The sequence below is a fragment of the Hippoglossus stenolepis genome, chromosome 24, assembly GCF_022539355.2.
Source record: "Hippoglossus stenolepis isolate QCI-W04-F060 chromosome 24, HSTE1.2, whole genome shotgun sequence".
Lineage (NCBI taxonomy): Eukaryota > Metazoa > Chordata > Actinopteri > Pleuronectiformes > Pleuronectidae > Hippoglossus > Hippoglossus stenolepis.
This window is the reverse complement of record NC_061506.1, coordinates 9,205,845-9,277,933: the sequence shown is the minus strand read 5'-3', so window position 1 is coordinate 9,277,933 and position 72,089 is coordinate 9,205,845. Positions and strand designations below refer to the sequence as shown.

General features: G+C 41.3%; 1 protein-coding gene across 1 annotated transcript; it reads left to right on the top strand.

Moving 5' to 3' along the window:
• Nucleotides 1-32,872: 32,872 nt before the first annotated feature.
• Nucleotides 32,873-64,097, top strand: LOC118103555 (pseudouridine 5'-phosphatase). Its single transcript, XM_035150632.2, has 4 exons — nucleotides 32,873-32,972; nucleotides 33,775-33,993; nucleotides 36,563-36,792; nucleotides 63,148-64,097. The coding sequence occupies exons 1-4, from the start codon at nucleotides 32,903-32,905 to the stop codon at nucleotides 63,322-63,324; spliced, it is 696 nt and encodes a 231-aa protein (XP_035006523.2). The 5' UTR covers nucleotides 32,873-32,902; the 3' UTR covers nucleotides 63,325-64,097.
• Nucleotides 64,098-72,089: the final 7,992 nt, after the last annotated feature.

The window sequence follows — 72,089 nt, the reverse complement described above, 5'->3', positions numbered from 1 at the left end:
TTTCACTTACCCCAACACTAAGAATGGGCTTGCTTTAAGACTTCGGTACCTCCGCCAAGGAGGTTACGCTCGTCTGCGACTTGGTTAGCAGGATCACACAAAAAATACATACCCGTGTTCAATCACACTTTGTGGAGGGGTGGGGCATGACCCAAGGAAGTGGAGCGGATCAATGGGCGGATCCAAGATTTTTAAGTTTGACTTTCTTCATCATGGCAAGGGCATTAGCTTTGGCAGAGGTATGCACTTCGCGAGTGTAATTCTAGCTGCTATTGTTTTTTTTTTGCATCCTTTCAACAACTGGGCGGATTTTCACAATTTTCACAGGTCCAAAATGTTACGAGTTCCTTCTTGGCCCCACAAAGTGTTGTGTAATCCTGTAAAGTAATAAACCAACAGATGCAGCTGAAAACACAACATCCATTTTTTAAAGTCATTTCAATATCAACCGATTCATTTCAGTGACCGAAGTTCTCCTGTTTGCTCTTTGATGCCATGTTCATGATTGAATGAACCCTTCTGATGAGGAAGTGTAGCCTTATAGGTATTATTGGGGTGTGTATTATGCTAATTTGCCATCCTTGTGGCACGTCTGTGAACTTTCCCGTTCAAAAGAATTAATCTTTTTGGATGAACTAAACCGAATCAGTTCCCGAAAACGAACCATTTCAGTTTCAGAGAGAACTTTAAGAATACGATTACTGAAGGGAACATAGTAGTAGTTTACAATGCCTGATGGAATCTGCCCTGCAATGTGAAGGAGAGTGTTGCACTGTGAGGGAACACGTTCAGTATGTCCATGTACTGCACAGCCCTCAGTCGCCCGCCCCTCCCTCCAGCATGAGCCCTGATTGAAACTGAAACTTAAGATTCCTCCGGCCGGCCACTCTCCCCCCTCCTTTACCACCAGGAGAAGTAATATGTTTTATTTCATAATTAGGTGTCACAAAAGCGTACTTGCTGAACATATTCATTCGTAAACCGCACCTACATTCCATTAAAATGTCCGCACTCACTAGTTGTAGAACAAGTCAGTTCAAACACTGACCGAAACTGACATTTAAAATTCCTCCTCTCTCTTCCCCAACACACCTAAAAGAAGGAAGTACATGATATTTTATTGAATAATTAGCTGTCGTGAAAGTGTACGTGCTGAATCTTTACATAATAGGACTGGACAGCTTTTAGTTTACCCAATTAAATCCCCCCCCCCGTTCACAATTGGCTCGGTAACGACCTGAAGAAGTTGCAGGTCAGTGAGTGGAACTCTGCAGTCTGAGCTGCAGTGAAGCGCAGAACTTTATGGCGATTTGCTCTTTTTTGAACTTGTCTTTTTAGAGATCCTAATACTTCCGTTCACCGAAAAGAACTGTTCTTGCATGAGGCCTTGTGTCTTAATGGAACACATCCATAATATACAATGTCCAATTGGTTTTGATGTGGTTGCTATCTGTTTCTGAATTCCCTCAGCTTTTCTCTTCTGATAATTAGGCGGACAACTTATTGTCAGCGGTGGCATCGGTAATTGTTTGTACTCATGCTGTGGCCTTCTAAACATGTCAGGAAATTGGTTACTCTCAGCAGAAATTACTCAATTCCTATGCCAGCCATCTCATAGGGGAAACACCAAGTTCAGTCATTTTTCATATGGTTCTCTGCCATTTGACTCTCAAGCTGTGGACACTTAGAAAACTAATTTGGATGTATTAAAGTCTACCTTTACAGGGATAAAGCACATTATTATTAATAGCTACTATATACAAAAAGATGAGGAGGTCGTCCAATCTTTGATGCGGGGGTTTGAAAGTGCACGAAACATGTTTTCAGAAGTGGATGCTCCCTGCAAAATGTGAAAGTGTTTTTTCTACAAAGCACTCCCATCAAGCCCAAAGAATGTTTTTCCTTGGGTCCAGAGGTGACACAGCAAGCAAGCAGAGGAAATAACTCATAAACTGACTGCAGACACTTGCCGGTGTATCTCTATTATTAATAAACCTCAGGTTTCTCTTTTTGGAGTGAAAAGATGCAAAGACCCTCGAAGCAATCCAACCGAATTGATGAGGGTTGGCGAGCAGTTTGCAAATCAGTCCTTGTACAGCAGGTATCACAAAGCCCTTCATATTTAACTTTATTTTCGAGGCATAGAAACAACTAAGTCTTGTAGTTTAAAATCTAAAAGATCACAAAATGTGAGATTTCATTTTTGCTTGAGAAACTTACTCGTGGAATGTAACTAATCCCTTGCAAACTTTCACCTCGTATCCACTCGCTTATTCTGTAGAAAGACGAGTTTAGCAAAAATATTTGAGCCTTTGTTAGTTGACATTTGATCTGATGAAAGGGAAAAGATGGAGGTTGATTTTCGAGGGTCAGGTTTCTCTGCTCCATCTGCTTCTTGTTTGTGGATAATGTGGTTTGTCTCCTCGGCCGACACGTTATTCCATTTCTGTAACCGACAAACAAGCTGCCCAGTGTGTGTGTTATAAAGAAAAGTATATAAAGAAAAGGTCATACTTAAGATTGTAACTTCTACTGATTTAAAAGGATATTCACTTAGTTACTTTCATGTGACTGGAAACATTTGTATTCAAATAACCATGATAAACAGTTTTTCAGCTTAAGAAAGTTCAATGAAATAAAAGTTTTCAAATGAGAAAAACACACCTAGTGTCATTCTTAAAGACGATCCTCTAAACAAGCAGTCAGATGTGGTGACTCTCACCCTTCAGGGGATTTTACAAGTGAAGATGATCAACATTGTGGCCTGCTCCTCCTCCTCCTCCTCCTCCTCCTCCTCCTCCTAGAAATAAATAGCACAGTTGTAAGCAAATGATTTTATGCATGGTCCGCTGAAAAGGCATTCTCATGCTGTGGGTAATTTCCTCAATATTTCAAAGAGCTTGTCTTGAAAGAATCAGGGTCAAACTGAATAAGTTGTGATCCACTGATGGAAAATGTGAAAGTACTTTTCATGTGGCTCATGGTGCACTTGCTTTAAACTGACTTGAGAGCACTGCGTCTCTCTTTGGAGAGACTCTACCATTGGTTCCCCATTGGGAAAAGGAGTCACACATCTTTTGTAGAATTTAAGTAAACAACATTGTGGTGATCATCTGTATGCATATATGATGGTGTAATTATGTTCATGTATGATACATTTGTGGACAATATGTCATGTGAATGCATGGGCATGTATGTCATATATTATATTTCTGTATGGCCCAGCACAGATCAACAGCGATTGTCACAAGATCCAGTGAAGTTACCTGAAGAGAACAGAGACAAGCGTTAGTGTCAAAGTAAAACAGGAAGTGACATATAACATGAAATGCTGTGAGTGTGTGTGTGTGTGTGTGTGACCATGACAGAAACGTGTCAATTTGATGGATATTTTACCACAATACAAATTCAAAGTGACAAAGAAAGGGCTAATTTGTGATTGTCAGCTGAACTGGAAACAGAATAAGTAAACAGCTCAACAATTGTGACGTTCCTCCCTCTATCACAGATGTTGAAGAACATGTTGCACCGTGATCCCCCTCTCGCTTGGCTTCATCCCCACACAAACAACATCATCTGCAGCCTGTTACCGCATCAGCATTCAGCACAAAGGCACTTTTCATTTGTTTTCTTGTCGGGTTGCATTTACTGAAGCTGTTCTGTGGTGTTTTCAGCACTGCTCGTTGGGGATTGATCGAATATAGAGTTCGCGGCTGTTAGAGTGTGTGAGCATATAGATGTGCAGTGGTGCAGAGCAAATCAAATGTGTTGCATGCTCGTCATTACTCAGCAGCCTTGCAGATGTGCAGATATTCTGTGATAACAGAAGAAAAGTGAAAGATCACCGCCAACAAGTTCAGCCCAGGTCGTGATGCACGGAGAGAGACTTCTCCCCCCCTGGCCTCTCCAGCTGCTGCTCATAGTGTCCTCCGCATTCACCGCGGCAGAAACAGCGTGTGGCACCTGGCAAATGTAGAGTCTGTGGCTGCGGATGAAGCAGGAGCTGCAGGATGTCCACTCGCAGTTTCCTCAGAATGGATATCAGCTCTGTCTGCCCAGCCGGAGTTTATTTGTATTTGTACAGCACTTTTCAGTACAGGTAACAAAGTGCTTTACAACAAACAATATGAAGTGCAAAAAGTAATAATAATAAAGATACAGATAATAAAGGTTATAGACATTTATAGAGATTTGTCTTAAGAAGAGAGATAAAACAGGTAACCGATTCTACTAGTGGACTGGCAGTGGGATGGCTACCTGTGTTTGTGTTGATAATAGCGTTGTACATCATCCTGATATAATGCCTGGGAATCCCAACCTAAGGCAGTGATCATTTTACACTTTTCACAAGTTACTTTTTTGTGGGTATTTTATTCTTTCTGAAATCCAAAATCCAACAGGGATGTTTACTCGCCCTGACCGTCCAGTCATACTTCTGCAGTCGTTCACTTGTCTTTTGTAATGTATTTATCTGTATGGAATGCATACCTCACTGCCGTTCATCTAATTGGCATCACATCATGAAAACATGCTTTTTTAGGAAACATACCTTATTTAATGCAAAACAAATTTTATCAGTAACAATTTACACGAGATGTAATGACGAGCCATTGTGATAGGTCAGCTTGCCCTGCCTGTCCAGGTTAAATGTTACATTTAAACATGTCAGCTTTTTCCTGCTTCCAAGGAGTAACAGAAAGGTCAGAGCCAGCTCTCTGACAGCACCTTATAAAACAAGGTAATGCTCTTTGGCTCCTTTGAAAAATCTGGCAGGAAATATTCACAACTCATTCTTAATTGTTCTGGGAATTTAATCATTAAAAGTAATACATCAGGTTCCGTTACTTTCTCTCGTTGAGTAATTTGACCATCACTCCAGGCTTTTCTGCAGCCTGTTATCTTGAAGTGACACTTAACTAAGAATGAATCAGCAACTGTTTGGATTTGAAGGGTGTTGTCAGCCTAGTCAGTGTTTGGCGGCTCAGCGACCACAATCAAGAAAGGTTTGTGAGACGCTGTGAACAAGCAACCAAGGCAGAGCTGACCTTCGGCATCAGGTTGTTCTTCCCTCCCCTCTTCCGGGAGGATATTGACTGTTCCCTGACCCCTTTTGCATTATTTACATGAAATAATTAACTAAGCTTTTACATTATTCTGTCTGTGGTCTTTTGCCCTCCTGTTGAAACTGATTGTTTGGCAAGCAAGAAGAAACTCAGCCAAACACAGAGGCTACATATTTGATTAAATACTCTTTTCCACACTACTTGCCTTGTCTGATGTCTGCAATTTGGGTCCAGCAAAGTCCTCTCAACATTATCTGGTCTAAGATATATAAACAAACTCAAACAGCACCGCCACAGCACTGTGAGTTATTCCCCTGAGAAAAGGGAAGTCAACCAGAGTGCACAGTCAACATCAAATTATATATAAGTATAGTGATCTATGTCTGACTTGACAAAAGCCTGTTTTCATTGAGCTGGAGCATTTATTTCATCCTTGATCTGATCCACAGTGGTTTGAAAAGGTTGTATGCCTGCACCAACCGGTCAAGTTGCAGATTATGTCCATAATATATGCAGTGAGACTTTGAAGGAACTCAATTACAGCTGTTATGTGTAATTTGTCATAACAAGCATATGCATTCACGAGTTATGGACAAAAATGTGTGTCGGGAAATCACAGCCCTCTCATCCTTTGGCCCATTATTTAAACAACACAAAAACACCCCAGATGAAGTCGGATTTGAACATGCAACCTTCTTGCTATGAGGCAAAAGCGCTAACAATTGCACCGCCGTGCCGCCCTCACCATGGACCAATCATAAACTTGACCTTTTGACCAACGCAATCTAATCAGCTCATCCTCGACTCCAGGGGACGTTTTTTCTCAAATGTGAAGGGATTCCCTCAAAGTGCAAGCAGTTGCTGAAACATCATGTTCAACAGAGGGAGACATACAAACTGATTGACAACCTGAAAATAGAATGCCTCCCTCTGTGGCTGTCACTGCCACCGAGGCATAATAAACCTTCAGAAAGCATTTACAGCCTCAGTGTGCTTTGCCCATTTTGTTTATTTTCAGAGTTGATCCAATATTTGTGCGGGTCTGTTGAAATTGGAACAGAAGACAAGACCCTGAATAGTTCTGTGTTCTGTTTGTGGAGCTCAGACAGAATTAGAGATCGGGAGAGCAGACACGGTTTCACACCTGAGGTAAAATAGGCAAAAATAAAAGTATGACTACATATAAAAATATATCTTCTGAGAGCAGTAGTCCAACAGTGATGGACAATGTTCAGTGGAAGTTTTTGTGTTGTGCTGTGGGCTTAAGACTTGCAATCGCAGTATTAAAGAAAGTTGTCTCTGGTATCTTATGATTAGTGTAATTGTTTTGATTATGTATTTGCTCTACACACTGTTCAAGTTCATTACACTATGAATCCAACATGTTGCTTTTTTACGAACACTTCACCCAAATCAAAGATTAACAGTGCATTTCACACCGACTTAAGTACCCCCTGTCTTTAAGGTATCCTTTTGGAATGTTCCATTATGATCTGGAAAAAAAAAGCTGCTAATGGGCAACTTCTGGGCATGCAGCGGTAAGTACATTGTTTGTCCCGCCCTCCTCCCCCTCAGTTGGCCTCGCTCCAGCCTCATGCAGCTGTCTGTCATGTTGATGAGCCGTCTAACAGCCTGTGGTTGAGGTAAAAGCCACTTCAGGCCCTGAGGAGGCAGCTGATTGCAGCCAGTCAGCTATAAATAAAGCTTGGCGCACTGTGTTGGCGTTAGAGCCATTACAAATGTCTTATTCTTCCATTTCTCCAGACCTGCTGCAACTGTTGCTGTCGGATGTTTCAAAAGCGCGATCGGAAGTGGTTAGGTTTGAACCGAATGGAAGATCACGAGTCCCTGGAAGAAGACAAGCACCGCAGGAGCTCTGAGTCATCACAATCATGTTATTCCGAGGGCTGGATCCTGAGCACACACGGGTCATGTCTTGTGTAACGTTTTCTGGAAATGTTGAGGTTTTGATAGTTTTGCTACAGTTAGCCGCAGAACTTGTCTGCTACATAGTCACCGCGAGGTAAACACGAATAAGAAAAAAAATGTCCACAAGGGCTATTCCCAGTCGCAGCAAACACTGCGAGGATGTCAGACGTCATGGACCTGGAGTCAGAGGAGGGATATCAACATTCACCTCGTTCACTTCTGACACCATCTTCTATCCCCAAACACACAACAACACACACAGACACACACCTGTTGCTACTAGCTGTGTCGCAGTTCAGGGGCTGCATCCCTTGGAGGACACAGCATTCATAAACCATGAAGGCCACAGCTCGGCACCTATAGTCACACCTTGTTTTTTAATATTTGTGCGGTTAGCTATTCAATTAAAATGTACTCCTCTGTTTAATCACCAGTGCAAAATGGTAAATGGGTTACATCTAGGAGTTTTTAAGTCTTAGAGACCATTATGCTTTACACCACAATCCACATTCACCCAATTTGTTCATACAGCACTTACTATACCTAGCCCTCTATCACTTACACAAGTTACACGGAGACAGGGGCATTTTGGAGGTCAAGGACACTTTGGCATAAAAATGACAGCCACCTGGGAATTCTGGGATAGGTTGACCTGAGAAAGATCAACCCATTGCATCCTTCATTGCTCAGGAATGGACGGATGTATGTCTCTGTCATGGACAGCCTAGTTGGACCACCGCAATGTAGTGAGTTTTCAAATCCAGCCTCAGAGGAACGCAGCCAGTCAGGACAAAAAGCTCCATGTAAGGTCATGTTATGACACGTGAAACGTCTCCATGACAACAGTCCAGACGTCGCCAGCTATCGAAAGCCACAAGTACAGTTGAACATGTCTTATGTCTGAGGATCCTCTAAGAGTAGGAGAGTAATAAACCTTCAGCTTGAGATCTATTCAGCAGATTTCCCTTTGAATCTAATCACAGTTAGAAATGCAGCGAGTTCAGCAGAGGCCAGTTTCATTCTTTCAGGGTCCTGTTTCTCAACACTACTGTCTCAAAGTAAAACTAAACTGAAGGATTTAGTTGCTTGGACTTGATCAAGTGTGTGTTACCAAGGCAATGAAACACAGTGTGATGCTGATGGGAGGCACTTCTTGCCGTTGCAAGCAGACAGTTGTTCCTAGGAAAACATCTCTGATTAGCCCTGTCAGGGTCTGATTCTGCTGTGGGATGATCAAAGACGAACTGGAGAGAGAAGTCATAATCTGTGAATCACAGATTTGAAGAGTCCAGTCAGAATAGCCTCCGCGGTGGAGAGGACTGCCGGGCAAACACGGCCTCATCTCATCCAATATTCAGCTCTTCCCATTAACTTTTAATCCGGAGTGGTGCGAAAATTCATCTGTGTAATACTGCGCCTTCCCTGTCCTGCTTGTCCTCTGATCTCCTCATAATAATGTATAATTTCCACTGTCACCAAGGGAGAACTAGAGGACAGTATTAATGTATTCTGGAGAAATTGGAATGCATGAAGTGCTCGGAGCATTGCCCACTAGAGCAAGCGCCACAAGCACTGTGATCACCGTGCTTTTCCCTTCAGGAATAACGCAGCACAGTATCAGCTTTCTGTGCTGCATTTACTTCTGATAAATAATATGCACAACAACCTGCATCCTGCATGGACACTCAGAAGAATGAGGCAGTCAACTGGGAAGCACTGCTTACAAACGGTCGTCTCGGTAAATAGTTGTCCATTTAAATGTGTGTGAAAGCAATGTCATGACAAACCAGAATCACAACCAGTGCCACTGGCGGCACCTTTGTGTGTTTGAGGTCGAAAGTACTGCTGCCAGTTCAATAGAGGTCCGGTTGTATTGTAATCTTTCCCAATTGAAAGTGTTTCAACAGTACGCTCTTTCAGTAGAAGACACCAAAATAAAAAATAAGAGAAATTCTTTTACAATTTCTGATTTTAATCCAAAATGTGTTGTCATTTTCCTTGATTTAATAGCTTGTGCACACAGATGCGCAATTATTTATCTTGAATTGCTTTAGTAAAATCCTTCAAAGAGTCCACTCAGATTATACTAGTATTTAATCAATTAATACTTAAACAGAATTGAGTACTACCCTTCAGATGACTCATATTATAATGCGAATTTGTCAATAAGACAATAGTTCTGCATTTTGCACGCTTGTCTATTTTCTTTTGTATTTAGCCTTTTTTCTTTTCTCTTTGTGAAATGCCCTTGACATGCTGTTGTGATACAATCATTTCCCAAATTGGGATCAATAAAGTACATCCATCTATCTATGCATTTCCTCCGTGTAACTTTTCATTTTCACTTATAATACACTTTATATTTACATTTTTTTAACAGTTAACAATTATTTTACTCCACAGTACTCTGTGCAATAAGAATCAACACTGTAAAAACATATGTAGATGTTTATTGTGATAATGTCACAGCATTGTCTTGTCAACTTTTTCCATTAAAAGGTGTCATCATGTATGACGACACGAGAACTGTTAGAAAATAATAACTTACAATTTTCTCACTTCCGATTTCCTGGAGATTTTACAGCACATTTCTTGGAAAGGATCTGGGCAATAACTTAATTCCTATGACAGTTCTTGGACATGGCTTTGTAATTTGGAACTATAATTATTGCAGAAGAGCTGTGGAGAGTTGCCAATGTTCATTTCCAATGCAAGAAGTAGTGGAACCTACGGACACAGTATTGAAGAAAGGCATCATTTAAAAAATCTTGTGTCAGCTGTAAAGTGAATGAGGTCAATGAATGTAATCCAGAGTTGTGTGATGAATTGTCCAGTTTCTGGCAATTGTTTATCGATAATATTGACTTATTGCAAAGTTAGTTTCATATAGCAAAACCACTTCAGCAAAAAGTGTGCAGGGGGAGCAGGATCGGAGCTGGCAACACCGACAGACTGTATAAACAGGAATGAATCAGGAAGTGCTAGATCTTTAATGGGCTGCGAGCCAGAGAGCGTTGAAGTTGTGGTGGAGAGGAGGACACTAAGCAAACTGTTTGTCGTCGTGGATAAACCTGACCACCCTCTCTGCCACCGACTGGACAGGAAGTGGAGCACCGATACGGGAAATCTTTCCTTCCCACAGCAATGACTACAACTCTGCACCTGTCTGACTGAGAGCTGTCAGAGCTGTCAGCTGCTAGAGTTTCTGGCTCAACCAAAATCGACTGTGTTTGCACAAACTCCCAGCCCCATCACGTAAGCCCCGGCCTCCCTCAGGGTCTCATGAAGGCAGCTGAGGCAGCAGCCAGTATTGGCATGAGTGTATCAGCAAAGTGTGGTGACTAGAGTCAGGTATGATGCTCATGTTGCACACGTGTGTGAACATTCAAGTCTGCTGGTGGCAACCAGATGAATAAGCCAGTGATTGTGAAGCATGGATGAGAAAAACTGATTCTAAGGCTCCACAGCACTGTCAGAAATTAGCAATTTATGATAACACACAAAGATCTGCTATGTTTTGATAAGTCCTGTAGACCCACCTCCCCCCGTTTTTCTTTTAATTTCCCATTTCAGTTATTTCTAAAGGGAAATGTTGTAGTATTGCAATGTGGACTGCTTACACAGCCCCATAATAGTCAATGTCACATAATAAAACACTATTCACTGATCAGTGTCACCTGACTCATCATTTTCAAACATCCTGCTCTCTGTATGAAACTATTGTCTTCGCTGGTGGCATCCGGAAATAGATCGAATTGGTAGCCATTTTCCACGCGGGATATTTTCAAAGCAAATGCATCCTAATCCTGACCATTCCACTGAAGTCACATGCACAAACACTGTCTGGCCGTAGCTCATTATAATCTCTATTTACCATGCAACCCAGTAACATCCCCACATTCGGGATATTCAATCTGTTTTCTCCCTCGTGCAACGTGCAGATATGTGGGCAAACAAACGGAAACAACATTTTTTTTTTTTTACCTAGATACGGATGCAGACACAATATCAAATACTGCTTCAGAAATAATTCATGATGTGTGAGACATTGTATTTCGATTGACTGTGTAGATGTGGTCTGCTTCCTCCTCCGTTGCACTTTAAAATCCTCTGCACCGATGGAAACCAGTTTGTTCCTGTGATTTGACAGCGTGTGTTACATTGTCATTACAGACTATGACTGCAATTCTCCGATGATGTTTGAAATAGTGTCGTGGAGAGTAAGAGACCCAGAGAAACCCTGAATGCAGCGCGTAGCCAATGGTAACATTTGCACTGTTGAGGCCCTGCTGCGGCACAACACACTGCGGTAATGAGACAAGCTTCCCCTTGTTTCTCACCTGTTTCACTGTCCCTCCGAAGGGGCAGGCAGAAACAAAGATAAGATTTAGATGTCTGTAACCCCCCCCCCCCGTGGCTCCACATGGTTGTTTACTGGTCTAAAACTGTGTCTCACATCCCTTACCCCGATTCAAACTCAAAATAAAACCATGCTTTGGCCTACACTGCCAAGAAAAAACAGAAAAGTGATTAAATGAAAACTAATTATAGTCTAAGTCAAGTCCCTATGACTTAAATCATAGTCAACTATCGTGAGTTTTCTCTAACTCAGGACCCTCCCTTATTTTTTTAGTTTTGTTCAACTTTTAGGTGTATATGTTTTTGCATTTGTTAAGATATTGCTTTATGCACACCATACTGTACCCATAGGGATACAAAACACTTAAAAGCACCTCACAAAAATGAAAATAAACAGGAGGAGAGTGACAGAAATAGAGAAAATAACAATATCGTGCATGACCTCTGGGAAAATTGCCTTCAACAGCTTCTCATAACCTTCATCAGTGAGGGGCTCAGTTGAGGTAACACATGACAAGTGGGCTTATGGGGACTGACATGCCCTGGCAACTCAGGGCCAGAGAGCCGGTGAGGAGAATCTCACACCAGTGGAAAATATTTTTTGCAAGAATTAACAAAAACAGATCCCCATTTGCAAACTTCCAAGCAAGTGTCAAGATAACATTTACCTTCAATAACCTTCCCCTGCCAGGTTTGATAGCGATCATTTTATCAGCGCAGGTTATTACATTTATGAAGCGTATCAGCCACCAGCTATTCTCGAAGTATGAGCAGGAATACGGTTTTCTCTATCTTTTATGGATCATCTTAGTTGCAATGAGAAACCGAGTTTTCAGGAAGCTAAATGACAGATCGGGGTTGTTTGATAAGACCCACAAATGTGCTTTCAAAATACAGACGGCGCGACTGAATGAGGCGGTCGGCAGGGTGTTCTGCTACTGTTGCTTGTATCTGTCCCTCTGGACATCAGATTAAATGACTGCAAGGTTAAATTGTCCATTCAAACATTGGAAATGTCCTACCAAAAAGACTTTGGATGGTAATGACCTGTTTGACAAACTGAAAGAAGCCTCATTAGCTTAAGCTGAACTTCAGAACTTATTTTTGTAATAAATGAGGGTTGTAGATTTTGTCCTTAGAGAGAATCCCTTTGACCTTGCTCAGACCTGGTATTCAAGGGGAATTCCTGTATTTGTTAGCTGTTTATAAGCGTGGGTGTGTAAATGAATGGTACTTGAACAACTTTTGAAATCGGTCCAGTAGTTTGCCTTCACCGGTGGCTACAGAAACCTCCACTAAAAGAGCCTTTTTTCACCAATAAAAAGCTCCAATTGTCATTATGACAATTCTGCCATGTTAATATTAGCATTTAGCTGAGAGTACTGCTGTGCCTAATGCTTCAGAGTGATTTTTTAAATCTTGGATTAGCACCTCAAAGCCACTTCCCATATCTTCACAGCGTTGGTGCTGCTGCATTAAAAAAAAAGTGACTGTTCTGTCACTGCATGTGAACAACCATGAGTGCAACACCACAAAAAGGCTTTGAAGGGGCGTGTGAAAGTGTGTGCTGCTATCCAATTCCACTCAACTCATTAGCACAGCAACGCCGAGCTGCTGGAATAGCTGGGAACTCTGTTCTGTCGGAGATCGATGGAAAACTGAGATGCTTCTATTTGAAACAATCCTGCTAACAACACAGGCCACAATAAGGTATGAGTACCATTGATAGAAATGTGGCGACCCCATTCATTTAGCTACCAAAGTCTTCGTTCTTGACTAATGCAGATTTACTAGTTTAATCAGTGTTTATATCTCATTTATTTTCATGCAAACGAACTGATTTTAATATATGTGTCATTAATGTCCTATATTGCACAACTATACTGGAAAGAAGAGACGTTATGCCTTGATGAGGTTGGCTGCTGCAGCACTAATCTAATGTGGTATCTAAGTGTTAATCCTTCACGCTCTGACAACTCATCAACAAATCCACGGAGCACCCTGAACCTGCTGTACAGCCAGCAGTGTATAATCGAGGCAACACTAATGCTTTGCGTTTCATGACCTCAGGAGTGTCCGGAGTCACATTCAGAACAATGCATCAAGGATTCATTATGTAATCATTCTATATTGTGTATACGTGGGCATCGTGTTTGTGCAGTTCAATTCGCTTCATGGATTTTGGAAACAACAATAGATTACTGGTCGTGTCGCCCCTACAAGACGATAAACACATTCAAGTAGGTTTTATGATGAAAGCCATAACTTCTGAGTTGTAAGTATATATCAACACACTGGAGAACCCGATAGTCTAGACATGGATTTTTCATAATGATGTCATGTATATGGTGTTGAATACTGGTTTAAACTATATAAGCAGTAGATACTGTATCTAATGCTATTGGTGGTGGGATGCAGAGATACCTTGAAAAAAGCATTTTTCAACATTGCATGATGTTGTTTTCATTTCATTTTCTTTATAAGATCACTTATAATAGGAAATCATCTGAGGGTGAATACATTGGTCAGTATAAGCCTTGGGTTGTTTCCCCAGCACTGTTAATTGTGGAGATATCCTGCAATAAGTATTTCTCACAAATTTCACATTTTTGTTGACCTTGACCTCAATCAGCTCCAAAAGTTAATCATCTGGAGATGCAGTGAAAATCCATCATTGTTATTTTGCATACACACACACACACACACACACACACACACACACACACACACACACACACACTGACCGGGGCAAAAACAATACCCCGCCTGAATGTGTAATGGATAGTTATCCCATATATTTTTGTGCTGAACACGCGCCAGCTCAATACTTGTGAGCACAGGTACTTTAACAAGTGCACAAATCCATCTGTGACTCCACCTAAGGTAAAAAGAAAACATGAATCGTTATTACACATAGTTAATTATGTGATGAATTGAATTATCGAGGTAATGATATAGATTAGGTGTAGGGCTGGACAAGCATTGTTGCTTCTCCCCTACACATTTTTGGACATGATATGTATATTTAAGTTTCTCATTGAAAGGCTGTTTATTATTCATTGTTGTTTTGGTCTTTCTTTATGTTTTTCTACATATATATTTGATGGACTTTGATGGACTGTAAAATGCCACAAAGATAAACCACATGACCTAAAACAGACAAAATCACCCTTAACAGATGCAGACATTACAGATTATACAACACAAACCCCTAAAAAACTGCAAAACAACCAAAAATACACCAAACAAAGGAGATTCACAATGATGAGACGTAAATAACCACACAACAACCACAAAGAGACACTAAATTACTACTTTAGCATCAGCTCTAGACTGGTTCTGCAGTAAATACACTTGCAGAGGAACAAACACAGTAACTACCATTTCTTTTTTTCTTATTTCAATTGTGCTGGTCTGTTTTATACTTTTTCCTGCAATGACACTCAGGATTGCAGTGAGTCTGTGAATATAATACAACTTGCATTGTTTTGTTAGGGATTAGGGATGAGGGTTGAGGGATGTTCGAAAAAATTGAAAAAGCAAGAGTCCCCACTGGTCAACGGTATATTTCCAAACATCAAATCCAAAATTTGAAATTAGAATATGGTGGGCAACCATAGTCTAGATAGTTAATGGGAAACACTGTCACAACAGATGCAAGCCTACTTTTCCCACCTGGTATTAACATGTGGAATTCACGCCATCGCTGATGTGGTCCAATAGTGCCGGTATCGCCTCAGGGGCCAGAGGACCTTTGGACTAAAGCCTCAAATCCTCAAGAACTCATGCCGGGGCACCATAGCGAGTTATCTGACTGGATGCTTCACCACTTGGTATGGCACCTGCACCATCATGCACCACGCAAGGCACTGGGGAGGGCGGTGCACACAGCACAGCACATCACAGCACATCGCCCAGCCTGCAGGGAAAGTAGACACCCAGCGGTGTCGCAGGAAGTCCCTGAGGGTCATAAAGGACACATCACATCATCCCACAACAGCCTGCTCTCCCTGCTGGCCTCTACAGGACTCCCTGGACTCGCACCACCAGACTGAGGAATAGCTTTTCCCCCCAGGCCGTAAGACTTGAATAAATAGTGCAATCAACCCTGTGCAATTCGACAAACTATGTTTGCATTCAACACACACACACACACACACAATGACTGTCCAATATCCTAGTCAGCCTTTCACTGTTATTACATATTTATTGGTTTGTTATATATTTGTAACGAGATTTCTTATTCTATTGTTTATTGAGTATGTAAATATGGACTTATTCTCTTACAGTATTTTTATACTATTCGTTGGTCTTTTATAAAATTCCTTAAAGCTTTATTGCAAACGTTTGTATTGACTGTACATGTAGAATTGCATTAGTTGTATTTATGAAGTTTTCCTGTTTTAGATTGGAGCTCAGCAAAGAAGATATATCGATAACTCTATATAGAGAATTAATAATAAGTCCAATTAATGTACAGAGAAGGAGTAAATTGCCCTCAGTAAAAACACATATGTCATTAGTGTGTGTGTGTGTGTTAGACTGGTGAGACTGTAATGATTGAAATTCTCTGTGTGACTCAGATGAATTAATTACCTTTTCTGCCTCTTTTATTTTTAATCATGGCCCTACCCACTTAACCAATAATAGTATGCACTTGTGACAAGACAATTAATCTCACAGATAAAAGATGCAGCGATGAGGATCTGACTTTGTAATTTCTAATTACTGGAGTGTAAATATGTGAAGTAATGTTACAAGACTGATCCATTCCTCTGTGGGAAGGCTAATGAGGCCAATGTACGTCAGGCTGACTTTGACTGTTGATCACTCTACAGTATCCTGGGAAGCGGTGGGAATCAAACACAATCACATGAGCCCCTCGTCTACATGCCTGCAGATAAACAGTATCCTCCTCCGATCAGCAAACTGACAGCCAGAGAATTGTCGGCCCGAAATGTTCTCTTTGTCTGGCGCCGTGTGAATAGATTGCTTTACATAACGCCCTGTTATCACTCAAATGGAATTCACATGAAGGGAAATATAATTTGCAAATATCAACAAGTCCCCTCCAAGGCACAGACAGAAGGGAGCCAAGACTGAGCTCTGCCAGCACGCAACACTTTCTGGAGCTGTTCCATTGCCAATGACTGAGCTGGCAGACACAGTATCCAAGGTGATTTTGTGGGATGTGTGCGGATTTTGTGCTTCACACTAACCAGCTGCGATGAAATGAGGCTCATTTGAATGCGATAGCTCGGACAAATAGTAACAGTTTACGGACTAAGTACTCCGTTTGTTTCAGTGGAGGAGCTCCAGACCCGTCTACGTCGCAACATGGATTAAAGGAAAAGTTCAAAATTTGGTAAAAGATCCTCATCCGGTGTTCTGTATGCTAAGATCATGGTGAGGGGCATGGTAAGAGTAGCTTGACATAACTACTGGAACCAGGGGGGGGACAGCTAGCATGGCTCGGTCGTGTCAAACTGCAACGTAATCATAACGAGGCTGAAAGAATACAACTTACAACGTAAGTGATTCAAAGACGACATTTTGCTCTCGCGTCTCTCCAAGTCTGCTCCCCTCCCTCCTCTCCCACGCTCCAGTCTGCCTCGTCCTCTGTCCCGGTGGAAGAGGGTGGTGTGGAGTGCACGGCTGACTTTGTTATCGTTAGATCTATTGGCCAAATTTGCAAACCGAAGGAGCAGATGTGGGATCTGACCAGTCTTTATTGCTACGGGTGCGAGCGCTACTGGGCTGCATTCAAATTGGGAAGAATGGTGGGAGGTTTAGGATATATGGGAATGATGCTTGACTTTTTGAAGCAGATGTTTACAGTGCACTGTGTGAGGGAGACGTTGAAGAGGGTGGTAAAGACTGGGGATGTCTCTTCTTGCATCTCCTCACATCACGCTCCATAATTATGGCTGTGTCTCCCTGGCAAAGCATTTTTTTTTGTACTCAGTGGGTGGCGATTGTCCCCGAACCTTGAATAGAAGAAGTTGAGTTAATTAGCTGTGGTATTACTGACAACTATTTACCGTGGGGGTTGGGCTCTGCAGTCTAGTTGTATTCATGTATTGCCATGGGCATCTGGTGTCTTATGGATCAAAATGGGCTTCAATTCAATTTCAGTGGGTTTCAATCAGAGTCGATCAGAGTCGGAAGCACCGAGAAGAAAAATTCACTCTCTTCATCACATTGGAAGCTGCATAATGTTAGTGTTTTGGTTTTTTTTCAATATATTTGGAACGCCAGTGATAAATGGTGATAGAAATCTTTGAAATAAAATTGCCGTCTGGTCTCACATGATCAGATCAAAATATACGGCTGGACCGTTTGTGGTCAATGTGGGAAATTGAAGTTGTTGCTGGTGAAAGCTGTTTTACTGACAAAACAGTATGTTGATTAGCATTACCATAGGCATTAGCATTGTGCCTGTGTGTCAGCCCTTTATCTGAATCTAAATTCCCAATGAAGCTGTCCTCAGTCATTTCTCTTCTCTTGTTGTCAGACAACGGAACAAGTATGAAACAGAGCAATTGAGATGCAACATAATAATAAGTGAGCAATAAAAGGTGTGGGTGTATTTTTGCACTTTGGACAGAATCCGGCTAGCAGTTGTCCTCTGTGTCTAGTCTTTATGCTAAGCTAGGCTAACCCCGCCCTGACTCCGGTTCCGTACGATTCTGTGCACACATGGGATCAGTATCCATTTTATTATCTCACCCTTAAAAGGAGAACAAAAAGGGTATTTTAAGAGAATGTTGGACAATTTTTCTTTTTATGAGACACTTTTGTCCAAAATGACATTTGAGGGACAACACTAAAACTTCAATACAGTAAGTTCCAAGTGCTAAATTTGTTCAATAAGACATCAGGTAAAGAAGTGCATGGAAAGTGCCAGTTATACCAGGGTGTTGGAAGTGTTACTAGAGAAGAGATTCGTCTTTAAGAGGTTCTTGAAGATAGAGGGACGCTCCTGCTTTGATACCACAGTGATCTCCAAACACACACTGTGGAACTTTAAAGGACGCCACTTACATTTACTTTGAAGGCCAGTGTTTCTGTAAATAACAGGGAGTATGTGAAGGGCTGCGGCGTGTCCCGTACAGATATGAATATTTTATTGGGCTGTTCAGGGGTCACTGCACGTCAGCCATGACAGCCACATAAATCAAGCGCCATATCAAGCAGCAAGATGTTCCTGAGGTGCAGCAGACTGTTAATGCGGAGCAACTGTGACCCTTTCCGCTGGTGACACAAACACACAACAGGAATGCAGATAATAGGACTCATTTATCAAGATATTTATGCACTAATATATGTATAAAATGAAAGAACTGAACAAGCGAAAGCATTTTCAACTGGTACTGCGAGGCAGGACGTGAACTCACCTTGAATTGAGAGCAGCTCTATTATACTAATAACCATCTACTCCTTTTCTCTTTTTTACAACCAGGTTTTTCTTTTGTTCTTTGTGACCATAAGCACTGCCACTTCTAATTTCTTGTATAACGTTAAATAGAGCTCTGTATCTATATTCTATAGATCTATTACTATATTCTAAAAAACAATTATTTTAAAGCAAACATCAATGATATTACTTTATAAAATGCAGTTGATGATAGAGATTTCGGGTTCCTCTGCAGTATAACCATCATACCCAGCAAGAGATTACTGAAGAATGTCCAATGGCCAAATCATATACCACATAATATTAATGTCTCCATATCTGGCTCGGCGCACCTATATTGCATGTTATAGTCTCTCTCTGCCCTTGGTCTCTCTCTATGCTTTCAAAAATACAACAAATATGGAAAGGACATTGTCCAATTAAGTGTTTTCACAACACAGATTATGTCCGATTTTTTTAATCACTTATAAAAAATAACACAATTCTTTACAAACAACTAAAAGATAATTAAATCATTGTGTGGTATGTATGTTGTGATGGCCTTAATAATCACCAGAGGAAAAAAAATTCTAAAATAGCTATTTCGCGACTTCATTAATTCTGCATATTACTTGATTGTTTGTCATTTGGCTTAACATCTGTGTTCGGGTATACTGGTCGTGTTGCTGTTTAATTATTACTGCTTGGTCTCAGGAGGAGAAGAGGAGGCAGAAAAGATCTTGATCTCAACGAGACAAGCTGATTAATTGAATTTACTATAATTGCTAAATAACGGTAATAAATCTTTGGGTAAAAAAAAACTCATTCTGTTGTGCATCTTCATGATAACAAATAAAATTGAATTTTATATATTTGCTCTTCAATCATTACCCAGTAACCTATAATAACAAAAGGGAAAAACGTGTTTGTAAGTATTGTTTCACTGGGTAAAACTATAATGGAATTAAATACCACACTGGGACGGCTGTGGCTCGGGAGATAGAGTGGGTTGTCCACTTACCAGAAGGATCGATTCCCCTGTTCCAAAGTGTCCTTGGGCAAGATACTGAACCCCAATCCTGACGACTGTCAGCTGTGCCAGCAGTGTGAGTGATGTGTGATAGAGAAAGTATGAATGTGTGTGTAAATGGGTGAATAGGAAAAACTACTGGAACGAGTTTTGAGTGGTCACCAAGACAAAAAGAAGTGCTATATAAATACAGACCACTTACCATTACCTCCTTTCTGACATCCTCGCAAGCTGTGTCAGACATCTCAATGAAGGTATACAGCCTGAAGATTGATGACACATCACCACTTCCTTCCACTTTACAAAGGTGAAGCCAACATATCCTGGACTTGGGAGCCACCATCTTGTCCTCGTGATGCCATTTAGAGCTAGAATCTGTGCAGTAGTGCTCGTTGAGTATGTGTTTATGAGGTCCTGCAGATACACCTGCCTGAACGAAACCTTCTCCCAGTACTGACCAGTCTCCCTGTCCCCACTGCTGAGAGGCCCCCCAATAGCACGATGCTACCTCCCCCATGCGTCACTGTAGAAATGGTATTAGCCGGGTTATGAACAGTGCCTGTTGTTCGCCAGGCAAATGGAATTGAATGGTCATGGTGTTCATTTTTGATACAGCCTTAGTTACGGCTGGATCAGGTGAGTCCTGCACCATCCCTTAGTTATGCTGCTATAGGTCTAGACTGCTGGGGAAATTCCCATCCTGCACTGAGCACTTCTTCACTTCTTTCTGTCTCTCTGCCCCCACATTTATTTATTTCTCACTCCAACCGGTCAAGGCAGATGGCCGCCCACGTCTGGTTCAGCTAAAAGTTTCTTCCAGTTAAGGAGGGAGTTTTTTTCCTCTCCACAGTCGCCAAAGTGCTGCTCATTGTGGGAACTGTTGCGTTTCTCTATAATTTTTTTAAGGTCTCGACCTTATATGCCTTGAGATAGTGTATATTGAGATTTGGCGCTATACAAATAAAATTGAAGTGAATACATTCTGAAGCTGCTGTGAATGATGGCCTTGCTATAGAAGATGGATTTATCACAAGTTGTCGAGACAAAGGTGTGTCTGCAGAGGAGTGCTTCTGCCATGATTTTCATAAATTCATCTCATGCGTGTACGCCGGAGCAGACCCACTCCTTTCAATCAATCCAGCTGTCAACTGAGGCTTCATACCGGTTCACATTTTGCTGATGGTATACGCACATGAGCGTAACTCGAAACTTCCACTCGCCAAGTTTTGTATCTAAGTGATTCTATTTTGAGCTCTGAACTCTGCCAAAATGTGGGGTGACCTACAACTCAGTAGCATGGGATGTGTTCATGCTTACTACTAAGTGAACACAGTGCTTATGCCCTTGTCGTGATCTTTTGAGGTGAAGTCTTGGACCTTTTTGTCAGATTCTTTATTGGGATTTGTCCTTCTGTTGTATGGACTTTTTATGTTGTTAACTTTTGATAGGTCTCTGATTTGATTTGGTCTTGGAGTAATATTTGAATTGGTTATAATAGTCTTCTTGTGTTCAGACTTTGGTTTGGGATTTTGGGATTTATATCTCTGTTTGCATTTTGGATTTGTTAGTTCTTATTTTAATTTGAAGCTTCTGTCCTCCTCCTTCACGTTCTTTCTTTGTCTGGTTTTCCCAGTCCTGTGATTCTCTGCAACTGCCTCCTTTATCTATATAGTCTCCCTGTGCTCCCCACTCTGCTTTGTCAGTTTGTTAAAATGTCCCAATACTTTTGTTTTCCTGCTTTGATCCTTTTGCATTTGCACTTTCAGTTTCTTTGCTTGCCTGTGTTATTAAATTCCACACCATGCCCACAATGCCATTTGGTCTGATCTGTTGTCTGCCACAAACCAAACGTGACACAGAAAGTCCTGCAGCGCCAGTTAAACACTTCACCAATGTTGCATATTCAGTAACACAGGTGATGTAATATTCATGGGTTAGTTCAGTAATGTGCCATAATCTAACATACATTGGAGGTAGAGGAGCTTTTCAGGAAATGTAAGGTTTTTTTTGCCAATCGTGATGTGGTTTGCATCCTTTATATGCTTTGTATACACAATGTATTGCACACTTGCTCCCAAAATAATGTCAACATTAAAATGATTGTCATGACCTGCAGGCCCAAGGGGTAACATCCAGCCTAACCCTAAACCTGAGAGAAAAGTTCACACAGACAATTTCAAAAGAGGTGAATAAGTAAAATGCGACTGCTTTCTGTTTCTCCTAAAAAGAAAGGATGATCTTGTTTGCAATATATTTCTCCTTAACTTTAAAACATTACTTTAAACATTACAAAACCAGTAAATGAAGCATCGTTAGTTCATGCAGGACACGGAGTCATGAGCTCAGCTGTCATAAGATGTCAGCTACTGATAGGTTTATGTTTAAATACGACCTCCTCCTCACTGATCCCTGCTCAGCTACACTACCACTCATGCTCTGCTGCTGGCTACTTTCCTCCACCACCTCAGCCTCCACCTTTTAGCACTAAGTCCAAACATGGTTGTGGTAAATGGTATTCATCTTGAACAAAATGTATCTTGCCTGCTACACCCACTGGGGGGGTTTGCATGCGTTCCCTGTTTTATCTTAGCATGCTGCGTGGCTAATCCAGGGAACATCCAAAAAAATGGAGCCATCTGTTCCAAGCATAACTGTATTTCCATTTGTGCAATAAAAGGTTAAATCATGGCAAAGTGTTCCTGACTGAACTGGTTTTTATGTTGGGGCTGTGTAGTCTATAGTATGGAATTGCACACTATTTGTATTGCTGTTTACTGCACATACTTAAATACAAACAGGCCCACAGTCGTATACTCACTGTTTAAAGTGGAACACAGAGCACAATCTTCACAGTCATGATATGACTTGAAGAAGGTTGACTGACTAGAATTCAGAGAGGCGTTCAGCTGATTAGAATTGAGAACAGAGGGTAAAGCTCAAGTGCACAAGTAATCCAGCACACTTAAATTACGCCTTACTACCCAGACGCTTTATGAGCAACACATTCATTGGAGAGTAGTCATGATGTCATCGTGTGCTACATTGACCTGCGGGGACACACATTTCTGTGACTAACAGCAGGCCGCGGTTCACTTTACTGAACCTGGTGTGTGCTTTTTTTACCAAGGGCTCTCCAATAAATAAGTGATTATGACGATCATCAGCCCGAAATGCAACTGGGCCACATGTGCAAGTGGCAGATGGCAGTTGGAAACAGGATGGGAAAATGGAAACAGTTTGTTTACACACAACGAGTATTGAGTCCCCACTTTGGGCACACTAAAAACCCCAAAACACAAACATTTGAATATCATAAATCGACGCAAAGAAGAGTGGCACTTGTAGTAGGAAATTGATTCAAGCAACCAAACAGAAAAACACAAACAAGTGGATTTGAAGTAAACAGTTAGGTGAGGAAGCAATTTTAGACACAGAATACTACAAACAACTTGTGTTTTTTGTTTATAGTCCAACATAATGTAACTTACACTTCCGCAAAAACAGATAACGTCAAGCCTATAACACATAATGTAAATCATCAACTTTTGGAAATATCACTCACTGAAAAGCTCAAGTATAAAGAACTGATTTAATATTGTAGCTTTAAACAGTGTGTCAATTAAAAAGATGAACGTGAAGTGAAGTAAAAGCACAGACACACAGATTTTCGTTTTGAATTCTCAGCCGTGGAACAACAAGCCTCTCACTGCCCAGCTTCAAAGTACCCTCAGTAAACACGGCAAGCTTTTGTGCATGCCGTCTCTAAATGGATCTCTGCATCCAAACTTGAGGCTGCTGAGAACTGGGTCTCCTCCGGTTACATTTGTTTAGCACTTGAACAGAATCACAATGTCATTTTGCTCAACTTAAGTGAGGATTTCACAGATTTGCCCAATCTAATTACGTATAGTCTGGTGCAAATAACAGAAGATGAGGTAGAGCTGCTGATGATGCTCATATAAAATTGAAGACAACAAAGATAATGAAGGTCAAAGTTATGCAGACGGAAACAATCAAAATGTGGAGGATTTGCTGCAGTAATAGAGATGCCTAGCAGTTTAGTGCCTCAGAGTTCCACAGCATATTCTGCAGCATACTTGGCATTCTCAAGGCCGAAACGCATCGATGTTTCAATTCAATCTCCAACAATGAAACACAAGCGAGCCACTGCGAAGGCTAATTTGTACAACAGAGACCAAACCGTATCACATTGCACGAGTTTGAAGAAAATGTTAGGATTGTAAAGAAATAGTCTAGACCAAAGATTAGACCAAATCTGTAGATTCCTCTTAAAATGCAGGTGAAAGTCTACCCCTTCAACCCTCTCCTTACATCTTGATTTAACAAAGATTTTAAATTAATTTAAGTGATTCTTATGTGAGATTTTTCGGTACACCATTTGCTGTAAATAATCAATAACTTGACCACTGTGTGTCTGTTCAAGATGAAAATTGTGCCATGCTCTAAATGACCATAAGTCAAATATCAGCAAGGAGCCCTCTGCAATACGTGCAACCAATTTATAGATTTTATACAGATACTGTTTGTGTCGGGTTCAATTGCAGGTAATAATGACAGGTATCCACATGGGAACCCCGGCCAACCTCTTGGCTTCCCAATCAATAATCATGTAATTCAAGGAGCCTTTACCAATCGTACAGGTGGCAGTTTGTCAGGTTTACCTTTAAACAAGTTTGAGGATCTATCTAAGCTCAAGGTTGTTGTCTAAGCCACCAAAGATCTGCTAAGTAGCAACAGGTTGTCAGCAAAGACAAGGGGAACTTTCCGGATACGTTCTGAATGGGGATATCCTGGGAAAAAAAAGTCATGTCAAGTAGCCATGCAAAGGTATGTGAAGTGGACGGCCATTTGTGCTAACTGGACAAAGCATTTTCCACTCTGGTCTTTCAATGTCTGTGTTAAACTAGTCATTTGCCTTCTGGTTTCTATGCAGTCATCATCATCAGAGTTGATTTAAGGGGGCAGTGGCACCAGCCTGTCCACGATTTCATCAAAAGAACCCTCATCCCAGTCGAGGGTGGTCATCAGGTTGGGATTGGGGTTTGTGGCCTGGGCAGCCACTCCAGAGCTTTATTGCAGCCCTCCGTTTCGCCTCAATCACCATTGCAGCCCTCTGCTAGATTGACAGCTCTGCATGCAACTGGCGGATCTGTTCAGCCAGGTGAGCAGATAACTGCAGCCACTTACTGGACAGGGTGCTTAAGAGAGACTGAGGAGAATTCTCCTCGTCATTATTTATCACACCCTGCATGTTTTTAAGGTATTTGTTTAAGGCACTTTAGGTTAATATAAGGGTAAGTAATCCATTAAATGACTAAAATGCTCAAGAATGGTACAGGTCCGGAAATGAACATTATTACAAGAACAATCAATTTTTTTTAATCGATTACAGATATGTATGTAAAAGATAGGCACACAAATTAATTAAAAATGGTGAATCAAACAAGAGAGAAAAAATGAAACAGGCTTTTGAACCCTACATAGACACTAACCAGATTTGTGGCACCTAAATTGCGCCATAGCCAATCGACCCAATGGTCTGTTAGTTAAAGCGACTTCTAGGGGGCAGGGGTTGGCTAACCATGGGTAAGGGGGGGGAAAGGACCACATGTGAACACCCCCCACCGTATGGATGAAACCTGAGGGTAGCGGCCTGCTGCCCTGTAAAAGCTCCTGTCCAGCAAAAGAAAGAAACACACATCTATTAGGCTGGTAGGGGGAAGAAGAAAAGCCCCATTGCTATACGCTGTGTGAGCTTTTATATACAGGGCAAACAGCCATTGTCAGTAATCCTTTAAAAGTACCACATCATAACAACAACAACATTTAAAAAGGAACTTATAGATGCAAAATCCCACAGATCAAAACACTAAACTCCTCCACATAAACTCACGTCTTCTTGTAATCAACCTGCTAATTGAAAATGGAGATGCCTGTAAATAGAGTGCCATAATTAGCCGAGCATTATCATCAGCGAGGGGAAGACTCTTCATACTCTTCAACACTCCAGTCTCGAGTGCTTACAGCCTCCCTCTGGGTAATTTGGTTCCTCACAGTAAAAGCAGAATGGGAGGGATTTTGCGCAGCACTATATTTACCGTCTTCACCGTCAACCTCATCACCATCATATTACCACGAACACATTCGTTCAAGTTTATCAGGTTAATGAGGCCTCTGATAAATCAGATTCTGAATTGCGGGGCTGATGAGACCAAAAGGACACCTTGCTTCACACTTCAAACAAACATGTCCAGTTTACGAATTTTCACAGGCAGTCTGGTGAAAAGATTTGCATGAACCCGCCTTGACTTTGAAGTGAATTCCTTACAGGGAATCAGAAAGATGGAGGATGAGGAAAACTTGTGCAAAACGTAGAAATGATGTCGCTACAACGGCATTGATCAAATGCCTTTTATAAACAGTTACAGTTGAGATGCCATTTGTGCTAAACCAGTCTGCATAATGGGACAAGTGGAATTTCCATGAATTGAAAAAAAAAAAAATCATGAGCAATGGTTCAAAAGGCTACTCTGCAAGGTTTTTATCTTTGCTGATCCAATGGATCTCTCTACTCTGCAGTGCATGAGTAGAGAGGCTCATCAACTTGAGGGTCATCAGTGGTTTGATTCCCGGCTCTTTCAGTCTGCCTGCTGAAGTGTCCTTCGGCAAGATGCTCAACCCCAAATTGCCCTTGAAGGCTGTGTCAACAATGTATAAATGGAAAAAGGTGCTGCATATAGTGGTGCTATATCCATCCATCCATTATCTATACCGCATTTGCTTTTAGCTGGAGCCAATACCTGCTGACATTGGGTGAGAGGCAGGCTTCACCCTGGACAGACCACCAGTGTAACACAGGGACAACATATAGACAAAAAAAGCATTCACACTCACACCTACAGTCTTGACCTCTATCTGCGTTTGGACTGTGAGAGGAAGAGCAGAGAAAACCCACGCAAAGCACAGGGGAGAACATGGAAACTCCACCGGGAATCTGCTTGGTGTGAGGCGACAGTGCTAACCACCGCATCACCATGCCGCCCCGCTGTACGAGGTTGTACGTGTGCATTAATGCGTGCATACGAAATGTGTAGGGGACATTAAAATCATATCTTGATGTTAATTTTATTGAGAAAGGTTATTAAACATGAAAAGAAGTGGTGGAGTTATGGTGAAGACCCTCTGGAAGTGAACAAATCACACGATACATCAACTTGATCCTCGGCCTTTCAGAAGGATGGAGTTACCTTGTCCCGCGACTGAGTGGAGCACTTAGCTTCCTGAAGTACACAATTAGCTGCAAAAGGTTGTGCAAATTAAAGGGAAAGATTTGAAATGAAATAACCATTGCATTAGAAAAATCCAAATAAGTCTGCTCAACGAAATAATGTCCCTGTGCCCACATGAACAACAGCAGGCCCCCGGAAATGCAACACCTCAATACTTTTTATCCTAGGACAAGGTCATATGGACGCTGCTAAAAAGGTGATTTTGCAGACAGAAATTTTGTCTCAGTCAGAAATCGTGTTGCTTTCTCTGTGTCTCGTAATGAAATGTAATGTCTTCCTCAGAGTGCGTAAGGACAGCTGTCTGTACGAGGGCGCTCTGCCTTTACTTGGTTCCCCCGAGGTGAACGGCATTGATTTTAGTTGCTGAATTTGCATTTCATATCACCTCTCCTCATTTAAAATGGTGATTGCCGATATCTCGACCAGGACAAATGGCCGGCTGGGGAATTGCTGAGGGCGATACTGATCAGCCACAGAGAGCTAACGAGCTTATCATTGCAATGTAAATAGCGGTGTGTGTGTGTGTGTGTGTGTGTGTGTGCGCGCGCATTGATTGCTTTAGGGCCCGTCCCTCCTGTGCAAGTGTCACAGTCAGTAATCAAAGGATAAACTGGAGGAGAATTACAAATGACGGTATCATCTGTGAATGTGACAGTGTTGGCCTGAAAGACTAGTGTCGTAATAACACAGAACAAACTTGATATTGATCCCACTTTACTAAATAAAAGTATTCATTTACTAAGCGCACCTACTTGATAAGTCGATCTACAGCATAATTGGGAATAGGAATGCACGTAAAGATGATAAACAGCTTAAATGTTACAGTAATGCTTCATCAATACATGCGTTTTATAAACTTTAAGCAATATGTGAGGCAGCAGAAATTAGAACCCGTGCTATACAGTAGCTACTGTTACACAGGGCTGATGTTTTTAATTGAGTAGTAAACACTCATTGTTTAGCGTTGAACAAAAATGTTAATTTTATTGTAATTACAGTGGAGATAGCCGGTGGAATCTGTTATGGAGATTTAAATGGTCCAGATCTGTTTTATTCTCTTTCCCATAGCTTCCACTCTTTTTAATGACCCTCTTACTCAGGTTGACAGTACACAGAATAAGAACAGAAAAAGATTGCTTAAATCCACCACTTTGTACTGTAGGTCAGAGATCCCCTGTTCTCTGTTTCAATATCTGCGGGTCCGGAGGTTGAGCGAAGAAGCCAAACAGATAACAACTAGAAGAAGGTACAAAATGTCTCTGTTGGAATCCACTCTGGTGTTCATGCAGCAAGATAGAGACGGCACAACAAGGGTTAGATGAGACAAGCCAAGGCTTAGACCAGTCTCTTCTCATCCACAGACTGAACAAATGGGCAGGGGTCTCTGGTTCTGCTTTCTGCTTCTTCACATTTATCCTACAGATCCTTTAGCATCTCCATTAGAAACTCAATCCTCAGCTCCTATCCTCCCCCAAGGTTCCATACTTTGCCCAATCCTCTTTTCCATCTACCTGCTTCCACAAGGTCACATTATTCAAAAACCCAACATATCTTTTCACTGTTCCACGGATGATACACGGATCTACCTCCGTCTTGAACCTCATAACTATGACAAGCTAGTTGACCTCAACAACTGTCTTCATGACATCACATCTTGGATGGCTGCCAACACAGCATCTTATTAGTGACTTGGGCATTTGGCATCTTTAGTTAAAACAGTTAAAATGTTGGAAACAAATTGATCATGTTGTAAAATGGTGCTTCATGCAGCTACGCATCATTTCCAAACTCAGATAATGTCTCAGTACTTCCAAACGGGAGAAAGTCATCCATGCCCTCATATACTCACGCCGTGATTACTGCAACTCGTTATGTTTTGGCTCAGTCTTCATTATCCCATCTCCAACTGGTTCAAATTGCAGCAGCAAGAGTTTTAACGAGGTAAAAAAAAAAACACATTACACCCTTTTTCTCCTCGCGACACTGGTTGCCTGTCACCTACAGGATTGATTTTAAAATGATCATGTGTGTGTACAAGGCACTAAGCAGTCTCGCCCCATCCCACATGTCAGGGCTCCTGACCCCATACCACAGTGTCAGGACATTGAGGTCATCTGAGCAGAGACTGCTTTCTGTCCCAAGATTAAGGTCTAAGTGTTTTGGGGGACAGGGCTTCCTCCATCGCTGCCCCAAAACTCACTTCAATGTGCCTAAATTGTTGTGTTGTGTAGTAGCCTATTAGGATTGTTGTTGTTATCTTTATTATTGTTATCACTGCTTATCAGTTATCACTTTTTTTTTTGTAAAGCACTTTGGATCAACAAGGTTGTGTTTAAAGTGCTATTTAAATAAAGTTGAAGTTAGATATATTTGTCCAATAGAGAGCAGCTCCACATAAAATATAATGGTATAAGTCCAATTTATGAGGTTAGTTTGTAGTACACATTTTTGCATGGACAGCTCAGAGGGTGGCAATGCAACTATTAACTTGCAATAGTTCTGCCCAAGTTATCATCCATCTCCAGAAATATCATTCTTTCACCCTGCAGGATTTCACTCACAGAACCATCTGATATATTTACCACTGCCAAGGAGGTTATTTTTTTCTTCGCCGTTTGTCTGGCTCTGAGCAAGATCATGCAAAAACGATGAAACCGTTTTTATAAAATCTTATGTAAAGTATAAAAGCCATTGAAATAGCCGTTCATGTTTTATTTATTTTTTTATTTCTTTAACATTAATAGGGAGTTAGCCTTGTTGCTAGGATGCAGTTGACCCAGCCGCAAACTGAATGAACCACATCCCTGAACTGTTTGCAGTTCAACTTGTCACGTTCAAACTCTCTACCATGCTCAGTTGGAACTGTGTGATCTGTTCTGAGAAGCTCTTAAGTGAGGGCAGTCACACTGATGCTAATGCAGACGAAAATAGTGGGTCCAAGGCAGCTTCGACTCAGGAAGGGGACGTTTTATTCGACCCCTTGCACGGATTGGAAGTGAACGGGAGGTGAAGGTTGCCGCTGCTACGTTGTGTGTGACCGTGCCCTGACCGAGCATGTTACTGCACAGAATTTCAGGCAAAACAGAGGAAGTGGAGGAAGAGGAATATGAATCAAAAGTAAATAAAGAGAAAGAAATAACAGGGCCTGTCCACATTGTTAGCCGGTGAGCCCTTTTCATGTATTGACTGAGAGTGAGCTGTGTGGAGAAAAAACTCACCCATACAAATAACAATCTCATTGTGCCATGGGGTCTACAATTTGTGACTATGTGCTGCAGAGAAATGAGTCCTATGGTTCAGTTTTTCTACACATCTGCGAACACAATGCAGCCGGTCGCTCCCTCTCCAAACACCTTGGGTTAAGACCCACTCAATTGTCCTCATTTTCCAACATTGACATTGTGACCTGCTGTGCCACCTACCTGACGGCGCTCGTCTCGGATCCCCTAGTATTTCATTCCACCAATATACATAGAATATCTGATATTCAACAAATAAATCAAATTGTACCTGTATAGCCCATATTCCACAAATCCCAGTTTGTCTCATAGGGCTTTAACGAGGTGGGACATCCTCTGTCCTTCTTTACAAAATTGATGAGAAGGAACAGTTTGTAACATAATGGAAAGTAAATGAATTGAGGCGTTATTGTCAGAGTGTGTGAGTAGGCATATTGTATATCAAGCAGTCTTTTTCAAAATAATAGTCCACGATCAACAGCAACCACCATCATGATCTACCATAATTGCAGACATAGGAAAGTTATAAGAGAAATAACTGCAGTTTAAGAGCATAGAATGACATTAGTAGTGTCTTCATCAGTTCTGCGTTTAATCAAGTAAACTGTCTTATCTACTGCACCAAACTTGGACCACACTGACTGCTGATGTCTGCATTGTATTAATTAGGCAGCAAAGATAAAGCATTGAATCCAAGCATGTCTGAGTCTAATTGTAGCAGTGTCTCTGCCGCAGTCCTGCTCCAGAGGGAAGACGTGGAAACTAACTAACTGTGTTTCTGTGCTGTGATTTTTACCACCCCACTATTTATATCTACAGACACACTGTTCCAGTCAGACAGCAAAGTGTCGCTCTGGGCTAGCTTCATAGCAATCTCCTGCTACTTCCACCAGACTGTCAGACTCTTTCTGTTGCTGCGTTGATTTGTGGGATTGGAGGCATCATCAGGCTCCTCGTTTCCTGAGCTATTTCCTGCTTGAACAAAACAAAAGTACTTATCTTGTCAGAGTTTCTCCATTAACTATACCTAATGTGTGTGTGCGTTTTATCAGGAAACTGCACTTTCCTGGAGAAAGACGCGAGGTTGTTGCTCCTGTTTAGTGTTCCAAGCTCCCAGTCAGTCCGGCCAATTCCCTAAACTACACAATTTGGCCCAAAGCACACTCAACGGGACTCAAAGCCTCCTTTTCACACTCGCAGGCACCCAATTAGACCTGAAAGCCATAGGCTCATTAGATAGTCCAGGTTACAGGGTTCTCTCAACCCCCTGACATCTCTGTCACACTAACAAGACAAACTCTGTTAACGCAGGGCTCCCAATTATTCAGAAAAAGATGGCAGTGCTGGTAACAATACAGTGAGCGGCCTCTCGTCAGTAATTTGCAGTGGCCCCTCTCTGTGGACAATGGAAATGTAAGACACAGAATTTTGACTTAATAAAAACACGTGTTATTTATCCTTTTGAAGAGGAGCCCCTAGATATTGTCCGAAACAATCATATGACTTCACCCATGCACGCAGCCCACTTCACAGCTATAACCATGTGCAACTTGCTATTTTTTGTGTTTGATTGAATACTTCCCTTTTGATTTCTGTGGACACACTGAAAAGAATTTAGTTTGCTCCTGTTGATAAGATCCCTGAAGTGCCTACAGAGTGACATTGCGCCGAAATAATTCCATTCTCAGCACACAATGATGGCGCACTGGTCAACTCCAAACCCAGACATTTATAAATAACGTATTATTCAACCGGCTGTGATTGTAGTCTGTGTGTGTGTGTGTGTGTGTGTGTGTGTGTGTGTGTGTGTGTGTGTGAAGAAGGAGAGACAGAGAGAGACGGCTGGCTGTTAGTGCGTTCAGGTGTGTGGGTGTTATGCTTCCTTGCAAATTGTTAGCCTCCGTGGCTTCTGGATGCCTACGTTTCCACACTTGGAAATCACACACCGGAAAAAAAAAGCCACAGCCTCATGGGTTTGAAGACAGCATTAAAAAAAATAACCTTGACCCTGCCCATCACCACAGTCTGTTCTCTTTTGATTTATAATAAGACCAACAAGAAGTTCCATGATTATTTTCCTCAGCCTCTTTTGGTTGGATCCTCTTTATCTCTGAAAACTCACTGAATATTCTGTTTATCTTTTTTATCTTTTTTACGTTTTTATTTGAATGTTTCTTGCACAATTGTTTGTTGCAAAACAACTGCCGGGCGTGCATGTGTTAGTGGATTTGTAAAATAGATGAAAAAGTTTGCTGAATTGTTACTCCTGTGATTGTTGAGAGGTTTGACAATATGTATCATAATAAGCTTTCAGTATGGACTTCATTACCCAGCAGCCACTGCATATTGCCGACTAAAAAGTATCCCTGCGTTCTGATGCTGCTTCCCAAACCAACACATTCCACTGATAGTGTGTTTTATTTTAACCGAATTTACAAAAAATGTTTAGAAATGTTTTATATGTCATTCTTGTTGCACTGTTTTCTATTTTTAATACACTTCACTCGTCTCTGTGTTAGTTTCTGTTCGTCCCCTTCCCGTCATAGTCAACGCGGAAGCAAACCGGCTGTCTAAACATGTCTGTGTCCAGCAGCTGCTACAAACCTGTGAGCCATGTCCTCTTCGACATGGACGGGTTGTTATTAGGTGTTTACACGGGTTCTTTTGTGTGTGTTTCATATCTTGTTAAGCTGTGTCACGCGAGGTTGCATTTACGCTAAAACTGTGGCGAAACAACTCATTCACTCATCCGGCACTCCGTAGGCAAATACGGAAGTTCAAGACTCCTCCGCACATATCCACAAGTTGCGGGTCACTCCGAACATTGTTGTGTTGAGCGTTTGGAACATTGTTCGCTGCTTGTTAATTCGGCTTCCTTTTTAAAACATCAGCATGTGCTTCATTTCTCTGAAAATACACCAAAGTCCACGGTGGCTTAGCCTGATTTTGACAGTGAATCAAATACCACTAGTGTTTCCACTGTGGTGGCAAGACGTTTAAACTTGCGTTTTAATGACAGTAAGAACTTGCTTTATAAGTCATGCGTTTGCCGAATTAAAGATTATAATCTATTAAACCGTTTAAATGGGTTGGGGCAAGCTTGGTGATCATATATGTGCCTTTTAAGTCTGGCAGCTTCAAAATACCTTTATTTTTTAAATGATGTCAGGTTTGATGGTTGACCTCTGGCTTACCATCGTATGCATATTTAACCTTTTATAACGCAAAAAACACAGTGAAGTGTTCTGTTAGGAAACAATGCTGTGCTTTTTGAGACAAAACATAGCAGTACATTGGATTTTTAATTGCAGTTTGAGGTCACAGCCAAAATTGAGTGTCAGGCGAAAACATTTTGGAGCTGTGCACCAGGTTCCATTCATTTTTTTGAATCCTGAACGTCATTTCTTTGAGAGCTCCTCATTCTCCTTGTGCGTTTGTCTCACTTCAGACACAGAGCGGCTCTACACCGTGTCCTTCCAGGAAATATGTGATCGCTTTGGAAAGCAGTACACATGGGACCTGAAGTCCACAGTGATGGGTAAGAAGGCTCTGGACGCCGCCCAGATGATCCGGGACTCCCTGGAGCTCCCCATGACGGCCGAGGAGCTCCTCGCCGAGAGCAGGCAGATACAAGAAAGGATTTTCCCCTCTGCCAAACTCATGCCAGGTATTCTCGATTTTGCCAGTTTCATTGATGAATTTTAAGCCTGCATGGTGGATCGCTCCTCTTGCATGTGCATTCAATATGCAACATTCCCCTGTGTACTTCAACTATATTTAACAACTTTTTCCCTGTAAAAAAGGATACAAATAACAACTAATAACCAGCTACAGTAGGTTTTCACTGTGACAACCTAAAGATGACACAGTTAAGGTTTTAAATTTTATGTTGTCATAAGTCAGTCGATTCTCAAAACCTGTGGTCTCCGTCTATACGGAAATCAGAAATTACTCCGGGAGTAAAAAGTACATCTGTAATAATTGTGTCCATTTGCATTGCATAACGGCGGGCAATTCAGCAGGTAGCAGTCTCTCATAATTGAATTCATCATTTCATCCTTACGATGTCATGTCGCTATTGTTATATAATGAGAGCATTTCATTTACGTCGGTTATGCTATTGAACAAAGACAAGAGGATCCTGATTGTCAGGGTTAAGCAGAACCATTATGCAGATATCCGTTTTGCTACTCCTTCCCTAAAAAGGCATGGGGGCTGTTGTTCGGCTGCTGTGTGCTGTGTTGTACCATTGTGCATTTGCGACGCACATTTGTCAGGCAGACACTGAAACATGGTTCCTGTGGGCAGATGTGATTAAGAGCGAAAGGGCTAAGAGCCCAGGTAAACACACCCTCTCTCCAAGCTGAGCAAATGTTCACCGAGAGCCTCACATGCAGTGCATGCTGGTACATTTAGAGTTTGCTTTCTTAGTTAGGGAATTAGATTTCTTTGTTGATAGCAAAAATAGGTCGTGTGAGTTTTAATGGGTTACTTACAGTACATTGTATCTGCAGATCTTCATATCATGTTAATCATTATTCTTCCACCGGCAAGATTTAATCGGTCAAACCCTACATTGTTGGTTTTTTTTGCCACCTTCCTGCTCACGTCCAGGCCATGTTAGCCGATAAGCTAAATTGGGAAGCAGGTCATATCGCCACCACAACACCAGACATATATCAGATGTGATCAAACCAGATTGCACTTTAATAATATTCAACTAAGCTGAGGGTTATTTCAGCCTCCTCATTGCTCAATAGGAGAGTATTCCCATACTAATTGCTTCTGCCAAGGTCGGCCCACCTCCACTATAAAAGAGTGTGGGTCTCATTTCTAAGACCGTCCCCCTGTTGGAGCCCGTCTGTTTCCCTTCCTGTTATAATGGGTTTTCCAGTAATCATCCTTCTGTGGTTGTGTTCTGGTCTTAGGTTATGGTTAGGCATAGTTGATGATATGGCTGTGTTCAAATCCATCACCCTCCATTGAAAAAATAATAAAAAAAGAAGTAATTATACCTTGACTGCTTCCTTAATCGCTTATTTAATTTTAGTTACTTTGACATAAGTAAGGGCTCTGAATACTTCTTCCACCACTGAAAGCAACACAACCACTCCAACAAAAGAACTGTTTGAGTCAGCGGGACACCAGCAACTAAATTGACTGTTTTTTGTCAATGGAGTCTGGTGGCTTTAAACACTGCGGCTTTTTCTTGTCAGACAAAAAGGAGTCTTACTCTTTAAACAGAAAGGCCTCTCTCTGCGGGAAACCTGTCAGTGGCAAAAACCAGCACTTTGAGTGGACGTTATTGGATGTAGACAGTTACCCTGGTGACTCCATTGCAGCAGCTCGTATCTAGTTGCTGGTATACTTTGTCCCTTACACTCCAAAACACGGGGAACTTTGTTTATTTAAACAGTTTCCCAGTTTATAGCCAACTAGATGTTAGACACATTAGAGTAACTTCTACTGAACAGTTTGTGACATTTCCCTGTAACACTTTATGATGATATACTTTCAAAGCTTTATTGCTTTATTATTAACAGTATAACCAGGCCTCTAAGAGCCTTAAAAAGCCCACACATATAGGCAATTGTGGATAATCCCAGCTAGGTTTTAACTTCCTGCTTCTTTTCTTCACGTGCTAAAATACTGCCTCCATATTTCGGGGGGTTTAAATGCATTTTGCAGAGGTGTACTGTTCATTTCTGAGCGTGTGCACCAGGGCAACGCAGCAATCTTCGGGCAGCAACACGAACAATGGAGTTGTTGCATGAACTCCTTTGCCCACGCCTCGCAGTGGCCTTTCTATTGGTCAAAGTTTAGCGATCTATTTACCTTTGACTGATCCTAATTTGAACAAAGTAGAACACATTCTCTTGGCTGCCTTTGCAATGGGCCGGCCTTGTCTGGCAGCAGCACTGTTTACAGGGTGCACAGGGATGTATTCAGTGTCTACATGTTCTCTCTACCTAACAGGTTAAAGGTGCGTGTTCCTTGAGGGAGGTTTTTATTACCGGTTTTATAGACTCTCATCCTTGAAACTGGAGATTAAAAAGCCTCCCACATCTCTGCTCTGCTCTCCAGGCACCATTGAAATTAAAAAGAAGAATAAAATGTTGTCTGGGACTGAGCTTCACATCAATAGGGGTTTTTATTGAAAACGTTGGCCTTGTCTAGCTGCCATACAGTGTTATTCTAACCGTAAGCCTCGCTTTGAAACATGTTGTACAACCCAGGTGTGGAGAAACTCGTGCACCATCTCCAGAAGCACTCTGTCCCCATTGCTGTGGCAACCAGCTCAGCTGATGTGACGTTCCAGTTGAAGACGAGCCAACACAAAGTCTTTTTCAGTCGTTTTGACCACATTGTCGTGGGTGATGATCCTGAGGTGAAGAACAGCAAACCTCAGCCGGACTCCTTCCTGGTCTGCGCCGGCAGATTCAACCCTCCAGCTCCCCCAGAGAAGGTAAATACCACCAATTACAGACGGACCACATTTTCAATTCATGTGTGATCAGTTCTCTCTGTGGTCAATCCACATTGTGCGTGGTTTTTGAAGTGATATTCAAATGCATTTGGCATCAACGGAGTTAGTGGCTGTAAGTAGATGTAGATTTCATACTTTCATACAGCATGAAGCATCACAGACCATCCAGGTCCATTTCAAAGTTCATTCCAATGATGTGGTGCCATTGTAAAGGACACTATAACAAACGGCATACCTCTATAACAGTATTAGAGGGCCATTTTCACTACTCAGGCTCCATTAAATGAGTGTTTGAAAGCCACTGCAACAGGTTAAATGTTATAAATTGTTAACTCTTAAACCATAAATGGGCAAATGGTGGATGGTTTGAGGTGAAAAATGCAGCTATGAAGCAAATCACCCTGTAGTTATATCTTCTAAAATGTTACCCAATGTTGGGAAGCACGGAAAAATCTCAAAGATTTTGTATATTCTATTAATAACTGATTTAACAACTCAAATTTGATTGGTTTGATTGATTGAATTAGCAGCATCCCCTGCTCTGTGTCAACCTATCTCCCCGAGCAAGAACGTGACACAATCATATATGGTGTAGGAGTGAAGCTGTTAAGCTGAGGCACAGGCTCATTATAGACCGATTTTGCTCAATTTTCTTAAAGTACCTTTAAAACATTGGTAGATGTGCTCTTTACTTTATGGTATTTATACATTTGCAAATGTCATTGCTTTTTTTTTTTAAACCGGTCTGTCTAATGCACTGCAAACACAGTGAGATCTCTGAACTCCAAGCTGTCAGTCATCTTCACCAGCCTCGCCGCCTAAATTACAGCTCACACACACACACACCCACACACACACACACACACACAACTACAGTAACGTTACTGCTCACCAAACGTTTGTCACTGTTTTCTCTTCCCCCTCTCTCTCTCCCTCCCGCTTTTGGCTGCAGAATTTAGTCTTGTTTTTTACGATGGCAATAACGGCCCCCACTGTATACCTCGCATTAATTTGCCAGTTGTGTTTCTGAAATGAAACTGAGATAAAAGAAACACACAGTAATGACCGAGAATAATCTATTAAAATCGAATAAATACTGTAGATTCACACTTTATAGCTCATATTCAAATAGCCCAAAAAAGGCAGGTCAGTAATACAACACAGTGAATACCTTCCTACGGCTGCTCCTGTCCATTTTTTGTCATTGCTGTTTAACTCCCATTAATGCGACTCAACATTTTCTGCAGATATATTTCAAATTGAAGTGTACCAGAAATGAGAGCAGTGCTTTGTCCTAGATTAGATCACTGGAAGCTTTCAAAATGCTTTTGTTTGCTATTTATCAAATGGAAAACAAAGGAATGTAGTTTAGATCCTCTTTATCCAAATAATTTCATATTTCATTTTACTATAATTTATTTTTGTAATATCTAACGGCATTCCAGTTACTCACTCACACTCATATTTATACAGAACCTCAATATACAGCGGGTTTTCTATCACACACCATTCCTACACAGTTGGCACAGCCATCAGTGACAATCTGGGGTTCAGCATTTTGCCAAAGGACACTTTGGAATGCAGAGTGGAGGAGCGGGGGATCAAACCACCAACCTTATGGTCGGCGGACGACCCTCTCAACCCCCTGAGCCACATACAGTGTTTGTCCCAATGCTTTTATCTTTAAACAAACAGAACAAAGAGTAAAGTTAGGTGATTTTGTTGTTGGTCACTCCCAAATGATGGTGTTTTCTGAAAATGTTGTGTTTCCAATACAACATGTCCTCCACATATTCTACCTTGCAAAAGCTCATGATAGCCTGCTTCTGTTTAAAGTGTTTACTATGCTGCATATTGAGTGGTATTGTTGTCCTGGAGTGCATCGTATATACATTATTGAAATGAGTAGCTAATATTCAGACCCCCTTTGTGTTTGTGAATGTGGTGAGTAAACAGCAACACCTCTCAGTATAATGCAGTCCACTCCAACACCAATGCAAACTTCCACCTCAGAAATAAACATGTATTTAGAGTATGAAGAACAAAGTGTTGTTCTCTCTGGAGAGATTAAATTATGGTTAAGCTGCTGTATAGGATTGAATTAGACTTTGTAGACTTTGTTGTTTTATTTGAATTTGTTTTGATCATTTATCTATTTGCGGAGGCTTTTGGTGTAGCAGCAGCCTGCGGCCTGTATGTGTGTCAGGTCATGGGTTGGGATTTGATTCACAGACCGTTCCAGTCTTGACCTGGCTGGAAAGCTGGGACTCTCTGAATCCCTGTCCAGAAGAGTGAGTCTATCATAAAAAGATGGAGACGCTGGAAGTGTGTGGCTGATGTCGGCTTGATCTGTCGTGCATGCAGCCCGGGCAATCTGATGGTGAGAGCTTTACTCACACTGGACAGTAATCACAGGGTTGACAATGATCTCAGAGAGCTACAGCAGGTAGAGGAGGCGGAGGACCACCTGTCAGCAGTACGTCAAACAACATGTACAGTATGTCCTATATTTAGTTGTATTTAACTGCCTGTATGTCAGCCAGTGGATTTTTACTCAAAGCTAATGTGCTCCATTTTCAGTTATAAGAGGCAGAGCCTGACGTCAGACTGACACGCACATCCACCCTGGCACTTTGATCAAAAGTGGTGAGCTTTCAGGGTTCATGGGCTGTTTAAGATATATTTTCAGACACTCAGGAAGCTTTTGGCAGTGTTGAGTCAGTCCAAAATAGCTGCCAAATATCTCACTAAAAGACACCAAATAACAGCGTGCGGCCTGACCTACTTTGGAGGAAACACTCACACTGTAGAACACGTGTGGAAAATGGTAGTGTTCTGATAATTTGAACAAATCGTTCCTCGGTGCGTGACTTGCCAATTAGACAACTGATTTACATGACTTCATTCTGTTTGAAACTCAGGCTGAACTGTTGTAGTGTTTTAGTTGTATATATATATATATATATATATTTTTTTTTTTATGTAACTTTTTCCTTACCCTAGTCGAGGATTAAGGGCGGGAGATGCTGCGGTTTACACCTATTGTGAAGTCCTAATAGGTAAATTCTGATTTATGAATATTTATGTAGAAACAAAATTAGATTTGGCTTTAACAGCGTCACACAGAAGACTGGGTGGTTTTAGATTACACAGATATTACAGCTAAAATGTAAAAATAAGGACTATGTGTCAACAGAGAGAACCTGTAACTATGATATGACAAAAGTACACGGTGCTGCTGTTCTCGTAAACCTCCTTCGGGGGCTGTAGTTTATTTGCAGCTTAACAAATGAATCGTTGTTTACCTTCATTAAAATCACAAAAGGGTTCAGATTCAAATGGCTAGTGCTGCGGTGGAGTCTCATCCATCATTTATGGACGGTAAACCTCGGGAACAGGTCTCGCCTCCTCAGAGAGACTGATGAAATAAATGCTCAGTGGAAGATTGCATTGAGTTACAGGAGCGAGAGGAGCAGCAGGTAGCATAGGGGTGATGTAAGGACTTCAGCTTTTTATAACACCTGACGGAGAAGATGGTTCTTCCTTTTTTCGTGTGGAATTATTCCACCTCCACCAGTGCAACAGTTAACGTTTAAATCTCCCCAGTGGTGGCAATAGGAATGTTGCAAAGCTTTTTGTAAACATTCGGTGCAGAGTAAGTTGGAAAACTTAGCGATTATCATACTGAAGTATGTGTGTGGGGTTCATATGCAAGTTTTAATTATTGACTTAAATGATCGGTGTGTAGAATTTAGTGATGTCGTATGTTCCAGTTGAACACTCCTCATCTCACCCTCCGCTTCAAACATGAGAGAGAACCTGTGGTACCTTCAGTTGTCATAGAAACTCAAAAGGTGTTTAGTCTGTCAAGTTTGGACTACTGTGAAAACAAAAACATGGCGGCCTCCGTAGAGAGGACCCGCTCCGGATGTAAATATAAATTATTTAAATATCAAGGGCTCATTCTAGGGTAAAGAAAACGACAATTAGGACAATTTCTATGAGTACACACCAGTGAAAACATCACTAGGATTATTTTATATTTAATTTCTGCCAATTGAACCCTTTCACCTTTTAAATGCTGTGATTTTTTTGCATCCATTGTGCGACACAATCTTCAGACCCAAGTTCGGAACCTTTTCAAATAAAGCTCTGTAATTCAGCTCGATAGAAAGCATCGCAGCAACAAAAGGAAGATTTTAATTTGAAGACAAATTGCCATACGTAGGTGATTCTATGATTATTGTTGCCATGACGGAGATCAGCATCCGGAAGACCCCTGAATGTCCGTGTCAGTCAGATATGATCAAATAAAACAATCAAGTGATCTGACGCCAACTTTTTGACATGCAGTCTGACCCAGTTGCAGACCACCGCTGTAGTTTATCCGAAGACGAAGACAATTTAAAATACACATGGCGTCTGTGAAGCCGATCAGTTGAACGGTCTCTGCTTAAAACTATCTTTTGATTTAAAAGTTTGGTTTCTCTGAACTGTGATATAACTCTGAGGTTCCACTGGGTGACCCTGCCAAAAGGTGGCGGTCCTGTTTGTGCTTTTAATGCAGAGTGCCATGTAACAATAGCAAGTCTTAAACATAGGCAGAGACGCGACATCTTGTATGAACAAGTGACAGTAATTACAACAGTGTAATGTGAAGGAAAAACCGTCACACCCCCACACAAAGTCTTACATTGTTTTCATTCTTTTTTTTGTGTATAATGGCCATAATCATAATCCGTAGTATGCAGGCTTAATTGTTTGCTGATGAACATATCTCTTAAATATTTCAGTTTGTGTTGAGGATTCAGATTCATTTTGTTCGGTCTACAAAAAAAAAAAATGTTTAGAAATGAGACCGTGGACTTCCCATGTCCTTTTGTGAGCATCGCCTTCAGCTATCACATCATCTGTATTCACTCTGGGTGAGGACAGCTTGGCACAGCAATTGAAATAGAAACATGCCCTCGGTAACGTGAACCCTGTCAAGAGAAAGAGCTCTGCAACAGCAGCTCTGCAATAAATCTGTTACAATAACGCTCGGTTGTGTCATTGTCTAGACCATTGTCTAGATATTGTGTTTTGTAGTGTGTTTATAAGTCTAACATTTGAAATAATTTGTAGTCACTATATGCTAGATTTAGCCTTATTATATGCTTATGATTTTAATAACAGTAGATGTCACAAATAGAAAACAGTTTACTGTCATATACCCTTTTATATATACAGTCTATATCATAGATTTGAGTGCGTGGAAGGGAAATTCAAAGGACATTTTGGTGATGTCCACGGTGTCATTGTACCAGATTTATGATTATCTTGGCCAGAATTATTCATGATGACAATATTATTACAATATCTATATAAAGTTATTATAAATAATAATAGTGATATCAATTATTAAACCAGTCAATTGCATTTTTACTTTGTGTGTTTTATCATATTTCTGGCAAATAATGCACACGTTATTCCAATGTGTGACTAACGATAGCTGTTGGACTTGTGAAACATGATGATGATGGTCAGAGAGATCATAGATTAACAGATATTTCTATTACATGTATTGTTATCAACAGTAAATAGTTGAATAAAATTCATATTTAAGTTCATTGGCCCTGCTGTAGTTTCACATCTTTTTCTCCCACATACACAATCACCACTCTGGCTGCACCGTTAGCGTAATGGTTTCCCGCAGATACAGAAAAAGAGGGAGGAACATCTTAGACAGAACATATCGGTTTCTAGTTGCTTGCTTTTTGTTTCTTGGGGTGCTACATGAAACTTTCACTCCGAACTCCAACTGAGATGGACAGAGAGAGGGAGAGAGAAAGAGAGCTGCAAGCCGTAAAACAGCTGTTTCTGTAAAACCCCTCTGCCCATCTCGCAGAGAGAGAGCGAGAGATTTTTGCTTTCAAGTTATAGGTTATAATATATACAACTTATATTATAAGTAAAGATAAAGACGAATATCGAGGATTGCATATTGCAGTCACAGTTGGTAGCTCCAGCAAGGTTGTTGTGTTTGTCTGTCTGTGTTAGTAAACAGGACTATCGTATTTTTTTTATTCCCGTCTTTCTTTAAAATTACGAGATTGGGCATTTCAAATTTCTATGTGTGGAGTGGACACAGAAATAATCAGAAAAAAGACAGTGAATCTGCATCTGTCCTGGAGATGGTGTTACCTGTAGTATGGATCCCTGTCAGCTAATATCGGGGTTACAAGGAGTAAATGCATCGAGAGTAACTTGTCACCATGTCTCACTCTCATCCTCCGCTAGTGTCATTTATTTTTGATGGACTCTCATAAAAGATCAAGCACGTAGATGGCAGGACACATCTGATTTAATTACTTTAGTCGTCAAGTGGCCGTAAATACAACTAGACTTGTTGGACACAAATCCGTGTCTCTGACTGTGAAAGATGGTGTCAAATCGACTCCCCATTTACCACCCACACACACTGCCACGATAAAATTCGGACCAAACACTGTAAATAATTACTGGTTTTTCGTGATGAGCACCCGTCACATGTCAGTCCCTCTTCCTCTGATACGGTGAATAAAAACAGTCGAGTTATCAAAAATGATCTGGCGGTGATTTTGACCTGAGGTGAGGTTTCACCCAGTTGCAAATCCCTGCTGTGCCCTGCCCACACGGACTGCTACGGAGCGCCGGTCGTCAGTTTGTTCCGTTTTTATCCATGTTGACATATCGCGTGTCCAAATCACACCAAACTCGGCATTGCAATTCCTCCAGCGATTTGCAATAGACATGCAGAGTATCGAGACTACAAGATAAGTGGTTCACGAGATATGAGTTCCACGGACAGAAAGACATTTGCGGAATTAGCAGGTAGATGAAAATGTTTTTAACTTGTGCCTTAGACAAAGTTTGGCAACTAATATACTTTATCTCAAGGCACTTTACAAAGAAGAGAGGAGAGAGATTGACCAGGAACAATTGTGTACCATCATGTTTCAGCTCTGACAAGTTGTTATAATGAAAACAACGAGTTATAATTATGGATGTAAAGAAGTAATTAATGATAGCAGCAACAGTTCATATGATAATAATAATAGTTGTCTGAATCCTGCAGCTCTGGAGTCCGGGCCAGTTTTAAGAGCGAATGTAAATATAAGTGGCAAGTGTAAACTCCTCCTTTCCCCCCCCCCACACACTGTAATATCGAGTGTTCATCAATCAGCAGTCCTGCCAACCCTGATGTGATAACCCTTCACCTCAATAAAAAGGGATGGGGACTGCATATCACAATTTAACTCCAAAATACTGCATTTGTAATTGGCTTCTGGATCATATCATAACAAAGGGGGCCGAGAAAAGAAGACATCATTCAACAAGGGAGCAATGGTGGAATTTTCTTTGTGTGGCATTTGGACATTTACAGCCTAATTTAACAGGGAAATTTGAAGGCATCCAATAGATATATCCTCACTAACTCCTCTGCTCTCACTTTAAAGGCTTTTTTCGCTGCAAATAGGTCTGCCTGTGGCACGGCACACCTGATTTTTTAATCTGCAGCCAGCCACGGCTAGGGCTGGCATTTTTCTTGATGAGATATGAAACCGCGGCTCAGAGGGGGAATCGACAGAGTGTTCAGTGGAATAACGAATGATGATGCGTCACTCCCTGGCTCCCGCTCCGTGACAGAGGAGTGGAGGAGGGGAGGTGAGAGGCAGAGACGAGACCCGGTGCGCGAGAGAGAGAGAGAGAGAGAAGGAGATCAGACAGGGAGGGGGAGGTAAACAGAAGAAACACTTGTATGGTAATAACACACGCATACTCACGCACAATCTTCCTGCCTTATTCCACTGATGAAAACCCCACTTTTTGTTTGTTGTTAGTCACGAAGATGTGAGAAACAGGCAGAGAGGCAGATAGATGTCACACGTTCAGTCCACTCAGACAGACCTAGATTTTGTAATCAAAGGATTTTCTGCACAAATCACAGACTCTGTAACCAGCTTCTCTGTGTTTCCCAGCGCCACTGTTTAAATTATGACTCGCTGTTGGCTAGAAAACAGAGTTAAGGTCAGAGAAGGCACAAGTGAACAAAAAAAATACAGCACACCCTATTTACAGTAGTTCTACTGTTTCTTCGTCTGTGGGTTTAGTTGTGTTAGTCGAGACGGGCTAATGGGCTAAACGTGTGATAAACACTTAAGCTGCCGGCATCTTGATGGTCATGCCTCAAGAGACCCTCATGAACTGTGAAGTCCTTCATTAATCACTGTGGGTCCTAGCAAGACGTCAGCACACCAGCTTTGTCTGACACATAAGACAGGGACGTACATGAAGTTGAAAGCAGTTAACGTTAAGTAGGATATGCTGGGAGTTGAGTGGGCTTGCATTGAAAACATCACGCGATAGTTACAAATGATTTTGGATGATTCTGTAAAAGACAGGGTCACGTTCAATGACAACAAATTATTTATTATATATTATAAAATATGTGTGCATTGTGGTGTGGTCAAGGTTAGTGAAATATCTTTAACAGCCCAAACTCCACATCCTTTGTGTTTACACTTAATATCTAGCATTTTGAACAAGGCAACTCGAAGGCTTATTGATTTTGATTTGAATACTTCCTCAAAGCACTGTATGACCTATCAGTACCAGATTCTTAAATTAATTGTAATCCAATCAGTGTTCTGTCTTTTTTCAGTCTTTACCTCTCATACAACAATATAACTACTGTATTTGCTAATGGTAGCCAGAGCTAGTTAGCTACCTGTTGCTCTGCTTAGGAAATAGAGAACTGCAGATTCTCCCACTCAAATGTCATTGTTATCATCCAGTCTGCAAACAAAGTTTCACTGAGGCAGAATGAATTACACACAGCAATTCCAATATGGTAATCGCCATCAGAAAGAAAGAGAAGAGAAAGGTTAATTGCATCAGTGAAGGGACCGATTTATATCTAATAGATTGTGTTGGTGGTCCTGGGTCGTGATCTTGGTGGTGGCTGAATCGTGGATTATAATTTCAACTAGATTTTGATATAGAAATATGCCTGCTCACATATAATACCATTACTGGCAGTACCTCTACTATTACAGATGTCATTACGGCTCCCATCATCTCTTTCAGACATTTTCTTTTGTACAAACATTGAATAACCTCTCCATTTATGTTTGACACTGTCTTTTCTCATCAATGTTGTAATGATGCTATTGCATTTCTGTCTCGGAGGTCGCTACGCTTTTTATTCTTTCCACGGTTTGATAGTTCGTTACTCTTGCTGAGGGTTAAGGGCAAAGGACGCCGCACCTATGAGACAAACTGTTATTTGTGCATATGGGTTATACAAATAAAATATTGTGGATTGATGGATAATAATACCTAAAAGTATGCACAAATACAAAAGCATTGGCTAGTAAAACGTTTGCGTGACCTCTTTATACACCGCAATATAGGAGGAATGTGTAGTGTCTCCTGTTCAGAATTATGTTCATGGAAAATGTTCCCTGCAGCAAAACAAATACATTACAAAGATGTGATTTAATGTGATACTTGGGAGGCCTGGGGCAGAGCAGCGAAAGCCTCACGTCCCTCACTGTGAACACCGCAGTTCACTGGGCCCCCACAGGTGAGTAATGTGGTGTCGACGCCGCTGTCTGAGCTGACCAAAAGTGAAAGAAAAAGCACCGCTCTCTTTTCCATGGAGAGCCGAGACATTTTTCATAACTCCAAAGTAACGCCGCTGATGAGACAGGAGATTTTACCAAAGGTGTGCTCGGCAGCCTGAATAAGATTAATGAAACATGAAAGTGAGCTAGTTCATGCTCGCACTGAGAGGGAGGGAGAGAGGCAGGGAGAACTAGTTCTTCCTTTGTCATTAATCATACAGGGCATTACACCAGGGGAAGGCTTAATAATCCAGATATTCAAATCAGGTACAATTAAGACATGAACTTTTCTATCTGAACATTAAATTAGCCCATTAAAACCCTGCCAAAGCTTACCATATTTAAAGCTTACCTCCAAATGGACACCGGCCCATAGATTTCCAAATCTGTGAATATACTGCAGGTGTTTGAGGTCAGTTTAAATTCAACAAGTTTGCACAGAATCCCTAATTTTACAGTTTTGGGTCGTAAGAGTAGGTGTTGTCCAAAGTGCCCCCACATTCCGTCCCCCGTGGCTGTGGAATCTTAAATGAATATCTTTTCTTTTAGGATTAGAGATTAGATTTGACCAGATCTTTATTCTTTACATTTCAAATAAAACCCTTTTTCCCACAAGACATGCGAGATGTATGAAAAATGCATGAGAAAGCGAGACAATGTGTCCTTGAGATTATGTTTTACAAGAACATTTCATTTTAGTGACAGCAGTGCGGATACAAGTGCACTTAAGCAACCGTGGTGCTAGCTACTGGTGTATGAAATGCTGGTAATGGGGCTGCCAAAGCATCCCTTACATCCACACCTAGGTAAATGGACTGCATTTATATCGTGCTTTTCTCGATGAACACTCAAATCCCTTTGCACTTCAAGTCATATTCCTGTGCTGTTATATGCTGTGCTTTTATAGCAGACGTGAAGTTTAAGGTTCAGTGTCTTTCCCATGGACATGGCATGTGGACGGTAAAGGCCAGGGAATTAACTGCCAACTTGCTGGTTAGTGGATGACCCGCTCTTCCTCCGGACCGTCCTCTCTGCCATAACAAGCGTTAGGTGAAGTGAGGAAAAAAGAAATGCTTTTGTCCACATTCACTACTAACTGTCTCTCCGCCATGATACTGTTGCAAAAGACAGGACTTTTTTTCTCCCTGGTGCCATCTTATTTTTTTTTGTCGTCTTTTCCATACAGCAGTTGTACAACTTCAACACTGATTTACCACACTGCCGTAAAGCAGAATGATGTCATACCTCTGTATAAGCAACAGTAAAAGCAAAAATATATGAGGGTCGACCAAAAGAAATAAAATAAATATAAGTTCATCTTCTGCTTGTCCGCTTTTCTTAGCAAAAGTTAGATACAAATATTCCTAAGTGATTTCAAATTTTCGCTTTGATTTTTAGTGTAGTTTTGAATCCAGCCCTTAATGAGTTGATTATTTTTGATTTGCATTGAATATTGTTACATCATTTTGTTCTCAACAAATTATACAATGTACATAAAGATGTTTAACTTGAATTATTCGTAACATCAAGATCTGATATGTGATTTAAGTGTTCCCTTAATTTTCTGATTAGTGTACTTCTTATAGGATTTGAAATATGTATCTTATTTCATAAATTTAGTTTCTCAATTCAACAAATATACATACTAAACAAGCTTATGGTACTTGCAAAACAAGATCTGTCAAAATGCTACTTGTCGTTTGTAAGTGTCAGAAGATTATATATTATATTTCATTCCAGACACTAATCAGTGAACCCCAAAAGGGAATGTTGCCCACTAAAAGGGGACAAAAACTAAATTATTACACATTCATTCAACTATGATATTATCATTTTCTTAATTTCCATTTCATTGTCACAACAGTTGTATCACTAGCCCCTTTCAAACCACACAGTTTTGGTGCAGGAACAGTACATTAAAGAAACGCCTGCACTGAGAAATGAGAAAGAGAAAGAACAGGATCTCACACAGGGTGGATAAGGTCTGTGAATTCCCTGTTGAAAACAGGAGCTTTGGATGTGAAGATAATGATGCTGCAACAACATGGCAACTATAATTCAGGACCTGCCCCACCCCCCATGCTTTTATTGGCTTTCATCCCTCAGAAATCATCGAGGCTTTACGAGGATACAGATTCCAAAGTAAAGGTACTCCAAAATGAGGCGAAAACAGTGTTTCCAAGCTGCAGCCAGCAGAATCGTTTAATTTATCATTTTAACAATCTAATTTGTCTCCAGTCTGGTGCTTGAACGTGCAACATGGCCAGGGTCACTCGCAGAACAGCCGCAGCTGTTGTAATGGAGAGGCTTTGGGAATGATGCGAGGTATCTTAAAAGGTTTCCATGGAACACAGAAACAGTCCTGAGAGGTTTTAAACAGTGCAGAGGCTGAAAGGTTCCATTTGGTTAGCTTTTGGAATAAACTCTGACAAACTATTATGGGTTGCTGAATGGTTTAAAATACAGTGATGGCCAAGTTGATTTAAAACCACTTAGCCCACACTCTGCAGCCCTCTGTATTCCTCTTATCTACTCGAGCGTATACGTTGCTCGACTTGCATCCGGATACACTGCCCGGTCCCTTCTCCCTGTTTGTATTTTCCTGGCTGGATACTTTATCGCCGCAGACTTCAAATGTGTGGGTTAAGCCTGCTGCAGGGTCCTCCTTAGATCACAAGCAAAGCAAAGGGAGGCAGGGTGGCTGGGAGATTTGCAGACACTCATTTTGGCTCAATGGTGATTTTTTTTTGATTAGGTCCTTGGGCTGCCTTCTGGCTTTTCTTTGAGGCAATTGCAATCTCTTTACACACAGCACAGTGTTAAGTTATCTCCTAATGAAAATGTGCTCAGTAATCGCTGCCTCTGTTGTGATTACTTTGTGTCAGTCAGTAAACATGTCCGGCTGTGTTTCTCCTTTGCCCAGATTTCACAAAGAACCCTTTCAGCGGAAAGTTCGAGCAATCAACCCCAAACAACGGGCGGATTGAAAAATGTATTTGATTCATTTGCACTTTAGAAGTCAATAAAATATGATCTTAACATTAATTTCCATAATTGGGCAGTAATATGATTTGAAGAAATGCAATGGGAATCGCTTGATTTCATGCATAAAGAAAATGGTTTCATCCATGTCCAAATGCAAAAGACCATTATAATTATTTTCTAAACGCGAAAATTGCAAAAATCAACAAACTTTTACACGTCTTCCTTTTGACTGTTTGGAAAACCTACTTTGGAATATAAACTCCTAACTATATAGTTCGGAGCAATCATAAAAGATTGAAAAACATTTAGGTCGCCCTGATTTGAGCTTTTCAGGCTCTTGTAAGGTTTGGAGCTATTGTATTTTTGCAGACAAAACCATTATAGATAAAGCGTTCTTCATCAAATTATTGTTTGAACATGTAGCCTCATAGTTAAACCTCACTAATTAAGTTTGTTGAATTATTTCTTTAATACACATTTCTGTAAAAAGTTCTAGGTGTATTTGTGATCGTAAGTGGGATAAATATTTTATCAAAATAATATAGAAATACATGTTTTGCTTTTTGTATGAGGCAAAACACTTCAGATACCTGCCTCTGAGTTTTCTTCGGTATCATAGTAATCCAGTGATGTGTCTCTTTACAACCATGGTGTGAAGCCAATGCAGCACATTTTCTGTGTATTGTAATTACTACACCAAATGCCTGCATGTAAGGGATTAATACATAAACCATTTTATTTGTCTGGGATGCATACCTCATGTTTCATTCCTGTCGTTGTGTTATTTCTCTTTGCAGGCATGAATGATTTTGCTTTTTAGTAGCCGTCTTTGGCAGACACATCTTCTGTTTTTCTTGAATCCTGATTCCTGAACACATTTCAGCCAACTTTTTTTACGTTGAAATGCATCTTTGAGAAGTATAAATAAGTCATCAATATGGAAATATTATTGGCAGAGTTGCATAACAGACATTACAGCTTTTTATTCTGGGCATCCATCTCATGTTGATATACCATCTATCTGTTTAGTTGCTTATTGCGTTCATTAGAATTTGGCCTTAGGTAGGCATAGGCCTTGAACCATGTAGGCTGTGTGTGTGACCTTTTGACACACACACACACACACACACACACACACACACACACACACACACACTTGCGCTTCCTGAGTTCTTATCCTCCACTGTAAAGGTCCGTCTATCATCAACACTGGTTTCATTTCTGCTCTCCACAACAGAGATGATGAAATGTTACACATCCCTTGCTCAAGCCGCCTCAGGCTCCCGGATCATTTGGAAGATGCGGAGGGCAATCTGTCACTGTCGCTTATTCACTCGCCACTGCACGTAGGACAGAAAAAACATGCATGACTCACAAACACACAATTTTATTGGCGTGTGCTCACATGTTATTTTTGACATGCACACGAGTGTGCCAGCTTGGTAACGTTTCCCATCATTTAGGAGCCACGCATCCCAGCTGGAATTTTATTGCAACTTTTGTTGTCTTACTTTCTCGGCTCTGTTGGGAGCAAAAGCTGCAACAACTGGTAAAGCACAGGATTTTTTTTACACACAGTGAGCAAGTCAATCATAACATACTACGAAGGGTGAAATGTACTGCATAACAATAACATGATAGTAGTGCCACAGGCATACATTATATCCTGTTGCATTGCAGTACAAATAGAACCATGTGAAAATACTCTTTTCTTTAATGGGTCTTTATTGTTCACCAAACTCCAGACATTTTACTATTTATGAAGACCGGGGCCGTAAGAAACCCAACACAGTAGCATAGAAACTATACACTTGCACCTACGCACAACTATGAATGCTCACAATGGCGTAGGCTAGGTGCCATTGCTCATTCATACTCTACTTTTGTAAACATGTACGATCTCCTGCGAGAGGTAGATGACTACAAATATCTCAGAACAATCCTCGATGTTAAATGATTCTAGAATTCCAACACAGATGGCATCTATAAGAAAGTTCACAGTGGCAGACATTTTGACCAGAACTGTGCAAACTTTTTCATGCCAATGCATATTGTTGCTGGGTTATTATTGTGAAGAAATGAGCAGCAGATGGACTTGTTTATAATGTGTAACAAGGCTTCCTATGTCATTAAGGGACCATATGTTTGATATAATAATGTTATTCTTCAAAGTAACCGTTAATATCAGAAAAGGAACAGAAGTAAAAGAGACAATATTCCCCCCTGTTATGTGTTGTGTTAAAAGTATAAGATACGTAAGAATGGAAAGACTAAAGGGACATTGAAGTATCTACCTCGATAGATGGACAGATACTTTATTGATCTGAAGTGAAATCCAGGATTTAAGTCGATGCACTTTATCTGACTATCCAAGTTAAACTCATGCAAACCACTTCAATTATTGATTCACCTGATTTCTCCCAGTGGACCTGAACTGGTTTCAAACATCTCTAATGAGCTGGGCTAAAACAAAATGCCATGAATGTGTACAAATTATGAATATCTTTCAAAACACCACTGAGCACGTGTTCATTTCCAAAAGCACGAGACGTCAGTAGTGTTTACTACACAGCACACACTTTAATTGTTTCCCTGGTGGACACGATGACATGTTCAATCTACAGCCATGTTAGGTGGTCAGGAAGACAGACTGTCAGACATGTGGTTGATACATTGCCTTCACCTAAGTGCCACATGCTGACAAAGCTGCTAAGCCACAAGTGAAGCGCGGCAGATTTGTCTGTTGATAGTGTAATTCAAAGGGAGGGATTCTATTTAAGACATTATTTTCCCAGTGCTGTAACAATGAATCCACCAGGGACTTCTTGGTAGAGCAGTGCTCACAGCACTACACTAGCCGAGGCCATTATTAGAACAACATTGGAGAGAGAAAGAATATTGACTCTTCTGCAGTCACATTTTCCAGCTATTGGATGCATTCAATAATTGGTATTGCTTAAATTAATAGATACATTTGATTTCAAATTAGGGTTATACAAGTTAGCACTTGCAGCGTTTTCACACTTGGACTCTTAGTGTGATTTGTTTGGACAGGTGTGAACACTAGTTGCACCCAGATTATGACCAAATCAAGCTTTTGAACAGTTTGGTTTCGGTGGGAGCACGATCCAACCTTGTGTAGTTGTGAGCAAATAATGTTTCGCAAGTTCTATCTTATACTAGCATCAAGGAACAAGGTGCCCTCTTCCTGTATTTGCTTTCTTCCTCATGCCCCAGACACGTCTGAACAATAACTTTAGCAAATACTTGAACATGTAGGTACTTCGCCACCAATGTGTGTGTGTGTGTGCCTGGTACTGAATTTGCTGGGATGCATTATCCATTATGTGACCTGGTATACCTTTGGTCTTTTATCATCAATCACCCGTAAGAGTTTTTATCTGGTTATGAAACTGTCTTATTTTAATATAGCTACAACAGCGGATGAGACAATCAGGGAGAAAATAGGCTTTTTCCATGAAGTATTCTCAATGTCTGTGTTCGGGGGGCGGATTGCCCGTGAGGTCAGAGCAATGATTTACGACAGTCAGGCTGCAAAAGCCTATTTTTATGCAGAGGGAGCGCGAACAAGCAGGGGAAGCGAGCGGGGCTAGGCGCTAGGCTAAATGCTAGGCTAACCCATTCTGTTCCTCGCCAACTCGACATCTATTACAAACCAGATGGATGAGATCAGAACGAGAATCACGATACATTACCTCATCGCTATGCATCTTGCAAACAGCTCTGTGTAATGGCGTGGTTTAATATTCCGGCCAACTTTAACCCCCTATACGTGGAATGAATTGGTATTGTCTCAGGTGGGATGTTCCATTTGCCCACAGTTTGCCCCACGATGAGGGGGGGGAGGTATGGATTTCTCATACCTGTATAAATGCATATAGTACTCGATGGTTATGTTAAATCATTAAATCAATTTACGACAGGTGACAGTGGAAACACTACCGCTTTTATCCACAGAGGACTGAACATGAACGAAAATGTTCTAGGATCTTTAACCAGGTGAGTCGGATGGGGTTGATCGGGGTCCAATTTGTGTCTCAGCAACAAATGGTCGTGGATTTGTCCTCTTAATCTGAAATCTCCTAGTGGCTTCTTCTTCAATCTGCTCACATATTTAATGCCGCTCTTGTAATGCCCAATCAGTTGAGGACTTTGCCGAGCGAGTGTCCTACAAAGCCTCTTGAGCTCATAGTCCGTCTTCCAGCCTCTGTCCTGACAGTTCTCCAACTGTTACTGCTACTCAATGATTTTTTTCTATCCTTGGCCTCTCTTCACTGGTCGCTGCAGCAGATTGTTAATATGCAACGATGACCCCCAACATTTTTACTGCCAGATATGCCAAAAATCACCTGAAAACTTGCACCTGCCAAAATAGTGCAACTGATGTCAGTGCATCAAGCTTCGAAACCACCTCGCTGATGCAACATTGTCTGTAAAGTTGCAATTCTTCATTTTCTTTTCTTCCGCAGGTTTTAAGAGTGGTCAAGCAGACCGGATTGTTGATATGCAAACATCTAAATAAGGATGTGTGTCCATGCACTTACCTTTTGAGTCTTTAAAACTTAAATCAGACTTGGGCACGTGCCAACAGTTTGCAAATTGAGTGACGTGTTAAACAGACAGAGCTCTGTGTGTGTTCCTCTCACTCCATGTACTGGTTTATCATTTGGCTTTAACATAGCATGTTTTTACATATTCCAAAGAAAATCTGCATTAAAGTAGGGTTTACAAATATCTCAGCACCTGCTATTCCAGGCCTGGTCTTTATATTATCTATGGGTCTTAGCGTATTGTGAACACAAATTGAGCAAACTATATATTTTCTTTTTAAGCATAGAAAACCTTCCCTTGGATTTTTTTCCATCAGTACATATAATTACTGAATCATAGCACACTTTTAAATATGATATGAAAATTCATCTCATCTTGTTTTGACTCTAGGCACCAACTATCATTTCCCCCCCCTACATTTGGTTTTAAGCTCTGTAATTCCCAAGGCTGCATCATTAATTGTATACAATCAATAGAGTGGTAAGTGGTTCCCATTCCTTCACTTAGACTTTAACGCGGCAGATCAGAATTTAAAGAATATGAAAGGTTTTAAGTGAAAGCAGGATCATATAAGGTATTAAAAAGAAGAATAGGTTAACCAGGGACTGCTAACAGAACTACACAAAATAGCTGTGATTGTATCCTTTGATCAGAATGTTGACTCGTGTCCACTCATCGGTGGGGAAAATAACTCAACACCATGCGACCGCTCAGGTTCAAATCCCGTGTCTGATCTTTTCCCATGAACAAATGATCTTCCTGATGCCGCAGGAAGATGACGCAGCTAAAATGTAGAAGGACGCCGCTCAATCAGGGCACAGCCGCTCATTGTAGAGGCGTCCTTATTCAACTCCACAGCCAGCAGCACTGTTTGCAGCCAAACAGGGCCTGGATCCTCTCCAAATCACAGCACGCAGGCACTGGCTGCTGTCATCTGGCCACAACAAGCTCCCCTCAGGGAGTAGACAGTGTCTGTGTTAGTGGGCCAGTTGTTTGTGGAGACAATAGCAAAAGGTGTGCATTTGTATCTGTGCACACCAAACACACGCAATTTACGGCTCTTGCCTCACCCTTCATCCCCTTCGTCTGGCCACATTCGCCTTTGGGTTCACAGTGAATCCACATACGCTGGCTCTGCGGAATCTTGCAGGTGTTTGGGTGCGGGCCTGTGGATACGTTTCAAACCCTCTATGGCACCTTATGAAGCCGAGGACCAGCAGGTCCTGCGTCTCCTCACAGAGGGAAGTAAAGGTGTTTTTTCTGAAAGACTCTTAAGAACTTGTATACCCCTCCCTTCTTTATTTGAAATATGTCTGTTTATTCCTTCAATCCAAACAAAGGAGTGATATATTAAAGAGTGGCGTTTAAAGCCCAACTGAAACGTTTGCGGTTCCTATTTCTTTCGACGATACCTCTGCAATATGCCATTTGGGATGCAGGTATCTTTTGTCCACACAGAAAGAGAAATTATTTGAATATAGAAAATCTTTTCTTCCTATAGCTTTTAATGCCTTTGTGTTTGAATTTTGCAATGAAATTGACAAAAATGCCCGAAGCCTCGGGAGGTTCTTGGTGGTTTAGATTATCCAGGTCACTTGGTTTTGTAGTCCAATTTCAAAAGTGGAAAATTGTTTATTTTGGAGAGGTGTTGTTTTGATCAGTTACCCATCAGCCCCACAGAGCTGCAGTCTTGGATTCAACACTCCGTCCCCCTGAGAGTTGTATTATCGATTTGAGGGGGTATGCACATTTAATGATGAATGATGGCTTCTGAGCGCTGACTGAATCTACATTGGATTAAGAAAATGAGATTAGGCTGTGAATTAAGTTTGGGTCTCATATAAATGGTAAATAATGCTTGTGCTTTGTTACATCAAGTTATTTTCCACCTAGTGTGATGGTGTGTCTGTGCCACAACTAACTAAACATCATGATCCATGAATTAATGAATTATTTTTCGATTAATACATAGTTTCCTCTGAAAGTGGTCGGAAAGTAGTGACTGTTGCATTTTCGAAAAGCCCAAGGTGACTTCTTCAAATGTCTCCATTTATCTGACCAAACCTGGAAGATCTTCAGTTTACAGCCGGGGGCGGACAGGGGCAATAATTCAGGCTGGGAATTTGACTCCTTTCCAGGCCAGCTTTTTAACACAAAGCACCAGAGCTCTAATGTTAGGCTAACCCTATTTGTTGATGTAACTGTTACCAGACTGGTAAACAAGTGGGCGGCCCAGTAACTTACTGCCCTCTGCCATCTTTTCAATGTCTAATGCCATAAGAATCTCCTTTACTGTTGCTACAACCAAAACAGTCACAATATGATATTTCCAAGGGCTTTTACTTTGAAATTCCACATCAGATTGTCCTGATGTTGTCAGAGTCAGACTCTGAGCTGGTGAACAGTCACTGTGAATACGATTTGTCTGTGGAAACAGTTTCTTAATGACAGTCTGTCAAATCTGAATTTTCTCTGAAATAGATTCACACGCAGTAAGACTTTTGGTCTTTATAATCTTTTAGTAATATCGCCATAACTCACATTACAGGATATGCATACATTTAAGTTAAGCAATGCAGCTTTACATGAGCACAAGCAGGGAAATAAACATTCAAATTAACATACAAAAACATAAACATTAAAAACTGCAAAAACTTAATTAAATTATATTTAGCTGTGTTGCTCTGTGGCTGGCTGTTTAACAAGCAGAACACCACCTCTTTGTGTGACAGCCTCTATAGGGAAATGGTTTTGGGGCCACAGTCAGCAGTGCTCAGCTACTGATGCTGCTGTGGTTTCTTACTGCAATGTGGTCAGCTGTGGTAGACGTGTGTGTATTTCAGTGTGTTCTCGCACATCAACAATTGGATTCATTTGTTTCCCAAATTGACCGGGGCGCCGCTCCAATAGTCCATTTTGCTTGGGCACCTTCCTAACTAAGTGAAATGACCTGGACGTTTTTCAGCCACCACCATAATAAGAGCAGTTCCAATTCTCTTAATTATAAAGAAAGGAGGTTCCATGCTTCCTGACTTATCTCCTTTAGCATAGGAAACACCAGGCCATCCTTTGTAATAAGAAAAGGAAATAAGAAAATGCCACCCCACAATTCTTTGCTGCAGCATTTAAAAATGCGGCACAACCTCGTATTTGCAGTGGGACACACCCACATACATGCTGTTTTATTCTCCTGACACACCAAATCCCTGTTATCCATAAGGAAATTCAAATCCGATGTACACATTCAGACCTATAAAATCATCTCTGTAAGCCAGATCACAAATCCAATGACAATCCGTAGTGTGTTTTTTGTTTTCATGCCAAACCCAAATTAGGGTAAGCCCTACTAGTGTCCACAAGCTGTGTGCACGGCACACACAGACACGGATGAAGTATGGGTTGAATGATGAATATGCAGCAGTTTAATAAAAGTCTCAATCATCGTGTGGTGATCAGTGTTGATATTGTGTCAGTGGCTACAAACAAATTAGCCATGAACACTGAGAATCAAAAAATACGTTGAAAGAGTTGTTGGTGGGAGACGTCCGCTGAGTCTTTGCCTGCATGTCAGCAAGAGAGGGGGAAGTGAGCGATGGACTGACTGAATGAATAATTATATATTCATTTTGATTTTTTTTGTTGAATAAAGTCTCGAGGAGGCAGACCATTATATTAGCAAAATAAATATCTCCTGATCAATTAACCAAGAAAACAAAACAACCAACAATGGCCCCCGCACCACTCGCCGATAAACTATATATATATATATTCGTCTCATCGCCCAACCCTAACATGTATTGACCAATCACAGATAGATTTTTTGCCTTCCAATAAAAAGAGGTTATTCTGTGTGTATGTGAGCGGAGAGACTGATGCTTTTTGTTGTCTCTGTGTCTCAATCTCTCCCAACAATAACTTCAAGTCTTCAGTGACTGCCCTTTGGTTTTTCAGTCTGTTTCTGTAGTTTTATATTAACATCTTTAGACAAATCAATCAGACAAAAGCAGGTTACTTCCATGTGAATGATTAAAGTCGCTTGAACCCCTTTCTGTTGCTTGAAAAGAATCTCTTGAATTTAGCTGACAAGCCAGCGGCCATTATCACAGGAGGGAAAGCCTGTTAGCACCTTTTACCACAGTAGGGGCTTAGAATGTAATGTGCATTAAGTGGCAGAGGTTCTGATTTCGTATCCACTGTTCTCCACCAACTCTAAACTAAATTAGGACTTCTGCTTGAGGAGTAATAATAAATGCAAGTTCCAGCAAAAAACACTACTGGAATCTGTCAGAATTAAGGACATAACACAGCCTGAAAATAATGTTGAAAATACAAAAATCGCTTGCTTATTTCATGCTTGCTGATGATGGTGCCCCCAACTGGCTTTTACTAGCTCCAGCAGTGCCACGAAGCTTCTTAATGGTTCCGGGAAGTCACTGGTTATGTATTCTTGCGTCTCTTCAGTGGAAAAGCGCATTAATTTGATACTAAACCAGATTATGGACTACATCTTACTGATGTATTTACTCTTGGGAGGAATAAAGAAGATGCCTGTCAATTATTCAGACAGTTTATGACTGGTGTCTGATTGTCATGGTTTGATACAGCAACAAATTAAAGTGGGGGAAAATCCTGAAAAATTTGTAGAGAGGGGTGAAGAGGTTGAAAAACCCAGTTAAACTGAGAGACTTTGGACAGCCATGGTATATTGCCTTGTGAGACTTACTCCGTACGTCAACATATTACGTCAATGGAGAACCAATGTGGTGGCCCACCTTACAAAGACACCGTTCATCCTCTAATTTGACTATTTAATTCAATTAATTTTAAATTTGTACAGAGCATATTCACAAAATACATTACCTTAAACCACTGCACATAGTAAAGTCAAAACCTTTGAGGAAAGAGAGACCAGGAACAGTTGTTTAACTGTTGCATCTAAGCACTCGCAGCTTTGTTGCTAATCTATAGTTTCAAAATGAAAGTGGTTTCGATGTTAGTGACAGTCCAGCAACAGGATCATGCTCCTCATATTAAACATAAATGAAAAGCATTGGGGGGGTGATGCGTACCCTGCATGTGCCCTGTATATACCCCTATCAGGTATTGTTCACTTTTCATATACAGTAGTATCACATGATGTGGAATATTCTTCTGACACACATATAATTGACAATTCAACTATAAAAATGTTGTTCTTACTTCTGTAACTTCCATTTATAATCCACCTGAGCTGTCGATGTGCGTCCATCCATTTCAATACAGCGCATCGGAGGCAGATTAAAGGGTCATTTCGCCAGCTCATTGGGTAATTACTAGTTTTAATTGCTCCCATTCAAGGGAATTAGCGAGAGCCCTCTGTTGTGAACTCGGTGTTTCCGCTTGCATTGTTCAACATCATCCAGTTTCAGGCTTAGTGACATCACAGAAGTCAATTAGGATTTAAAGAGACTTGAGGAGCCCCCTTTATTCTACCTGAGTATTAGAGTTGAGATGAACAAAGGTCCTTGAGCCTTTCAGGCTTGATCTTTTGCTTTCTTCTGAAGGGCTTTAGACTCAGTTTACGGCTGTTTCCTTTATTCACACTGAAGTACTGTTTCAACCACAAAAGGTTAAAGCCTGTGTTTTAACCCAGTAATGAATTCACTATGCAATGTTGGTAATAAAGAAGGAAACAAAGAGGCATTTCAAAGTCAAGCTAAAGTCACTTTGTGGTTTAATTATTGCTGAAACAATGGTCTTAGACCTCTCTGTGAAACACTTCTGGCCACTTCAAAACTATAACCTGTGTCGACAAAAAAAAGCAATGAAAATACAGCATGAAAAGACAAAAATATACAGATATAGAACACCACATTTCTGTTTATATACACACTGTAGGTTTATCCAGGGTGTATACGTTGTCATTAGGGATTGGATACAGCACACACGCGCAATCCTTGAAGCTAATGCATGGATGGATGGATGGTTTGTGGATGCCCGGGCATGGAGGCAGGCAGGTTTGTTAGTGACAGATGGATACGCCAGCAAATCATTTCATTCTGCCCCAACAAAATGATTGAGCATGTTTAATACAATGATGTGAGGGCCAGAGACAGTGGAGGATGTGGAGAGGATTTCACCAACTAAGATTAAGTGCTTCAGAAACTGCGTACCAACCCTGCCTCTAACTTAAGACATCAGATACTAAAACTTAATAGATGTACAGTACTTGCTTATTTTCAGCTGATGAAGTAAGTGTCATTTCTCAGCAGCTATATATAGGTATACCTATATCAGTTACAATATTAGTATGATACTCAGTGGTGAACTGAAATGTGACATTTTAGTTCTCATGGCTATTACACACATGATTCAAGTGCATTTTGAATAACAATTATTTTCAGTTAATCGAAATTTTGCCTATAAACAAATGAGTTTGAAGCTCATGTTGTTGAGTTGCTGTATGGGTAAATATGAGCGTTCTTGCTTCTGTGTCCAGCTTTAAGGGTTGTGAAATACTTGGTATGAACTAAGCCTTATATCACTCTGCCTTGGCGCCTTCCCTCTTCCTTTCTGCACACTTCTGAATGCGATTATCGGATACTGAAAACTGATTAACCTCCTGGTGAAGGTTCAGCCGTATTAATTTACTGCAGCTGTTGGAATGTCCTTGTTGAACATGTGCACAGAAAAGTATTTCAGACGCAAATTAGCCGCGCGTTATCCATATTTTCACTTGGCCTGGCATGTCACCCTGACACAGGTCTACCTCACAAACAACATCCATTTCCAAAGACTTCAAAAGTTGTTGTAAGTCTGTGTTGTGAGGAGCACAGCAAAGTTAATAAGTCTCTGCCTGCCTCTGCCTGCTGCACCCGGCTGCTCCACCTCGCGCCTGAATAACGCGGAGGATCTGTTGCTGTTGTGAACGTGTCTTTGCAGAGTACCTCTCGTTGTTGTGCATGTGTGAAAGGCAGACTGCGGGTAAAATCCGGAGAATTGGCTACGGTCATGTCTGAAAACAGCCTAAGTGACAATTGTGCAAAATCGCTCCTTCGATTCCACAGGTCACAGTGGGGGGTTTACAGTTGTTGACGAACTGTTTAACCGTTAAACAAAAAGTGTTTTGACCACTTACTCCAGTGAGGTGTTATCTCTGCGTTCCTGGGACATCATTACCATCGGAGCAGGTTTTCATGGGTGTGACAGCTAAAAGACTGCACACAGGTAGGCCTGGCCTATTTGTAAAGGGATCATTATTGTGATCGCTCACTGAACGTACACAAAGTTCACTCTAGTGCACACTGGAGCATGCTGAGGTCTGCCTCCCTGCGTGCCAAGGATGGTAAAAACTTAATGGATGTTTTGATGGTCAATCGGGCCACTAATGTGGCAGGACTGATCCCTGTGCTGCTGATGGCCAGTCTGACTGTGACAGATTAGGTCAGTTGGTCTGTGAGGGCGATTCACACAGCTATACAATGAAGTGTAAAATATTCGGATTATGATGAAACTGTTTCGGGGACAAATTAGTTGATTGCTGCCAAACATCAAGGTAACTAATGGTCCGTACAGCAGACCAGAATATGTTAGGGCAGTTCTGCTAGCCTTAGTATCTGACAGCCGTGAGAGTGCAGGAACTTTCTTGGGTCCTGAGGGGTTGTAGGATTTATTTAACAAACAGCCTAAAACACCAATACATTGTGCTGGTAGCCCATGGCTGTACTGCTAATTCTCTACTCAGATGCCAACATCACTGTATAACACCCACTCTCGAACTATCCCTTAAAGTAGCTGCACCGCTTGTGTAACAATGTTCTGTCTTAGACTTTTCAAACTTACTGCGCATCTTCCACAGAGAAGATCAAGCACAGACGGTGTTATTTGCTTGTTTACCTACTGCTGCCTCTGAGATGTGGAAACACAGAAACACGGTATCGTGACAAATTGTAGAGCAGTAAACCTTCTTTGTCTACCTCGAGCAGCAGGTTCAACATAAAGGGTCATGTTTAATGAAGTATTTCTATCATATTGAGTTGGTGTGAATAAATCTAATTACTTCAGAGTGATTTGATTAAATAAAATGATATGTATACATAAATATGTACATTAAACACAAGTTTCATGTATAACGATCCTTATTTAATGAAATATTTCTCAAGTTATTTGATTTACCCACACTAACTCAACATGATAGGTAACACTTCAGTAAATATGACCTTTTATATTGAATTCATGTAATGAAGTTGCATACAAATTTAGTAAGTCAATGTTTTAGGCATGTTTAGTTTTTGAGATGCACTAAAACAGAGTAACAATGTTACCTATGACAAAAATAATAAAAATAACATATTTATATTAATTTGCTGAATTTAAAACATAAACAACAGTTATTTCTACCTTTTTACTAGAAGTTTGACTAACACTAAGTTTCTTAGTGGGAAGATGGGCTCCAGTGATCCTTAGCATTCATTCTCCAAGTCTCTGGAGTCCATTGTCTAAAACGTGCCTGTTGGATGGGAAAACTAATTTCCTTTTTTTTTTTTTCATTATGAAATCAAAAACACCAGACCAAAGCAAGTTTTGATAATGAATTGATAAAGTAAAGTAACAAATGACAAAATAAAAGTCATATCTTTCCAGAGTCACTGGTAGGAATATACCACACACACACACATTTCCCAGGATGAATGGAAAATAAATTTAACTTTTGTGTTACTTGAGTGAATATTACAGGCTGCATCCACGGCCTCAGGAAAAATCTTTCACGGTGGAATAAAAACAAAGAATGTGTTTATCAACCTAAAGTGTGTCCAGCCTCTTGATATGCACAACAGCTCGTATCAGTTCGGGAGTCAAAGAGCATTTCTGAAACTGTAAACAAAACCAACGAAGCAGGGCTGCAGGGGGCACCCTTCTTCAAATTGTAGATTAAAATGGATATTTCACCTGGCAGGGGTAAACAATACTGCTCGGGGCAGTGTCAAGTTCATCACATTGAAAATGGAAATGGTGGCCTGTTCCCCCCCGTTTTGCCATGTTTGTTTTTCGCTCTCAGCTCTGCAGCGTGTGCAGGGGTGGAATCCTGTAGACCTAATAGGCTTATAGGATAATATCACTTTGTTTTCCTCTCTCTCTTGTCCTTGCTCAGTGCTTGGTGTTTGAAGATGCTCCCAACGGCGTGAAGGCAGCACTGGCGGCGGGGATGCAGGTGGTGATGATTCCTGATGACAACCTAGACCCCAGCCTTACCCAGGAGGCCACGCTGCGACTCCGGAGCATGGAGGAGTTTCAGCCGCAGCTCTTCGGCTTGCCGGCGTATGACTGAGCCAGGCACCCTGTCAGAAACCACACCATACAATTCAGTCTGTGTGTCCGACTCCTTTCTTAATCCACAGTGATGATCAAGTCGAAAAAAAACAAGCCGACTGCGTTCCTGCATGCCTTACCCTGCTCTGGGTATAAAGTGACGTTTTTTGTTTTTCTTCCCAGTTAATGACATTCAATCGTTCGAACAGATGAGACATACCGTCACTGAACAAGACCTTTAAGCTGTTAGATCTCAGGCCAGTTTATTATCAATCTATTTCAGGACTCCTTTCTGAAAGCTTTTGCTTGGTATATATTACACATATTGTGTCACTTGGCAGTAGGGGTATGCAGATATTTAGATCTGGTGAGGTTTAGATATTTGTTTCCTTATCTTCTTCCGCCATCTTGCTACAGTGAACAGGGTTTTAATGTGTATTGCTTAAACATTACAGATGTATTCAACAACAAAAACTACAACTGAAGCTGTAATACTGTAAATAGCTGACAGGGGGGTCCTTACAATATCCAGAGGAACAGGGGCACTGGATCTAAAACTGTGAATGTCATTTTCCTACATTGTACTTTAAAATCCCCAAAAGACCCCAACATTTTGGCACACACGCATATCTCACATTTAGAAATTCATTTTATTGATCATTTATTGTTGCCCTTGAATTGTTTTCACAATAAAAACTGTGGTTTATTCTCTATTAAAACGCCCCACTGTCTTGGATGTCCGGCACTGACAATCATATGTGTGCATTTCCAAAATAAAAGGAGTCCATGCTGTGGTCTGGTATCATTCAAAAATGTTTGCATGATTGTTAGTTAGTCTTTCAGCACGTTGCCTTTTCCCCATTGAGTCAGAGACATTCAGGTTAAACACGAACTGAATTTGGTTTGAAGCATTTTAGTTTGTAGGATTAATAAAAAGTAAACAAACAGCATTTGACCACCTGGTTTGTTGACATAATATACACGAGAGTTTTGCTACCACAACCCGAGACCTAAAGCTTTGTTGCATTGTTGGCTTGCGCTGGGTTTCGGCTACGATGTGCTTAAAGGCCTCAGGCTTGGGTTGAGTTCAAGTTTAATTAATATCAAATGACATTTTTTTTGTTACTCTCTATGACTGTACCACCAGCCTGCGGTCAGTGTGTGTGTCATGTGGTAGATACACACTAAGGTCAATGGTGGATTACACGAAAAACATCATTACATCTGAAACCGGATGTACCCGTCAGGTTCAGTGACTGCCATTCAAAATGTTGTGCAGTTTAGTGCAGTCACAGGCTGAACAAGTACATTTTTGCCCTTGAAATTATGTGTGCTTAAACTTTTGCAGGGCTTTTGTGTTAGACGACAGCTATGGTGCGTTTACTCTCACCGCAGGATCATTTGTGTTAAATGCCATTACTCGCACTACTCAAGTTACTGGCTACAGTTGCTGCATTGTCCCCTTTATGGAAATGCCTGAGAAGTCAGCATTGTCAGGTGTGAGTCCACAAGGCCATCTGCAGGAGCCGGAAATTGACAGTCCATCTATACAATGCTACGCGAGGCTTGTCGGTTTCATGAAATTCTTGCTCAATTGTGAGTTTTTTTGCTCTACTTCAAATATTTCAACTCCCAAACGACACGAAATGTAGGTTTATTTGCATTGTCTTTGTATGTGAACTCAGCATTACAGCAATGCGCCACAATTAAGTGCTGCTTGTCATAGCACAGGTACCAATTTTAGCTGGTCATTTGGATGTTTCCGTTTAAATGATCAGCTCCTGGAACACACACACACTCACTCACACACACACGTATACAATGGATCAGTTTGGAGTTGACACTACCCTACAGTGTAATCCAGTACAGAGGCCTTGAGTTGCCTCCACTCTTTCATGTCTGCCTCTGCACATACTACGAATCGCATGTACCCCGTCCTCTTGCTGAGCAGGCTTTAACGGCCCGCCGGAGGATCCTGGTGCCGCAACTCCCTCGGGCCGCTGAAATCCCCCCACCCGCCACCTCCCCCACGCCTTCCTCGCCCTTCATCCTCACGGAGCGAGTTTATCTCCTCAGCTGTTTCTTTCTCCCCCCCTTTTCTTGCTCACACCCTCATCTCTCTGTAGTTATACATATCATTCACCCTCTCCTGCCTGAGGTGAAGTTCCTGTATTCGCGTGTGTGCATGCGGCTTACAGTCTTATCACACTGTGGTATAAGTGTTAAAAAGGAATGTATAGATTTAAATTGGAGGCTGCCTGAAAAGAACACCAGACTAAAATGACTTCATTCAAAAAGATCTTAGATTTAATCCGATTTAAGGATCTTGTCAGACATAGTGGACCTTCTGATGTTCATGTAACCAATTCATGCGTTTATTTTTTGGGGGATAATGTAATACAAGTTGTGTAACTTGTCATGTACTTCCATTTCGGTATTGTCTAATTGTTCATTTATTCTATTTTTTAGCTCTATTTCTAATCAAGCACTGCTTACCTTGCTTGCCCTGACGCCACTGCTGCTGTTGAACATGTTCACAAGGGTCAGTGTCTGTGTTTCGATTGACAGAGAGTTTTGGGAAAGTGCATTTTGTCTACAACGGTGTCACTTATGCCTTTCAGCATGTTGTCTTCTTTGAAATTGAAATCCGGCTTGTGATGTTGAGTTGTTGAGCTTTGGCGTCTTTCCTCTCATTTTGAACACGCTCTGACCCATTTCAAGATAATGGTTTCCAGCTGATGGCAAAAAAAAAAAAATAATCACCTTTTCAGACTGGCTTTTTGTCATACTTTATAAACAGCTACCTCTGGGACATTTGGCAATCTCACTGGGTCAGCCGTGCGATGTCCTCACATCTCAGGGTGTCTCCGGATACCTGTTTAAAATACATACAAGTGTGCTTGAGGCGTCGCCCTACGTGCCATTCTTTTAACCAAAAGGGAGGGAAAAAAACCAAAATTTGCATTCTCTCACATCTCTGCCAGTCACCGTTCTCTTTTATCCTCGCCGCAAACCTTTTCAACTTTAATTCTGCCTGTGAGTGAGGAGGGGGCAAGGGGAGCGGCGGCAGAGATAGCTCCCTGACACGTTTCCCAGGCCCCTGTCCTCGGCTGTGTTCACGACTGATAGGCGAGTGGCTGCGGGACACATCCATCTTCAATGTCAGGTTTTATATCCGGGTTTTATCAGGACTCAGAGAAGCAGCTCCTGTACAGGCAAAGTAGAAAAAAATAAATAAATAAATAAACTGGACGCCAGGGAGAGACGTTGTATAGATGATCTTATTTTAAACAGTAAACTTTTTTATTTTTTCAGCCCTAGGGGGGCTACCGAACGGAATGTGGAAAGAGAAGCGTGGGAGCACATCAGATTATGCCGATTGGCCTCTTCCTGAACATTTTCTTCAATCTTGTCCCAGATATGCAGAATCAAAAGATCCTGACTGAATGTCATATCTGTAAGGACGTGAGGAAGCAGTATTTGTATTTTTTTTTTTCCCCTCTTCAGGGGATTTGGAAAGACAAGAACTCACCTTACTGAGGAGAATGAGGGATTAAATACACGGGGGCGTCTGTGTTAAAGTCAGGAAATCCCCTGAAGCAACTGGGATTTAAGTATTTTAATTGATTCGTCTGACAAAAAGGGTTATAATCCAAAAGTTTGCATTTAAATACTCAACAGTGGTTCTGTGTATGCAAACTTCTTTATGTTAATAGTATTAAGAAAATCCTCCTTTTCTTTTGAAGACTTGGCTGAGACAAATATCTCCGCAACGCCACGAACAAGGTGGGAGAACTTAAGATGGATTTCTCTATTCTCACCACTAAGCAAAAGCATATCTCAAGTCTGCGTATCTCCAAAGCACAGGCCACGACTGGATTGCCAAGGAGGGCAGGGCACAGAAGAATGCCAAGATCTGATGGTGCTAGGTCCGCTGGATGCCATTTTGTATTCCGCTGCCAAAGTGTGCAACCTCGGCGTGAACCAAAGGGGATTTTATGGAGATGAAGATATCGAGGCCCTCTGACCGCGAGGAGCACTTTGTCCGCTGTGAGATAGGATGCAGACACTGTGCTTTTTGCACTTGCTCTGAGACTCGCCGCTTCCTCAGTGATGCAAATAGACCTCATGTTTTATTCAGCTCCGAGTGATGAGAGAATAAATTTGATTACAGAGGCAGGTGATGGCGAGGACAATGTTGGCAAGCAGATTTGCGAACACAAAAGGGAGTTAAATGTACAATTAAGACCAGACAATATCAGATTAACGCGTTTTGCAATAATGCTTTGAGGAATTAAACAGTAAGATCGTTGTTATCTTTTGGTATCATGGGGATTTGATTCCAAGGAATAATGAGGATTTATCTAGATGTTTTTGTTGTTCTCGGGCATTGTAGTTATGTCGCATGAATGAAAACACTTTTTTAGAAAACCTTTTCTCTCTATCCAGATAGAGCCTCACTGGGGGGGGGGTTGGCACACAGGTTCACCACCCATCAAACATAACAAAATTGCACCTAGAATACAATCGACCAGGATTTGCTCATCTTAAATGAGTTGGAATCATCCCGTCTTGGGTCAAGCCTCCTGTTGTGGCACGGCTACGCTCAGGTTGTTGGAAGAGGCTGATTTCAGAAGGAGGCTCTGAAGAGGGATGGGGAGCGTGAATGCAATAAAAAAATATGAATTGCTCGAATGAAGAGGTCATCCAGCTGTAGCCAGATTTGAGTTATCAGGTTTATTCTGGAAAGGTCTGTTTTCAGGTTGCTTACATTTTTGCTGGATAATGAAAAAACAATATATGCACATTGGGTCTGTTTTACCACGTATAATTATTAATAAATGGGCCTCTGTCACGAAACGTTCCATTTCTGCCGGGTCCCAACGGGCTTGGGTCAGGAAACCACACTCCGCTGCAGTGTCCACACACCTATATGCTAATTAGCAATAGCTGTCAGAGAGAGCCTAACCAAAATAACAACCAAAACTCATCCCTAACTAGAACCAAACAGGCTTCTGCCTAATAAAAAGAAAGGTACAACAACTAAACCTCCCTGGCAGCCCTTAAACAGGAGACAACTCTGTTGAAACAAAATGGCTACTCTCCCCTACAGCTTCCTGGCCAAAAGTCGAACAAAGAATCCCCAAACTAACCACAGCAGTTAAGGAATAACAACAAGTTCACTAGTAGGAGCGGGCAAACAGCTTTCTCCTCAGCTTTATACTCTCCAGTTTAATTGAGGCTCCAGGTGAACAGAGGCACCGCCCACTGCAGAGGCGGAGCTGAGGATCTGGAGCTGACTGAGGCCGAGGAGCAGCTCTCACACACACAGCAGCATCAGAAAAAAACGTCTATATTCCTCAGGGGGATGTAACAGTAAGTCTCTGAAGAACCCTTTTGTCTTTTACCAAATTTGACACCATATACACAGGACGTCAGACACTGTCGATCCTGAACATCTGTCTCTGGCACTTACCATCAGCAGATTGGCACAAAATGTTATTTGGACATTTATGGGTTCCCAGGTGATGTCACAAAAGGTGGTAATCCCTGGAATTTAACTCAAGTGTCTCCATGACACTCACATTGGTCATTTTGAGGACACGAGAACAGGATGTGATGGATCAGGCCGAATCTGCTACCAACACTCAACACGCTCATCAATTGGTTCTAATATCAGTGCAGCTGTACTTAGTATATACAGCTGTCCCTGGTCTATTTCTATTCTATCTCCCCCTTGCTCTCATCTCTCCCCATCACACACCTCTTATCCTATATGGTATAGTTGACCAACACAGAAGCAGCGTGAGTGTGAGGAAAAGAGCTGAAGCTGGAGAGCAGGACATGCAAGCGCAAGCAGGGTACATTAGAGTGAGAGCATTACGAAACCTGAACATCGAATCAATAAGAGAGGGAAAAAGGCCGTAGCCATCCACCTCAACCACCTCCCTGTGTCTCTGCTGCTTCACTCTTTCAGGAAATATATCGCCTCTAATCATAATCCAGCCAACGATTATGTTTCCTGCAAAACACATTTGCCCTTCTAATTCCCCCATTACCCCATCAAACAATAACATTGTGTGCTTTTAATTTGAGTGTGCACTGCTCCGTTAAATGATTAACGTCAGGTATTGATTCCTGCTTTAAATTCGTAATCACATCTATATCACAATCACATTCATTTATTCCACCTTGCGTTCCACTTGTTTGACACAGCCAGTGTTGATCTGGCAGGGGAATAGCCGCTCTGGCAAGCCTCGGCCGTGATATCACACTCAGGCACATCGTGGCTGTTCTCTCATAGATGCGCTGCTGCGGAGGGGCTCAACAAGAGTCAATAGTGATCTCATGCAGGAAGGAAAATGTAAAGCAAAAGGGAGCCCATGAATACTTTACACGGGCTTTTCTGTGCAGAAGAAGAACAGTGACAAACGAGCTAACAGTGCATCAGCATCTCATTTCCACGGTCCTTACACCCTCTTCAGTCTTTTCTCGTTTCTTTTTATCGCTCTCTGTTAATCTTCTTCTCTTTTGAGGCATACACTATGTGGCTTAGAGCTCCTATTGAAGCCGGTCGAATGTTTGCGAACAAGTGTTCCACAAAATGCCTCTTCCATCCCCTGTACATCAGCAGAGCGCTATTAAGATGACAGCTGCAGCCTTCCGCTTTACGGAGACGCCTCCCTGTAACGGCTGCAATAAAAGGAAATGAAATATAAATGTATACAGTTGGGAAAAATGCCACGGTTTGAAGAAAAGCAAATGATGCGGGAAAGGTCGTCTGGGTTCAGTAAAAAGTGGCTCAGACTCCATGGTGAACGCCTCGGGAGAGTTAGTCGCCCTTGATTTTCTGAATTATGTATCAGGCCGATGTGAGAGGAGCGACATTTCCATCGCACAGTGGATTCTGCAACACACCAAAGGGACGGGGAAACGGTTGAGCGACACAAAGCTGTTACTGTCTGTATTTGGATTTCTGCCAGGGGAGGCCTGCTGTATACTCTGAAGCTGTTGTTAGATTGAACTGCTCACACTCTACCTACCAATGCCTACAAACGTCTGTCTGTGGAACACATATATTTTTGAACCATTTACCATCGGCTTCACACTTGGGATGGGTGTTGTACATTTCCAGAGAAAGCGCTCTGCCGAGTTTGGACATGCAAAAGATTTTAATGAAGCGGCGCTCTATAGCAGTCACAGGGGCGAGGCAGTGTGCTTTCAGTCTGTGGAGCAAGTTGAGGTGTCTTCTTCTACATCCTTGGACTCAGATGGACTGACCCGTGGGCGGTGTTGATCTCCATCATGGCAACAACATTCACAGAATCACTTCCTGTTTGACAATTGGTCTTCAAAGTAAAAGCAGAATGTTTATTTTGTTGCTCCAATGCGTTCTATCGAGCTGAATTACGGAGACGTTTTATTTTCATTGGTCCAAAGATTGTTTCAATCGCTTGACAGACCTCTCAAATAGCTGATATGAAATGTATGGATAAGGAACAGCGGTTAAGCAATTCATTGAAACGTATATATAGTCACACACGTGAACAAGAAATGGTAAATGGCCACCAGTACAGTTTATTTTGCCATTCCCCCGATTCACAAACACATTCATACAGTGCATCTATGGGCAGCACTTTTCCTACGGCAGTTTGAGGTTCAGTATATTGCCCAAGCTCAGTTCGGCATACAGAAAGGAGAAGACTGGGATCGAACCACCGACCCTCTGGTTAGAGGGCACCCCGCTCTCCCCACAGCTAAAAATAGCAGTAAAAGTAATTTCAGAAAACACTGACTATAAAATGAAACATTAACAAGTGACAGTATATTGTAGAAGTGTTTGAGGAGGATTCACTCATGACAAGAAATAATTCTGAAGTAGCCCCAGAGCATTAACACAGGCCAAGCAAGCTGACAGGTCCAGAACAGGCACTCTAATGCTTTTACACAATACTTGAACCATGACTCAGAATGCCTACTATTCATGTTTAGGCAAGTTTATCTTCTTGGTAACACAAAAGTCTGTGGGGGTTAGGCTACGTGTGTGTGTGTGTGTGTGTGTGTGTGTGTGTGTGTGTGTGTGTGTGTGTGTGTGTGTGTGTGTGTGTAGAGAGAGAGAAGGAAAGATGGCAAACAAGTTCACGTGGGGGACATTTCATGCAATCTGAGGGGGACGGGCTCAATTCCGAGACTGGAACAGGCAGACTGAGAGACTAAAGGGGGAGATTTGATCCGACAACAAGATGGCGGTGCAGCAAACTAGATTATCCTACCGTGCTATTTGTGCACCAAGGGTGTTTGTGCATCGGTGCAAAAACCAAGGAGATGTGGTTTAGCAAATAGAAATCGTATATCAAGCATAACAAATTGAGGGAAAGCAGTTTCAAAAGACGAGGTGGAAACGCAAGCGCTAACAATGCTTTGCCTCGTGGCATTGTTTCCAACCAAATCTGTTTTTGTCCGTCCATCCAAACTAAACTGTGTAGTTTAGTTTTCAAATTCTAATGAGGCCAGATGCGACAGAAGCCATAAATGTAGTAACAAGAATGCATTTTAAGATGAAACAAATGTCTTTCAATCGGGTTAACTGATAGCCTTACCTGATACATCTCTAAAATAGTTTTCCCTAGCTTGATGAGGTATGATATTGACAGGGCAGATAAATAATGTGTTACAAATTGTCTTTAATCCCATCTGATGGGATGAAACCAACAGTAATGCACATATTATACCATGCTAATGGGGGGAAGATGCCCTCATATTTACAGCAGGATAAATTCCAGG

What these genes read in the sequence shown, in the direction of transcription:
- LOC118103555 (XM_035150632.2), top strand. Translation starts at nt 32,903, where the DNA reads ATGTCTGTGTCCAGCAGCTGCTACAAACCTGTGAGCCATGTCCTCTTC. An exon ending in CATGGACGGGTTGTTATTAG is followed by an intron (nt 32,973 to 33,774) that starts GTGTTTACACGG and finishes GTCTCACTTCAG; the next exon opens with ACACAGAGCGGCTCTACACC. An exon ending in CTCTGCCAAACTCATGCCAG is followed by an intron (nt 33,994 to 36,562) that starts GTATTCTCGATT and finishes TGTACAACCCAG; the next exon opens with GTGTGGAGAAACTCGTGCAC.